This window comes from Oncorhynchus masou, chromosome 6 (assembly GCF_036934945.1).
Source record: "Oncorhynchus masou masou isolate Uvic2021 chromosome 6, UVic_Omas_1.1, whole genome shotgun sequence".
Lineage (NCBI taxonomy): Eukaryota > Metazoa > Chordata > Actinopteri > Salmoniformes > Salmonidae > Oncorhynchus > Oncorhynchus masou.
In genome coordinates, this window is record NC_088217.1 from 44743478 (window position 1) to 44812053 (window position 68576).

Consider the following 68576-nt stretch of genomic DNA (forward strand, 5'->3'; position numbering starts at 1 on the left):
GAGGAACTCGCTCACTGTAAAAGCACACAAGCCAAAAGCAGGGCTCAGAGGAGAGTAAAATGGGGAACGTTCTTCACACAGAGTGTCTGGTAGGAGAATGCAGTACGGTCGGAGTGAAAGAAGGTAAAGACAAGATGGTACAGTCACAGCACACAACACTTCTCAGCTGAGTTTCAATACACCAGCGGCTTCCTTTCCTTGCCTCTTAACGGGTTACCACCATGTTGTGTTCACCCGTGTCCTTTCAGGTGGGTGGCCATGAGAGAAGACGTGGGAATGAAGCAATGGAAGACAGCCATCAACTCAAACACAGCAAAGGGGAAGCGTGCAGGAGTGACAAGACATACTCACAACATCCAAGTGCACCCTGCCTTACACGCTCACCCAGCCACACCCCCAAACCCTTCAGCCCCACACTGGAACTTTAAACAGCAACCAAAGTCACCACTGCAAACCATGCCATAATAGGGAATGGGCACTCTAATCAGCATAACCTTTTCATGTCATATCACACACAGGGAAAAATAAAGGCACTCCAAACCATCACAACACACTGCACTCAAGCCATCGTTGGCACCTTAGAGAGGGGCGGGAACAGTCACAACTGCCTGCTACCCTCCTCCTGGGAGCCTCCAAACAAGGCCGAACGAAGCCTGTACCTCGGGTATCTTCACTCCCCTTCCGGCACTGTTCAGCTGGGAGTACAGAGCAACCATGAGGGGGTTGGGGGAGGATAGTGGAGGTTAACAACATGTATTCATTATCTGGATCCTCATTGATACTATTGGGATTGTTCCATCCTTCAGGGCGATGAGTGAAGCTAACAGCTAAGCTGTTTTGCAACGTCTGAAGACATTATGCTGATATGATACAGAAGTCGAGACCAGTGTTGCCTGGGTTCACACACATAGCAAGTCTTTCTCTGTAGGTAGGCATTTAATAGTCAGGACAAGAGGTCTGCTGAGTGGTATAAACCAACAATAATCCACACAAAAATAAAAACATGAACACTATAGACAGAGATAATATGAACCACCCAGGAGCCCATGGCAGAGGGAACAGAGCATGCTGATACACTGTTCTCCCCTCTAACGGTACGGAACGGTCAGCTACTCACAAAGAACCATTCAGACACCCACACAGACAGGCACAGACAGTTGACTATACATGAAGCCTGTCGGGCATACGCACATTCACACACAGATGAGCCTCTCCTTTCTGTGGCCACAGACCGAGCTAGATCAAGATGACCTTTCTGATGTACATTAGTAGGAAGTACAACAAAATGGTCAATGCTTCAATCATTTTGATAGAAAAGTTAATAGAAATTACTATACTGAGAGGATGAGACGTGAATGCAGAGAAACAGAGTGAGAGAAGAGGCAGAAAAGGAGAAAATGAAACAGGGAAGCAGAGCTCCCTGGGCCATCTGACATCACAAGGCCTGTGGGGGTCTTGGGATGAAGGGATCGGGGGCTGGCAGGGTGAAGGGACTGCCGCACCAAGCAGATGGACTTCCTGACCGAGCCCTCGTGTTGTTTTCGTCGCGGTGAACAAATCGAAGGGCTTCATCAATTCAAGCTAAATGTTGCTAGCTAGGATAAATCTGTTACATTTTGGCTTTCATGGCAAATAAATCCACTGCCAATACATAGTTCTGACCTACATGCTAGGCTGACCCCATTTAGTCGACTGGTCGATTGTTTGGTCAATAGCTTTTCAGTCGATATCAAAACAAAGTTTTGCCCTCGTCTCTGCAACTCCCCAACGGGCTCGGAAGATGCGAAGGTAGAGCCATGCATTCGCCGAAACACCTGCTCACTTAATCCAGAATCACCAATGTGTCGGACAAAACGCAGCGCAACTGACGTCCGAAATCAGCCTGCAGGCACTCGGCCCGCCACAGGGAGTTGCTAGAGCACAATGAGCCAAGTAAAGCCCCCCCGGCCAAACCCTCCACTAACCTGGATGACGCTGGGCCAACAGGACTCCCGGCTACAGCCGGTAATGATCAAACCCCAGGCTGTGGTGATGCTGCAACACTGATGCAGTGCCTTAGACCACTGCGCCACTCGGGAGGCCCCTTTATAGCCCATCTTGATTGACGCCAGTCTCAGTGGACTAATCAATTGAAGACGGCACACCAGTAGCAAACTTATCATTAATTCTAATAATTTCTCATCTACAATGTTTGTGTGGTTACAGTAATTTCTGTTAATGGATTCAATATACACTGAACAAAAATATAAATGCAAAATGTTGGTCCCATGTTTCTTAAGCTGAAATAAGACATTTCCATATGCATAAAAAGCTTATTATTTCGCTCAAATGCGTTTACAGTCATGTTAGTGAGCATTTCTCCAAGATAATCTATCCACCCGACAGGTGTGGCATATCAAGAAGCTATTTAAAACATCATGATCATTACACAGGTGCACCTTGTGCTGGGGGAAATAAATGCTACTTCAAAATGTGCACAACTTGACAACACTTGTGAGAAAAAGAGTTTGTTTATTTCATTCCATTCATGATTTGTCAATTTACTCATTATGTTGTGTTTGGAGCGCTCCTGTCAATGTTGAGTAAGGACGCGCACCTGATTACGCATAGAAGGCATAAACTACCTGGCCTGCGCGCAAATGTAGGCTTATAAAATGTGCCCATTTGGGGATCTGATAGTATTTCTGATCACTCACCACCACTAATGAGCTGTGGAGCTTCTTAAAGTAATTCTCTTCACAAAAAACAACAAGTCTGTTTTTACATCCATTGAGAATGACAATAGTTCCTCAATGTAGCCCATTTGAAAAACTTTCCAGCTCTCTCCCTTTCGATAACCACTCGGCGTGAAAGGGAAAACAATGTCATGCTCTGATCCACTGGAAACATAAAATAGGTCTACCCGATTACTTCTTATCCCTTGCGCAAATAGCCTATAGCGGTTTCTGTCCAGAGCTCACTTTCACAGGAAAATGAGGGTCCAGAATGTTTTATACAATGCTGCAAGTTTGTTAGATCAAGCTTTCTGCTGGACCAAGTTGATACAACATTTCAAGTTCCTAGCAGACAGTCTGTGGCCAATGTGATTATTTGTATCATGATATTTTCAACCTGCAGGCGGCAATGTTTTTATTTGTTGGCTTTACGTAAGCTATTGTTTTTTTTTTTACAGAGATTTGTATAATTTAGATGCATTTGAAAATCATAATTGGCACGCAGATCAGTAGAAATGTTAAGATAAATTGGCACTCCAAATGGAAAAAAAAGGATACCAACCCTTAGTGTAGCCTATTACCAGCAACTTCGGAAGTGCAATGGCAGAATCTGTTGATCGTTTAACTTTTTGGAGGACGGGGACAGCCCTACTGCATTCAAACTTAAGGCTACATGCAAAAAAAGGTCCTGGCATTGCAAATTCTGGCCTGGAAGTAAAACAAAATATACAGAAAAGCGATCATAAAAATGTAATGCAAAATAACATTGTGGGTAACACCTGTAGGAGGTGTGGCGCCAGGTGAAAGTACAGCATCATTAAGCACAATGCCTCTTCAGAGACAGAGCTGTCGCAACCCCCCAACTTAAACCCCTTACCTAATCTTCCCCCCTTATTCCCACCCCCAGTCTCACAGGGGTGTCAATTTTCAGCGTCTCAGTCTAACCATCCTCCCCGACACCCAGCAGAAAACAGTGTTAGGGCTTTGTCTTTCTTGTCTCGTTTCTTCTCCTTCTGGCAGGGGAGGACAAGATGGAAAAATACTATAGGGTAAAATGATGGGGGAGTGGAAGAGGAGCACTATGCTACGGTCCAGTCTGGTCCACACACATGCTCAATCCCTCCCAACCATACCACTTCATAACATGCCGTTTAAGGGTCTGGTGCAGGAGAAAGGCTGAAAGAACACTTAGAGCAGCCTGTATCTGTCACAAGCCCATAGAGATCTCTGAGCTCAACAGACAGGTGCCCTCTCTCCCTCTGGGGCTGCAGTCAGTCACGGGGGATTAGGTAGTGTAAAAAGCGCCAATAAGAGCCAACACCTGTCAGACACATGACCACAGAGCAAGTTTCAGACCCTGGGGGGCTCCGCACAGCCCGTTATGACATAGGGGGGATTCTAAGCACCCAAAGTCCATTGACATGATCTTATAACATGTAAGGGCTTAGACCTCTGGCTTCAAAGCTAGGACTTGAGGAGAGGGGGGGGGGGTGACACTGCAACAGCAGGGGGCGAGTGGTGTCAATCCCATGTCAGTGGCATGGCCATTAAATGCCCAGCAGAACACTTGTCCTGGACACCAGTCACAGACTGGCCTCCCTCCAGGCTGTTTCTACAACACAGACAAACACTCTGCCCCGGAGCCTTGCTCAGTGAGAGAGCCCACTCAACCAGATAGATACTGGAGGGTCTAAAAGAGGGGATGAGCGTCACATGTCCCCATGGAATGTACCATGCTACGACCATTTGAAAACAAAAGTTAATTGGCAAAAGTCTAAAGCGTACATACATATACACATATGGGTTTAATCTGTCCTAATGTGTCATTCAGAAAATACTGTGGTATACTGCCCACTCACTTACCCATACTGCCTCTGGATGAGCGCTGGGTGAATAGGTTGCACGCCGATGGATATGCCTGGAAGACAGGAAACTTCCCTTCAGATACATTTGCATTTACAGTAGAGGGCCAGAGAACAACACAGAGGAGAGGCAGAGCAAAATTCACTAAACTCTGGGGTAACTCAGGCAACCTACCAACAATAAACAAAACATGCAGAGATGGCAAATTACATTGCGTTTTTGTTATACATTAACCCAGTCCCCTATTACACATGCGTAAGAGTCAATCCAGATGCAATTAAAATGGTTTGTACATTTCTGTATGACGTGAGATTTCTGAATTACCATTTACCAACAGATTTGTCTAAACATTCCGATACGGTGTGTGTGTACGTGACAAGTGTAGTTGTGGTGTTGGTGTGTCCGGCGGTTGTTCTCACCCCTGGTCGGCTCACCTAGTTGCATATTGCGGGGCTTGGCGCCAATGTAAGCCAGGTTCACGTTGGACTTGCGCCCGTCGATGATGGGGTTGGGGTCTTTACAGGCCCTCTCTGCTGATCCCCGATCTGTCATCGTCACCTGACATGTAATCACACAGACGTTGACAATATTAGCAAAACTGAAAAGACACCAGTTCCCACCTTTAGCTGGTAATACAGTCAAAAGTATAAATCTATTCATCGCCAATTGTGGCAGCGAAGCTATGAAAAGGTCAGTCAAGGACAGGGCCACCCTGAGCCGCCAAGCAGAACTAAAAAGAAACAACCCCTGCTGGTCTGTCATCACAGAAATCCCCCTGTCCAGCTTCCACTGTAAAAATAACCCTTTCTGAACAGAAGAGGAAATTGCAAACAAAGCAGTGATTATCAGTTAAACACAACCCTGAAGACTTGCTCAGTCACCCACCCACTTGTCAGCAGCACAGTCAAAGAAGTCAGCTGAAATATGTCATCTCAGTAATGATGAATAACAAGGGCTTATTCAATTAGGCAATAGAGCATAAGGAGATTGTTAGAATCCACCCCTCACTCTCCTTCCAAGGCATTAGACAGCATCACCTTCTGCCAATTCAAGATGTCTCAGATGATTACATATCTAAGGTATAGATCTATTCTAGTCTGTAGATCTAGGTGTAGACCTATTCTAGAGCCATACCTCTAGACGAGAGGTTGAGCCCACTCCATGACGTGTTATGAACACACATGAGCAGCGAGGCTGTGTTGACACTGAAACTCTATTGGAGAGGGTCTACTAATCCACCATTGGAGTGTGTTTAAAAGTACTTCTTGCTCTGGAGACGTTTTTTCTCCTCCTGCTACTCAAGCAGTCAGCAACAGGATGATCAAGTTGGCCCTGTCGGTTACTGGGATAAAGCCGGAGGGTTTTTGCCCTCCGCTGCATGCAAGGTGGGGACACCTATTTCCCAACCTCGAACACCCTCATATGCCCGAGCCAGTCAGACCTGAAACACCAGACACATTTGGCAGCAGTAGCAGCCATTAATGACAGAGCTCCACTGTTTCTTGGTCACCGCTGATGTGTAAACAAAGTGCCATTTTCTTAACAGTTAAATGGCTGAGGCGTAAACGACACACCAGTTTTCCATTACATCTTCGGCCTCTGTTAATGCTGATGAGTCTCCAAGTTTCTGGTAAATATGAGCATTTCTGCCATTTATGTTCTGTGTAACCATGAGAAGGAAGATGGGCTTCTTTTTGCCTGCCTCATACAGATTCTCTTTGTTACGGTTTCTGCTCACACTGGCTGATTACCAGAGGGTCATTACGGAAGCTGGCAGACAATCTGAATTTGGGCTGAATAGTGTCAATCTTAGGAGCTGAATATTTGGTTTTATAAAAGGATTAATGGAACCATCTATGGCAATCAAAAACCCACCTGTGGTGATTGGTTAAGCTGACACAGGAAAGGGAAGCGCACAAAAAATCCATCTCCATCTTGGGAGAGAAAAGAACTCCCACTTTCTAACTCATAACCGCAGTTATGATTCTATAAACACCACATGTAAGGCCCTGAGTGCTTCAGTTGTTTACAAATGGGAGGGCCTATTCAACACCGCTCCAAAATCCCCATATAAAGCAAGCAAGGACAGCAGCTCCCACTTCGGAGTGTGTGCCCTTGCAGAGCTCATAAACGATAAGAGCTAAGTCCTTCACGGGACAGTGCTGGGAGGTTGGTGAAAAAAAGGAAAGGCATGTGGTGTGTTCGTTTTAAATGGATAAGCAGAGGGACATTAGATATATAATCTTTTTAACAATAAACTCGTGTGATCTCTCATCCTGATTACAGCTGTGATAACAGCAAGGCAAAAAACGATTCTCTCCATTTGCGCGTTTAAGCCGTACATTTGGGCAAGGATTTATTTTGACATGCGTTTGAATGACCGCAATATGCAAGAGATGCAACTTTGGCGACAGCATTGTATTCGGTTGGGGATATCCAATTGTACTTCAAGGTCCAGTGCAGTCAAAAACGTGATTTTTCTGAGTTGTGTAGATTTCCACACTGAGGTTGGAATAAGAATGTGAAAGGAAAATGATGCCATTTTAGTGTAATGGCGAGGTGTTTGATGCAATGAGTTATGTATTATATATATATTTTTTAAGTGACCTACGTCTAAATTGCGCCGCCATTTTCTGAAATTTTTAATTTCAGTTTATGTGACAAAACAAGTAAGTATAGTGCAGAGAATCATTGCCGCAATTAAATAACTTTAACATAAACAAAAATAGTGTATTTTCAGCAAATGTACAAAAACGAGAATGAAAGATCTGACACATTTCTATGCGAATTTGGTCAGGTCGCCCAAAAGTTACATTTATTGCAGCTTTAAAATGGGAAGTGCTCATACAGTAAATGTTCCAGAATATAAACATGTACTGAAAGCAGCCCTGGTCAAGATCGTTTTGCATGGCAGTGCCCCTGGTGGGCAGCGTTTGCCCACTATAGACCATTCAATTGGTCTTCAAGTGAACTCCACCAACAACTAGCAGTTCAGTTTCCCCTCCCCACTCAGACCACTCACAGGCAGTCCTAGCTAAATTCTTGCTTGCGAAAATGCATATGCCAAGAAAAAAAGAAGTATTTTTGACCATTTTAATTGAAAAACAATCACCGTAAGGTCCTTAATCATTACCAAGAAATGATTTGATATTGAGATAAAAATTTAAAAAAAGCTTTGGGCTTTTACACAGGTACTTGGCGCAGCCGCATGTATTACGGTTTTCCTCTAGGCAAGTAGCACAGACAGTTCCATGGAACAATAACTTGGTGGCGGAAGGAAACGTGGTGAGCATTTGCCCAATGACAAATACATAGAAAACAAATGGACCAACCATTAACATTTTATAGGCAACTCGATTTTACGGTGTTGCCGTAAAGACGCACGTGCTGCCACTGATCAAGCTGCAGGATAAACGCATAACCGACAAGTGTCAATGTTACTTACAAAGCCATATCCTCTGGATTTCCCCGTTTGTCTGTCCGTTATCACCACCGCCTCGTCGATGTCTCCGAAGGCCTCAAAATACTTTCTCAAGGAAGCATCGTTAGTGTGGTAGGGCAAACCGCCCACGAAAATTTTGGTAAAAGTAGTGTCTTTTTGAATTGCTGTAGAATGCATCACTTCCAGGCCTCCGTTGCCGAACTGATGCAAAAGCATTGACAAGCCGAGCCGATAAGAGAGCTAGGCTAAAGACTAGTGAACAGTTAACTAAAAGGTAGCCTAGTTGGTTAACCAACTATTGATATGTCCAGCATCAAAAGGCTATTAGCTGCTCGACTCGAGATGTTTTCAAATATGCAACAGGGGTCTGTTCTCGCTTGCTTCTCAATTTTACGTTTTTTCTTTCCTGATTCAGAACTTGAACTTCTTGTTGCCAAGTTCACTGCGTTTCCGAATAGGTAACTGCTTCAAATAGTTTTTTTGCGCTTTCGAAATAGTTCCTTGAGTTGCCTCTATATTGAAAGTGTTCCGGGAGAGTTTATATACTCGCCGAACCTGATCACGCCCATATTAGATGACTGGCCTATGGGCAGTGATTCTGGATGACCATTTTTTTCTAACGCAGTAAAGCCCGCCCCCACGCGTTCTTTTTGCACCTGCTTTTGTCCTTTACTACACAAAGACGAGTAATAACTAGGTCTACAGCCCACTTCACACACATGTTACATTGTATCACTCTCTTAGTAATAGAGAAACAACTCTCTACCTCGTCTGTTGTACCTTAATAAATATACATTTGTTGACTTCATTTTGATTTTGTTTTGCAATTTTCTATGACCATATGCTGCACATGTGATATGCCTTTTGATTGTAATGGCTCAACAATAGAGTACCACAGTATGCGTCACAATACTGGCACCTCCACTGTGACACTATTTTGACTATGCCTGCTAAAACGCATTATGCCTGCTAAAACGTGAGTGTCTTATAGTTCATCTTGTCATTCTTCTCATTGTCATAAATTCCAAATTGTCGTTTCAGTTTTTAGTCTTAGCCTACAAGGGGTTCTCAATATAAGTGGCACAAACACATGTGATTCCAATATACGAATTACATGGATTTCACCTTAGTGAAATCCATGTGGTTAGTATATACCACAATAATTATAGCCTATAAGCCAAATTGTACACCTCAGTAGCAATAGGTTACAGACGGCCGTGTTTTCCGGTCAACCCATTCATATAACGAGGATGATACATAGCATTATAATAGGCCCGCCAAAGACGAGCGCCCTTTAGGTTATTATCGACAAGGTATTTTTGCCAGCGCCCATTATAAAACAAATGCTTGGCTCACATTGATTACAAGAGTGATAACAGCGTGCAAATACCGCATTACTCTGTTTACTTAAACATTGCCGTTATATGATTCAGGGGGAGTTCACAGACTCGTAAATGGTGTGTGTCAGTCAGACAAGATTGTAGGCTATAATGCCACGTTCAAAATAACTGGGTTCTCAGAAATCTCCGACTTCCGAATTCAACGCCCAAAAGACAACTGGGAACTCGACAACCAAAAAGAGCTCCTCCTGGGGAAAACATCGTTTAACGGTTATCCAACTACGAATTCAAAGTCGGAAACTTGGGCATTTTTCTAGAGCTCTGACTTTCCGACCTGAAGATCACTGATATCATGATTTGACCTCATTTTTTTTGAGTTCCCCGTTGTCTTGAAAGCACCATATGCAAGTATATCATCCTGAGACTCAGCAATTCATTGTTGTCCTCTAGTGGACATCACTTCTTGGGCCATATCTCTGAGGCCATGCAAACTACTGTATTAAGTCCTGTTGTCCCTTTTCAGAGGACATTCTGCAGGCTTTTCATTGATATCACGTGTAGGGGTGTGACCTTGGCAACTTTATCTTCCTGGTGCATGCAAAAATGTCTGTCATCAAAATTAGCACATTTGATGGACATTTTAAAAGTAGTGTGTGTAATTATTAATCATCATTTTGTGAGTTTGATATTCAAATGGTTTCTAGTAAGTGAATATCTCAGGAATAGTTAAGGGAGTTGTCAGTACTGTGTTATAATTTTCACATTAAATAAGAGCTTATCAAGAAATGTCCTCTGTAGTGGACACCGGATGCTGCAACTATGTTTTTCACCTACTGTACCCATTAACTGTAATGTTCATTTTTCATAATTACTTCCAAATGACCACTACAGCAGACTATTATACACTTACAGTAAAAGATAAATAACAATGTTTTGTCTATTTTTTTTCTTGGTAACCTTTCCCAACTCCCTACATTTTTAAAATAATAATAAACCCCCCCAAACAATTATCGGGAGGATAGGGAGGGGAGTAGAGCTATCCCGTAAAAGAAAGGTTCTTGTGGTTAAGTTATTGCTCAAAAACAGTCAAGCCTTTCTTTTTGGAATAACCTACCCTCTGAATTTATCACTAACGGTTTAAGCCACGGCTTAATGTTACACTGGTTGCCATGTTCACAGTGACCTCCAGTAGTATATAAATGATCGGTTAATTGTTCCGAAGAACATCAGTTAGGGCTGACTAGGGTCTGGAGAACATGCCAGGGCAAGTACCAGAATTGTGGGGCACCACCATTACTCCTGAATAAGACATTCATAGGACTCTACTTACTACAGGAGCATGGTACAGCATGGTACAGTGTTAGCTGGACTACTATTAAACAACTTGACACACTGACAACCACATAATTTATGAAAATATGGCATGGAGCGGGTAGAGGTAATAAAACATTGGATTTTAAATGAAGGATGGTGACCTGAGTGGCTGGAAACATTGGTTTGTTTAAATTGACAAGGCCATTTTGATGAAAGCACAGAACAGTTTGTGAGGAGCCAGTGAACAGTAACACTAACTTCCAATCCTTGGTGCTTTGGAGCACATCTGCTAAGTACCCAGGCCCTGGCTGGCAGTGAGACACTAATGACCACAATATAAGGCCTTTTCAGTCACACCTCCATGACCAGCATCTATTCACACATGGCTTTTGTAGCTCCCCACCACCCCTTATTCATATCCTACTGACAAATCCCCAATATCAGACTCCTTTCCCACTCCAATTCAAGACTCACCTGATGAATCAAACTGCACTGCGTTGATCCTCAACTGACCTCCCAACCTTTCTCTCTGTCTGTCTGGATCACCGCAGGCGCAGGGGCCAACTAAAAGACAAAACATACCACCTAGTGGCCAATTAAAGAGCATCATGGTCATGTTAGCTCCAGTTTGAAGTTTATACAGTTGAAGTCGGAAGTTCACATACACCTTAGCCAAATACATTTAAAATCAGTTTTTCACAATTCCTGACATTTAATCCCAGTAAAATGTCTCTGTTTTAGGTCAGTTAGGATCACCACTTTATTTTAAGAATGTGAAATGTCAGAATAATAGCAGAGAGAATGATTTATTTCAGCTTTAATTTCTTTCATCACATTCCCAGTGGGTCAGAAGTTTACATACACTCAATTAGTATTTGGTAGCATTGCCTTTAAATTGTTTAACTTGGGTCAAACGTTTTGGGTAGCTTTCCACAAGCTTCCCATAATAAGTTGGGTGAATTTTGGCCCATTCCTCCTTACAGAGCTGGTGTAACTGAGTCAGGTTTGTAGGCCTCCTTGTTCGCACACGCTTTTTCAGTTCTGCCCACACATTTTCTATAGGGTTGAGGTCAGGGTTTTGTGATGGCCACTCCAATACCTTGACTTTGTTGTCCTTAAGCTATTTTGCCACAACTTTGGGAAATATGTTTGGGGCCATTGTCTATTTGGAAGACCCATTTGCGACCAAGCTTTTACTTATTGACTGATGTCTTGAGATGTTGCTTCAATATATCCATATCCTCCCCCTTCTTCCTCCAAACATGACGATGGTCATTATGGCCAAACAGTTCTATTTTTGTTTCATCAAACAAGAGTATATTTCTCCAGAAAGTATGACCTTTATCCCCATGTGCAGTTGCAAACCGTAGTCTGGCTTTTTTATGGCGGTTTTGGAGCAGTGGCTTCTTCCGTGCTGAGCTGCCTTTCAGGTTATGTCGATATAGGACTCATTTTACTGTGGATATAGATACTTTTGTGCCTGTTTCCTCCAGCATCTTCACAAGGTACTTTGCTGTTGTTCTGGGATTGATTTGCAAATTTCTCACCAAAGTACGTTCATCTCTTGGAGACAGAACACCTCTCCTTCCTGAGCGGTATGACGGCTGTGTGGTCCCATGGTGTTTATACTTGCGTACTATTGTTTGTACAGATGAACGTGGCACCTTCAGGCATTTGGAAATTACTCCCAAGGATGAACCTGACTTGTGGAGGTCTACAATTTATTTTCTGAGGTCTTGGCTGATTTCTTTTGATTTTCCCATGATGTCAAGCAAAGAGGCACTGAGTTTGAAGGTAGGCCTTGAAATACATCCACAGGTACACCTCCAATTGATTCAAATTATGTCAATTAGCCTTTCAGAAGCTGCTAAAGCCATGACATAATTTTCTGGAATTTTCCAAGCTGTTTAAAGGCACAGTCAACTTAGTGTATGTAAACTTCTGACCCACTGGAATTGTGATACAGTGAATTATAAGTGAAATAATCTGTCTATAATAATCTGTAAACAATTGTTGGAAAAATGACTTGTGTCATACACAAAGTAGATGTCCCAACCAACTTGCCAAAACTATAGTGTGTTGACAAGAAATTTGTGGAGTGGTTGAAAAAGGAGTTTTATTGTATGTAAACTTCCGACTTCAACTGTATATTCATTCTGTAATCGTAGCTATACATATTTATTTGCAAAGCACTGATAAAAGTTAACAGTTCAACATTAAGAAACATGGTCGTACGGGAACTTGGTTAATGCCATAGTAATGCATGCTGCACATACTGTGGATGTGAAAATCCAAATTCAGTCAACCAAAGCACCAAACAGAAGAAACTTTATTTTATGCAGTAGGTGTTTCTCAAAATGGAACAGAAATGTGGGGGGGGGAATTTGGGGAGTATCCAGTGTAAATCTATTTATTTCACATTTGATATGTGGTACACCATGGAGTGACAGCAAATCAAATGAGAATGTAATGTCTTTGGAAGGCAGTGTAAAAATAAAGAGCTGCACATATGAATGACATAAAACAACAACATGGTCGCGTTCCCCTGCTCAGACGTTGCTGCCGCATGCCATATCTTACAACGCTGTGATAGGTATCAGCTCACCACATCATACGTTTTTGCAATTTGGTGCCCGACGGCACTGTCGATGACGTGGCACACAACCATTGGTTGATGCATACAATGTCTAAGCAGGGCAACACGACCATGACCGACAATAACCCATCCCCTATTATGACCTCATAAGACCAATAGTCAAGCAGCTGTTATCAATACTGGGCAGGTCGTCTCCTCTGATTAGTCCATGCACAGTTTGCAACACCACGCCATAGGTCCAGGTGTTTGCCAAGAGGAAGGTGTCTCTCTGCACACTAAAGCAGCAGGTCCACAACAGATGGGACTCAATGGATCTAAAGACAGGAGAGAGCAGTCAGTCATCATCAGTCATGTGTTTGTGTCCCTTTTTGCCACAGAACATTAAAGTTTCTAAACCAGCCACGCAAAAAAAATCTGTAAAATAATATTGCATAATTAATTTCAAATGAATGTTTTCTCTTAATTACACTCAGAAGAAACACTGAAAAATAGTTATCTACTCTGATTCAATACCTCAAAAAGTTCTTAATTTCTGAATGTGAAAAGAAATACAATATAAATCCTTATCTAATTAAAATCTTCTCAAAGCAAGCCTTGAGGAAATCACTCACCTTTCAAGGGATAAGGAAGCCTATATGCACAGCATAGTTTAAACCAAAACTGACAGCCTGACTTCAAGTCAGTACAACTGCCACCTCAAACTTAGCACTACACAGCAGCACTGAAAACTTCTATCACACTACTCTCAAAACAGCCAAACTCCTGACAGCCCACATCCCTGCATTCAAAGAATCATGGGATGCTGATAAAGGCAACAGGAAGTGATGAGCTTGGGACTATAAGGTTCAATCTGCATCTTTTTCAAAATTGAGTTATTGACATAGCTTTGTTCTGTTCAATGTTTTCTACCAACACTGAGTACACCTTACTAATATTGACTTGCACAAGGTGTCGAAAGCATTCCACAGGAATGCTGGTCCATGTTGACTTCAATGCTTCCCACGGTCATGTCAAGTTGGCTGGATGTCCTGTGGGTAGTGGACCATTCTTGATACACATGGGAAATCCATCAGTGTTGCAGTTCTTGACACAAACCGGTGCTCTTGGCACCTACTAGCACACCCCATTCCACCTTCTCCACTGCTGTCCCTTTTGATGTGGATAGGGAGGTGCTCCCTCTGCTGTTTCCTGAAGTCCACGATCATCTCCTTTGTTTTGTTGACGTTGAGTGAGAGGTTGTTTTCATGGCACGACACTCCGAGGGCCCTCAACTTCTCCCTGTAGGCTGTCTCGTCGTTGTTGGTAATCAAGCCCACTACTGTTGTCTTGTCTGCAAACTTGATGATTAAGTTGGAGGCGTGCATGGCCACGCATTCGTGGGTGAACAGGGAGTACAGGAGGGGACTGAACACTCACCCTTGTGGGGCCCCAGTGTTGAGGGTCAGCAAAGTGGAGATGTTGTTTCCTAACTTCACCACCTGGGGGCGGCCCGTCAGAAAGTCAAGGACCCAATTGCACAGGACGGGGTTGAAACCCAGGGCCTCCAGCTTGATGATGAGCTTGGAGAGAACAGTGCCTTGCAAAAGTATTCACCCCCTTGGTATTTTTCCTATCTTGTTGCATTACAACCTGCAATTTTACATTTATTTTTATTTGGATTTCATGTAATGGACATACACAAAATAGTCCAAATTGGTGAAGTAAAACAAAAAAAAAAGACTTGTTTAAAAAAAAAAAAAAATTACAAACGGAAAAGTGGTGCGTGCATATGTATTCACCCCCTTTGCTATGAAGCCCCTAAATAAGATCTGGTGCAAACAATGACCTTCAGAAGTCACATAATTAGTTAAATAAAGTCCACCTTTTGTGCAATCTAAGTTTCACATGATCTGTCACATGATCTCAGTATATTTACACCTGTTCTGAAAGGCCCCAGAGTCTGCAACACCACCAAGCAAGCGGCACTATGAAGACCAAGGAGCTCTCCAAACAGCTCAGGGACAAAGTTGTGGAGAAATACAGATCAGGGTTGGGTTATAAAAAATATCCAAAACTTTGAACATCATACGGAGCACCATTAAATCCATTATTAAAAATGTTTAAGAATATGGAACCACAACAAACCTGCCAAGAGAAGGCCGCCCACCAAAACTTAAGGACCAGGCAAGAAGGGCATTAATCAAAGAGGGAACAAAGAGACCAAAGATCACTCTGAAGGAGCTGCTAAGCTCCACAGATGAGATTGGAGTATCTGTCCAAAGGACCACTTTAAGCCGAGCTGGGCTTTACGGAAGAGTGGCCAGTAAAAAAGACATTGCTTAAAGAAAAAAATAAGCAAACGGAGGTAGCTGTTTGGTGTTCGCCAAAAGGCACGTGGGAGACTCCCCAAACATATGTAAGACGGTACTCTGGTCAGATGAGACTTAAACATAGCTTTTTGGTCTTCAAGGAAAATGCTATATCTATCGCAAACCCAACACCTCCCATCACCATGAGAACACCATCTCCACAGGGAAGCATGGTGGTGGCAGCATCATGCTGTGGGGATGTTTTTCCATTGGCAGTGACTGGGAAACTGGTCAAAAGGGAAATTCTTGAGGGAAACCTGTTTCAGTCTTCCAGAGATTTGAGATTGGGACCAAGGTTCACCTTCCAGCAGGACAATAACCCTAAGCATACTGCTAAAGCAACATTTGAGTGGTTTAAGGGGAAATATTTAAATGTCTTGGAATGGCCTAGTCAAAGACCAGATCTCAATCCAATTGAGAATCTGTGGTATGACTTAAAGATTGCTGTACACCAGCGGAACCCATCCAACTTGGGTCTAGGGTGGCAGGTAAGGTGGAGGTGAAATGATCCTTGACTAGTCTCTCAAGCACTTCATGATGACAGAAGTGAGTGCTACGGGGCGGTAGTCATTTAGTTCCGTTATCTTTGCCTTCTTGGGTACAGTAACAATGGTGGACATTTTGAAGCATGTGGGGACAGCAGACTAGGATAGGGAGCAATTGAATATGTCCGTAAACACACCAGCTAGCTGGTCTGCACATGCTCTGAGGACGCGGCTAGGGATACCGTCTGGGCCAGCAGCCTTGGGAGGGTTAACACGTTTAAATGTTTTACTCACGTCGGCCACAGAGAAGGAGAGTGGGCGCAGTCCTTGTTAGCGGGTCGTGATGGTGGCACTTTATAATCCTCAAAGCGGGCAAAGATGGTGTTTAGTTTGTCTGGAAGCGTGACGTCGGTGTCCGTGATGTGGCTGGTTTTCTTTTTGTAGTCAAAGCCTATTACTGTGACCCTCATATTGGCTATTCAGTAGCTACCTCCCAAGTCGTTGCGGGACAGTAGTGCTTGGCAAGCGGGAGAGAAGGACAGTGTCCTCGTGTTGTTGCCATTCATGTCCTCCCCATTGAGTAGACTGTATGTATGCATCAAGTTGACATCTAGATGGTTATCAATAATAGTTATTTCTTGTGTAGGCTGCTATCCTCCACAAGAAATATGATAGAGCTGCCGCTCTTTTGTTATGTCTTTGTTTTCTGTTTTCTGTTTTCTGTTGTGTGTCTGCACCAGCCAGAACTGTTTTCGGTCGTTTCTCTTTGTTATTTTGTTATTTCCGTGTTCATTTAATAAATATGGACACACACCACACTGCACCTTGGTCCTCACCTTCTTCGTCCGACGACGACCGTTACAGAATCACCCACCACCAAAGGATCAAGCAGCGTGGTAACAGGCAGCAGCAGCAGCGATCTCAGGACTCCTGGACATGGGAGGAGATCCTGGATGGCAAACGCTGGACGCAGCGAAAGCTGAGAGGCGGCGGTATGAGGAGGCTGCAAGGCAGCACGGCTGGAAGCCCGAGAGGCAGCCCCACGGGGAGTGTGGCGAAGTCAGGTTGGAGACCTGTGCCAACTCCTCGTGCTTACCGTGGAGAGAGAGGGACCAGGCAGGCACCGTGTTATGCCGTGAGTCGCACGGTGTCCCCGGTGCGCAGTCATAGCCCGGTGCGATACATAGCAGTGCCTCGTATCAGCCGGGCTAGAGTTGGCATCAAGCCAGGTGCCATGAAGCCGGCTCAGCGCATCTGGTCTCCAGTGCGTCTCCTCGGGCCGGGGTACATGGCACCAGCCTTACGCATGGTGTCCCCGGTTTGCCAGCACAGACCAGTGCGGGCTATTCCACTTCGGCCGCACTGACCTGGCTACGGGGAGCATTCAACCAGGCAGGCTCGGTGCTCGAGAGCTCCAGTGCGCCTTCATGGTCCGGTCTATCCGGTGCCACCTCCACGCACCAGCCCTCCGGTGGCAACCCCCCGCACCAGACTGTCTCTCCGTCTCCTCCCTACATGTTCTCCCACCTGTACAGCGCTACCAGAGCCTTCCTCCTGCCCAGCGCTGCCAGAGTCTCCCATCTGTCCTGAGCTGCCAGAGTCGCCCATCTGTCCTGAGCTGCCAGAGTCTCCAGTCTGTCCTGAACTGCCAGAGTCTCCCGTCTGTCCTGAGCTGCCAGAGTCTCCCATCTGTCCTGAGCTGCCAGAGTCTCCCGTCTGTCCTGAGCTGCCGGAGACGCCAGTCAGCCAGGAGCTGCCAGAGCCGCCAGTCAGTCAGGAGCTGCCAGAGCCGTCAGTCAGCCAGGAGCTGCCAGAGCCGTCCGTCAGCCAGGAGCTGCCAGAATCGCCTTTCACTCCGGAGCTGCCGGAGTCTCCCGTCTGTCCGGTGCTGCCGGAGTCTCCCGTCAGTCCGGTGCTGCCTGAATCTCGCATCCATTCGGGACCTGTGGCTTGGGCCCCCAGTCTGAGGTCGGCGGAGAGTGTCGCCGCGTTAAAGAGGACACGGAGGCGGGTAAAGAGGTGGAGAAAGACTATGGTGAAGTGGGGTCCACGTCCCGCGCCAGAGCCTCCACCGGGGACAGACGCCCACCCAGACCCTCCCCTATAGGTTTAGGTTTTGCGTCCGTAGTCCGCACCTTTGAGGGGCGGGGGGTACTGTCACGTTCTGACCTTAGTTCTTTTGCTATGTCTTTGTTTCCTGTTTTCTGTTGTGTGTCTGCACCAGCCAGATCTACTTTCGGTCAAAAACTCTTTGTTATTTTGTTATTTCCGTGTTCAAGTAATAAATAGGGACACATACCACGCTGCACCTTGGTCCTCACCTTCTTCCACCGACGACCGTTACACTTCCCTATAACTGCCACTCCATTTGGTTCTTTCCATTGGTGTTATTGACTCTGTTTGTGTTCCATGTCGCTGCACTACTCTTGTTTTGGTCCATGTTTATTTCTTAAATTATTCACTCCCTGTACTTGCTTCCTGTCTCGACAGAGTACACGTTACAAAGATGTTTGGTGCAGTATTTCTCAAGTGAACAATGCGCATGATAACTAGTTGTCTCTCGTTGAATGACAAACACTTCATGTTCCCACTCCTAATAGGAGTAGTACTGTTATCCAATCACCGGCAAAGGGGCGTAGACTTCAGTTGTCTAACTTCGACGTCAATAAAAAAAATGTTGCACAAACAGACAAAAAAAACCTGTCGAAGACAAAAACAAACAAGTGTCACAAAATGTAGTCATAATATATGCACAAATTGTTTCAAATGGGAAGCATATGATAAGCTTTATCGACCCGTCATGCAGCCCAATCAGCCACACAAAATGGTATTGAGTGGCAACAAATCTGCCCAATTAGCTGATTCGCTTTCCACACACCCATTCCTTTTCGACACACCCACTCACCCATACTCAAGTCAACATATTGAGCTACAGCTACCCATACCTGCAATTAGAGCCTTTGAAGCCACCGGCCGACATATTGGCACTCCTCAGAAGGAGCAGTCATCCATAGGAACGAGTGCAATTCTACAGTATTTCAATAAATGTAAAGGACAATTATATACTGAACAAAAATATTAACGCAAATGCAACAATTTCAAAGATTTTATTGAGTTATAGTTAATATAAGGAAATCAGTCAATTGAAATAATTTATTTAGGTCCTAATCTATGAATTTCACACAACTGGGAATACAGATATGCATCTGTAGTCACAGATACCTGTGACTACAGAAGAAAAAAAAGGGGCGTAGATCACCAGTCAGCATCTAGTGTGACCACCTCATGCCGTGCGACACTTCTCCTTCGCATAGAGTTGATCTGGCTGTTGATTGTGGCCTGTGGAATGTTGTCCCACTCCTCTTCAATGGTTGTGCGAAGTTACTAGGTATTGGCGGGAACTGGAACATGCTGTCATACACGTCGATCCAGAGCATCCCAAACATGCTAAATGGGTGACATGTCTGGTGAGTGTGCAGGCCATTTCAGCTTCCAGGAATTATTTACAGATCCTTGTGACATGGGGCTGTGCATTATCATGCTGAAACATGAGGGGATGGAGATGGATGAATGGAACGACAATGGGCCTCAGTACCTCTGTGCATTCAAATTTCCATTGATAAAATGCAATTGTGTTCGTTGTCCGTACCTTATGCCTATCCATACCATAACGCCACTGCCTCCATGGTTCACTCTGTTCACAATGTTGACATCAACAAACCATTCGCCCACATGATGCCATACACATTTTCTGCCATTTGCACAAAAAGCTTATTTAACTCAAATTTGTACCTACTGCCAAATTCTCTAAAATGACGTTGGAAGCAGCTTATGGTAGAGAAATTAACATTCAATGCTCTGGAAACAGCTCTGGTGGACATTCCTGCAGTCAGCATGCCAATTACACGTTCCATCAAAACATGAGACCTCTGTGGCATTATGTTGTGTGACAAAACTGCACATTTTAAACTGGCCTTTTGTCGCCCCCAGCACAAGGTGCATCTGTGTAATGACCATGCTGTTTAATCATCTTTTTGATATGCCACACCTGTCAGGCAGATGGATTATCTTGGCAAAGGATAAATACTTACTAACAGGGATATAAACAAATTTGTGCACAAAATATGAGAGAAATTAGCTTTTTGTGCTTATGGAAAATTTCTGGTATCTTTTATTTTAGCTCATCAAACATGGGACCAACACTTTGCTTTCATATTTTTGTTCAGTTACAGTGCCTTGCGAAAGTATACGGCCCCCTTGAACTTTGCGACCTTTTGCCACATTTCAGGCTTCAAACATAAAGATATATATATATATATATATCCCATTTAGCAGACGCTTTTGTCCAAAGCGACTTACAAGTCGGCTGGGGCCACTACTTTTACATATGGGTGGCCCCAGCGGGAATCGAACCCACGGCGCTTGGCGTTGCAAGCGCCATGCTCTACCGACTGAGCCACACAGGACCCGAGATATAAAACTGTATTTTTTTGTGAAGAATCAACAACAAGTGGGACACAATCATGAAGTGGAACAACATTTATTGGATATTTCAAACTTTTTTAACAAATCAAAAACTGAAAAATTGGGCGTGCAAAATTATTCAGCCCCCTTAAGTTATTACTTTGTAGCGCCACCTTTTGCTGCGCTTACAGCTGTAAGTCGCTTGGGGTATGTCTCTATCAGTTTTGCACATCGAGAGACTGAATTTTTTTTCCCATTCCTCCTTGCAAAACAGCTCGAGCTCAGTGAGGTTGGATGGAGAGCATTTGTGAACAGCAGTTTTCAGTTCTTTCCACAGATTCTGGATTGGATTCAGGTCTGGACTTTGACTTGGCCATTCTAACACCTGGATATGTTAATTTTTGAACCATTCCATTATAGATTTTGCTTTATGTTTTGGATCATTGTCTTGTTGGAAGACAAATCTCCGTCCCAGTCTCAGGTCTTTTGCAGACTCCATCAGGTTTTCTTCCAGAATGGTCCTGTATTTGGCTCCATCCATCTTCCCATCAATTTTAACCATCTTCCCTGTCCCTGCTGAAGAAAAGCAGGCCCAAACCATGATGCCGCCACCACCATGTTTGACAGTGGGGATGGTGTGGTCAGGGTGATGAGCTGTGTTGCTTTTACGCCAAACATAACGTTTTGCATTGTTGCCAAAAAGTTCCATTTTGGTTTCATCTGACCAGAGCACCTTCTTCCACATGTTTGGCGTGTCTCCCAGGTGGCTTGTGGCAAACTTTAAACAACACTTTTTATGGATATCTTTAAGAAATGGATTTCTTCTTGCCACTCTTCCATAAAGGCCAGATTTGTGCAATATACGACTGATTGTTGTCCTATGGGCAGAGTCTCCCACCTCAGCTGTAGATCTCTGCAGTTCATCCAGAGTGATCATGGGCCTCTTGGCTGCATCTTTGATCAGTCTTCTCCTTGTATGAGCTGAAAGTTTAGAGGGACGGCCAGGTCTTGGTAGATTTGCAGTGGTCTGATACTCCTTCCATTTCAATATTATCGCTTGCACAGTGCTCCTCGGGATGTTTAAAGCTTGGGAAATCTTTTTGTATCCAAATCTGGCTTTAAACTTCTTCACAACAGTATCTCGGACCTGCCTGGTGTGTTCCTTGTTTTTCATGATGCTCTCTGCGCTTTTAACGGACCTCTGAGACTATCACAGTGCAGGTGCATTTATACGGAGACTTGATTACACACAGGTGGATTGTATTTATCATCATTAGTAATTTAGGTCAACATTGGATCATTCAGAGATCCTCACTGAACTTCTGGAGAGAGTTTGCTGCACTGAAAGTAAAGGGGCTGAATAATTTTGCACGCCCAATTTTTCAGTTTTTGATTTGTTAAAAAAGTTTGAAATATCCAATAAATGTCGTTCCACTTCATGATTGTGTCCCACTTGTTGTTGATTCTTCACAAAAAAATACAGTTTTATATCTTTATGTTTGAAGCCTGAAATGTGGCAAAAGGTTGCAAAGTTCAAGGGGGCCGAATACTTTCGCAAAGCACTGTATAGTTATGTTTTCATGTTGTATTGTAGTAACACTCAAGCATGTTTTCACCATTAGGACTATTTCATCACTCAGATTGTTTAGACTAAAAAAAATGTGACTTTGTGCAGTATCTACAATCTAAATGTGTTTATCCAACTTTCTTGTTGTTTTTCTGTTTGACTTAATATGGTAATTTATTTGAGGTCAAATCATGGTTGATATGCATAAAACATGACTTAATAATAAGACAATAATACATCAGCGCATTATCACTTATCTACCTACAACATATTTGGCTGGACAGCAAATAAATCTTAAAGCCATTTTCTTCAGTTTCACTGTTTGCTAGTTACTGCTCTTTGCCTTTCTATGGCAGAGCGGGTAACTGCATTCAAAACCTGGTGAAACAAAGCCAAAATGTTTGTTTACATTGGTTTTTACTTGGATTTTATAGTTACTGCAAATTTTACAATCAATGTTCTCTGAAACAGAACATAATTGAACCTGGACACTATGTCACAAGATAAAACAGATACCACAAAGCCCAATTTCAGTCTCAATTCAATTTTGACCAAAAGCATAGTTAATGCGTTTTGCCTTTCTAGGACAGAATGCATAGCGTTAGCAATCCAGGGTTTCTATATACATGATTGGTAGTTACACTAGGAAGATTTTACTTGACACCCAATTATTTACCCAAACAAAATGTATATATATATATATACAGTACCAGTCAAAAGTTTGGACACACATACTCATTCAAGGGTTTTTCTATATTTTGTTTGACTATTTTCTACATTGTAGAATAATAGTGAAGACATCAAAATTATGAAATAACACATATGGAATCATATTGTAACCGAAAAAGTGTTACACAAATATAAATATATGTTTGATTCTTCAAAGTAGTCACCCTTTGCCTTGATGACAGCTTTGCACTGACCTTCATGTCTTACTCCAATTAGGGGAGTGGTGGTAGGGTTAGCAGAGATAATAAAATATATTTTTAAAAGATCTATATGTACAGTACAGTACCAGTCAAAAGCTTGGACACACCTACTCATTCAAGCGTTTTCCTTTATTTTTTCTATTTTCTACACTGTAGAATAATTGTGAAGCTCATCCAGTTTGATTTCTATTTTGCCATACGTTTTTAACTGTGCTGTTTCACAAAAGTTCTGAACCTATATACATTTTACAGACAGAGTATTTTACATTTGTTATCTTGTTGTTATTAGTCCCACCCTTCTGCTCCGTTCAACTCCTCCCATCTATCTCTATTTGCCATATATATATTTAACTGTGCTGTGGTGCTTCAAAAATATTCTGAACCTTTCTATTCTCATAGTTTCATAGTTACAAATTGTAAAATAAAAATGAACATTTTTGCTTAAATTATTATTATATTATTGATCGACTATGACAATGACTTTTCAAATCACCCAGTATCGCTCTCTGCAGCGTTTAGCTCCAGGTAAATGTTGCAATTTTTCAGCCATTCCTGGACCTGAGACCAAAAAAGCTACATACAGTATGGACAGTACCAAAACAAATGATCTAATTATTCTGTGTCTTTACAGCACAATATGCAAAGCTGGGAAGGTTGTATCCCCCATATATATAACATTCTGTTGGTTGCAATAATTTTTTGTATAATAATTTAAATTGAAACCGTCATCGTTTTTTGCATCAGTTCGTAAACCATGTGCCATGGAATCGGTACATCGAAAATCTTACAGCTATCAATTTTTTGGTCCTTAAATTAAACTGGTATATTTTTTTATTTATCACAAATTTCTTTAATCAATTTTGGTCTTTAATGCAGGGACGACAGACAAGTTCCTTACTTTTCCCCCCTTCCACTTCACACTTTTCCTGTGGTAATGCTGCAATTAGTGTCACGTTCTGACCATCGTCCTTGTGTGTTTTCCTTGTTTTAGTGTTGGTCAGGACGTGAGCTGGGTGGGCATTCTATGTTGTGTGTCTGGTTTGTCTATTTCTATGTTTGGCCTGATATGGTTCTCAATCAGAGGCAGGTGTTAGTCATTGTCTCTGATTGGGAACCATATTTAGGTAGCCTGTTTTGTGTTGGGTTTGGTGGGTGATTGTTCCTGTCTCTGTGTTTGTTGCACCAGATAGGGCTGTTTCGTTTTTTTCACGTTTTGTAGATTGTTGTACTTTCATCTTTATTAAAGATGTACAAAACTAACCACGCTGCATTTTGGTCCACCTCTCTTTCACCAGAAGAAAACCGTTACAATTAGTTGGCTGTAATTTTGGATAGAGCAGACATTTCCATATATTTTCATAAGATGCATGTGTGACATAAACCCAGAAGTCCTGTTTATGTCCTCTGTATGCTATCATATACAAATATTATATCTATTTTTAATTTGTTCTGTCTTTTCTGGTGGATTAAACTGAAATTGCAACCAACTTTCTATGGCTTGTTTTTAAAATAGCGATATTTTGGAGATGATTTCATTTTCAAATAACCGAAAGTGAGAGGTTGTAATCTGAATAAAGAGGAAAAGGCCATTCTTGAACATGTGGTGAGACATTCTTACTGTTAGAGAACCAGTTTGGATTTCAATATAACTTTTGTATGACTGACGCCTTTAGTGAGTGGTCTAATGCTTTAATATTTAATAATTTCATCCCTCCAAATTCATATTCATTATATAAATAGACCCCATTAATTTTGTCTGGCTTGCCATTCCAATTTTTGTTTTAATATGTTTTGCTCATATAATTTTAAAAAACAGGTCGCTAGGTGTAGGCAAGGCCATAAGCAATTAGGTAAGCTGGGATATGATTAGAGTCCATCAGGGTGATTTTTCCACAAATAGACAGATTTGTTCCTGTCCGTGGTAGCTAATTATATCTATTTTTGCTAATTTTCTATTAAAATGTATTATAGTAACATAATTATTTTCTTTCATGATATGTACACCGGTTATGTCCACATCACCATCAGAACATTTTATTGGTAAACTGCACAGTAATGTAACATTTAAATTGATTTGTGTTCCAATACCTAATATAGTAAACTAATCATAATTTGGTTGTAATCCAGAGAGGTTAGAGAAGATATCTAGATCCTCTACAAGGCTGTGGAGGGATCCAAATTGTTGATTTAAAAGAAAGCATCATCAGTGTACAATGACACCTTTGTTTTTAAGCCCTTGATTTCTAACCCATTGATATTATTGTTGGATCTAATTTTAATAGCTAACATTTTGATGGCGATAATAAATAGATATGCCGAGGTTGTCCACCACTTGTCTTACTCCTCTTGACAGTTTAATACTTTGAGAAATAGTCATTATTTCCAATTTCACAACTAGGGTACCTATACATAACTTCAACCCATTTTATAAGAGATTCTCCAAAATTGAAATATTCCAGGCATTTATATATAAATTCCAGTCGCACTTTATCAATGGCCTTTTCAAAGTCAACTATGAATACCAGGCCTGGTTTCCCAGGTTTTTCATAGTGTTCTACTGTTTCCAGTACTTGACTTTGTCACGTTCGTCGTAGAATCCCACATGTTTAATAAACTCACCAAACAAAACTGAAGAAAAACTAAACGTGACATTCAGGGCTGCTCACATGCAGCTACACAAAAACAAGATCCCACAAAACACAAAGGGTAAAGGGCTGCCTAAATATGATCCCCAATCAGAGACAACGATAAACAGCTGTCTCTGATTGGGAACCATACCAGGCCAACATAGAAATAGAAATCACCTAGATGACCCACCTTGGTCACACCCCGACCTAACCAACATAGAGAATGAAAAGCTTTCTATGGTCAGGGCGTGACACTTATATTATCTGCAATGTATCATCCATGTAAACAATCTCTCTGATTAGGATGAATTATGTCTGACAATGCCTTTTTGGGCTATGCATTTTACTAGAATTTTTGCATCACAACAGTGAAGTGTAAGGGGCCTCAAATTTTTCAAATTTAATGATTAACTTTTTTTAAACATTTATTTAACTAGCCAAGTCAAATTCTTATGTACAATGAATGCCTACACCGGACAAACCCGGGCGACGCTGGGCCAATTGTGCCCTGCCCTATGGGACTCCCAATCATAGCCTGGAATCGAACCGGGTGTCTCCAGTGCGCACTCATAGCTCGGTGCGCTATATTCCAGCTCCCCGCATCGGCCGGGCTAGAATGGGCATCCAGCCAGGACGAATGGAGCCGGCTCAGCGCATCTGACCTCCAGTGCTTCTCCTCGGCCAAGTATATCATGTGCCGGCTCTACGCACAGTGTCTCCAGGGCGCACTCACAGCCCAGTGCGTCCTGTGCCAACGCCCCGCAGTTGCCGGGCTAAGGTGAGCATCCAGCCAGGACGGGTTGTGCCAGCTCTGCTCTCCAGACCTGCAGTGTGTCTCCACGGCCCAGTGATGATCCATGGCACGAAGCCTCCAGTGATGATCCATGGCACGAAGCCTCCAGTGACGATCCATGGCACGAAGCCTCCAGTGACAATCCATGGCACGAAGCCTCCAGCGACGATCCATGGCACGAAGCCTCCAGCGACGGTCCCCGGTCCGGAGCCTCCAGTGACGGTCCCCGGTCTGGAGCCTCCAGCGGCGGTCCCCGGTCCGGAGCCTCCAGTGACGGTCCCCTGTCCGGAGCCTCCAGTGACGGTCCCCTGTCCGGAGCCTCCAGCGACGGTCCCCGGTCCGGAGCCTCCAGCGACGGTCCGGAGCCTCCAGCGACTGTAGGCAGTTCATGTGAAGAATTGTTACTTATAACCGGTATTGCCATTACAAAGATTACATTTTTTGCAAGCAACTATTATTTTAGCAAAACAGTTATTGTCATTCATCCTCTATTGTCCCTAACATCATGACCCCATAACAACAGATGTGGTATACATACACACATATACTCATACACACTCAACCTATTTCCCCCACAAACAACCACAAGCTCAGATGTTCAACAGTTGTTCCATACCCGAGCCCAAATCAAGAAAGGACTTGATGTGTGAATGCATAGACAGTTGCAGATGTTTGAGAAGGCATGCAAAATGTTGCAAAGAAAATGAATTGGGATATTTGATTAACTAATGATAAGTCCTAGCTGTTGGAAACACACACACCCTGGTCCCCCGTTGTGACCATTTTGTCAAGCATCTCTATGCAGTCAGACCTTTGATTATTCCGTGCCACTAGGGCCACAGTCATTTGCCTCGTCTCTGAATGTCTGAGTGTGACCCCTCCCTCTGCAATGGGTTACTGCAACTAGTGTTGCCAGCACCGCCACTAACTGGATGGGGGCACCCCACCGGAATCCCCACCGGCAAGGTATAAGTTCATCAAGGTTCACATAAACAGCTTTAAGAAATTCCTTGCATATTATGCTCACCTAATCAGGGTGCTTTGGCTTTGTAGGACCAACCCCGCCAGGCAGGCTCAGAATCTTGAGTGGGACATGCTGCTTTAGTGGGTTTCTGACCTCATTTATATTTATGTTTTGGCTACGTATAGGCTACTTACAGTAGTCCATAAAACAGATAAGGACTTCTCCTTAGTGTGTGGGTCGCTCAGGTGGGTTTCTAGGGTATAGGGTTGGGGACCGTTCCATCATGATAGGACAATAAATAAATAAACTATATTTATTTATTTTAAAATGTATATCCCATATCTGGACACAATTCAAAGCTCTCTCTGACAACCCCTGCTCGCAGACATACATTGGCTCTTGTATTCGCAACCATTTTCCTTTTTCATTGACTTAACTCAGTTTTGTCACCAAAGCCCCATATATTAACCACCACTGCGACCTGTATGCTCTTGTTGGCTGGCCCTCGCTTCTTATTTGTTGCCAAACCCATTGGCTCCAGGTCATCTATAAGTCTTTGCTAGGTAACGCTCCGTCTTATCTCAGCTCACTGGTCCCCATCGCAGCACCCACCCTTAGCACTCGCTCCAGCAGGTATATTTCACTGGTCACCCCCAAAGCCAATTCCTCCCTCCTCCTTTCCTTCCAGTTTTCTGCTGCTAATGACTAGAACAAATTGCAATAATCACTGAAGCTGGAGACCCATATCTCCCTCACTAACTTTAAGCACCAGCTGTCAGAGCAGCTCACACATCACTGCACCTGTACATAGCCCATCTATAAATAGCCCATCCAACTACCTCATCCCCATACTGTTATTGTTTTTTTTCTCCTTTGTACCCCAGTATCTCTACTTGCACATTCATCTTCTGCACATGTATCACTCCAGTGTTTAATTGCTAAATTGTAATTATTTCGCAACTATGGCCTATTTTTTGCCTTACCTCCATTATCTTACCTAATTTGCACACACTGTATATAGACTTTTTTCTCGATTGTGTTATTGACTGTATGTTTATTCCATGTGTAACTCTGTGTTGTTGTTTATGTCACACTGCTTTGCTTAATCTTGGCCAGGGCACAGTTGTAAATGAGAACTTGTTCTCAACTGGCCTACCTGGTTAAATAAAGGCAAATATATATATATATATATATATATATATATAAAATTAACTCCACACTTTTCCAAACGCAAAAACACACACCACACCTTCCATCACAATACACCCGTACATACTCACATAATGTGCTTTCTATGTCTTCTGTTTGCTGTGTTTTTATCTCTACCATGTTGATTGAGAACTTCTGTGTTCCAATTCGTTATTTTTGAAGATGTATTATTTTGCTAATTATCCTTCCTTCTAATGCTGACTTATCTATTTATAAACTACTATGTATAGAAAGTCGAATACAAATTATTTTACAACATTCCCTATCTTGATTGGTATTTATCGAGCATAATACAACTTTTCTATTAGGTCATAATTGAGGAGGAAAGGTGCCCTACTACTGTATGCTGATGTCTCTGTTCATGTGGTCCATTACCACATTGATGCACAAGAGGGCAGCATGTGGCTGTGTACGCAACAGTAGAATGCTGCAGATGTAAGGGTTTAGGGGATTTAGTTGTTTTTCCATGGTTGTTCTCAACAGCAATAAAATGTTTAACTTCCACAGCATCTTCTTCCCCAACAAAAAGTGGTGGAATTAGGCCCCCTGTTAAAATGACTAAGCTGAAGAAAATGATGTTGTACTCATTATAATGTTGTCATTTTTAGTTAAATCTTTTATGTGCAGTTAATATTAAAGTTAATTTTGGTTTGTTATAGGGTAAGATGTGAGGTTGCCCACATGTGAAAACCATGTCCTTTGATAATTTCCTTTAGATGAATCCAGGGATTATTTCCACCCCAAACCCACCGAGACACAATTTCTGAGTGGGACATGGTTTTGACTGAGGCAGTTTGATGTGGGTTAAACAACTGGCTTTGTTCTTGGCATGAGGTCCCCCCCCCCACCCACCCACACACACACACACTGCACACATACCTTTGAGTGGATTGACAAAAAAATGAAGGGCTATGAAAGTGTGTATGCATGTTACTTAAATAGATCTTCATTATAATAACACCACATTTATAGCCAGGATAATATTTCGTTTTGGTGGCTCAAGGACAGCAAATGTAGGTACCCAGTGAGTAAAATTAAGTTGAAAAGACATCTAAAAGACATATTTTCTGAATGTTTAAAAGTAGTATTTTAAACATGTTGTGAAAAAAGTATTTTATGGATGTTGAAATCAGGTTAATTTTCAATTCTGAATGAGTGTTGAAAATACATATTTTTTTGGTAATTTACTCAATGGCCAATTTTCAACTGCACATACAATGTTAACTTCATTGAGAATGTATCACAATATTAACTTTTAAATGAACATTTCCATTTAATTTAAAAAAGTGGAGCCAACATAGAATATGTTTTATTGCTCCCATCTGTCACATGCACTTATGTTAGCTTTTCAAAATACACAAAAATTACACACACAAAAAAATATATATATATATGAATATTATAAACAAAAGAAAACAGCAGCAATTATGTTCATAGTAGGCCAACCTACACAAGAAATCAATAGAACCCTTCAACTACCATAACATTCTCACTACAGAATTACTACAGGATTATTGTTCTTACCATGACTGTGATATGTTGTTGTTTATCTACCGTAGTTGAATGCAATGACCGAAAGTCGCTCTCGATAAGAGCGTCTGCTAAATGACCAAATTCTAAATATAAAACAAACACTTGCAAAGCATACTAATGAGCTCAACCCCCAAACAAGTACAAAATGTGGTCATTCCAGACCAGACCGAATCTGAATGAATCATTGACCTCTAGGCTATTTTTCACAAGTTTGAAAATCCCAGTAAAGTATGGCACCGGACTGTAAATTTTAATTTAGCAGAGTGCAGTAGAGTTTAATACTCTGTACTGTACTGTACTGAACTATACTGCACTGTACTATACACAATTTTTCTTTACTGTGCTGCCCAAACTGAACCGTAGTCAAGGCCGGTCTATACACAAAAAAAAGACGTCCAAAAGATATCGTCGTCATTCGGTGCTTAGTGGGTATTTTCCCTTCCAGGTGAGGATTTTCAGAAGTTATTTATAGGCCCACTACATTCTTAGTGCTCTGTAGTGTGGAACAATAGAAAACATCCACAGTAGTAGGCTGTGTGTCGTGTGTGGGTGATGCCAAAGATTCTGGGCCCCTCCCCTCCCTCCTCTCACACAAAAAGAAGAACCCTGGCCGTGGGGAACTTCGCACCTTGTCCTCTAATTCAGTGGCTACATTGGCACCTCCCTTGTCATGTGTCTCCACAGGGCTGCTGTTGATCATTCACACACAACAAGGGTGGACCCTGACTCATTGTTTAGGTTCAAAGGTGTCTGCTGGTGTGAAAGAGGGATTAGAGGATTATCCCTCATTACCCATTACCCTTTGATTGACCACAGGGGAGTAGTGGGAACACTCATGCAACAATCGGTAATGTAGAACAGGGTTGCTTGTGCCCTAACAAAACACAATTGGAATTTGTGATTTATTGACATCATAGGCTGAAAAGCATGCTCTAAACTTTCCAGAGGGGTATTGAAACGAGATGTTGGTCAGATACCAATTTAACCTTTCAGCTGAGGAGCTGTGTTGGGATGTATTTGACCTTTGAGCTCAGGAGCAGAAGAGTGAGGAATCCTGGGACGGCCACACAGCGGGGGGAGCGCCAGGCCTGAAGACTCTGTAGTTACAGTAATGGGAAAGGGAGGCACTGACACAGCAGGAGTCAATGCTGTGCCAAGAAGTAATCAACTGTCCCTAACTGTCACATGCTTCACTTGCAGTTCAAAATTAGGCTGGAGTGGAACCTTTGAGTCTGGATAGACCTATTGGAAACAGGTGCTTTCAGCTCTTGTAATTTATATTGGTATTCTCTGTGTGTGTGTGTGTGTGTGTGTGTGTGTGTGTGTGTGTGTGTGTGTGTGTGTGTGTGTGTGTGTGTGTGTGTGTGTGTGTGTGTGTGTGTGTGTGTGTGTGTGTGTGTGTGTGTGTGTGTGTGTGTGTGTGTGTGTGTGTGTGTGTGTGTGTGTGTGTGTGTGTGTGTGTGTGTGTGTGTGCATGCCAGCATGCAAGCTAGTAAAAACTGTATGCGTAAATGTTGTCCCTATAGGAAAAGCTCAAATGAGATAAACTGTGATAATGATAAACTTGTGGTGGTTATAATATTTACACACCTGCAAGTTTATCAGGTGCACAATTTAACAGAATCTACTGAATTCTTGTCTAAGTTACTTAGTAGCTATATGGCACCAGTTTATCAACTGATACACTAGTTGCAATCATGTCCAAACAAAGGATTGATAGGACAGGACAATTAGGTTTTAAACGTTTACCCAGATAGAGGTGCATACGCAACCAGCAACGACATTAACCCCCCTGTTCCCCCATGGGGAAATCCCATCCCAGAGCCCACTGACCCCTCCCCTCAGATACTGCAACTCAATAAAGTCCGATGGCAGGGGAGCTGCTTGACATCGCAGCAGCAGCGCGAGCACACTCCAACAACAATCGCGAGTGGTGTGCACCAATGCAGATGATGTGTGGCTGATGTTTGATTTAGTTTCTAAAGTAAAATCAGGGTCTAAATTCGTACTCCAATGCATGCGGATTTGAGGCACTAATTTTAGATAGCCTATCTCTACCCTTATATGAATTAATTACACGGATGAATTTGATAATGGTGGTTTTATTGCATCTACGTGCGTCGGCGATGGTTCTTGCTTGGGGTTATTGTATTTTGGCCGAGACAACTTTTTCTAACTTCACTCTGGATAACGAAGTTCAATCCAGCTTCATCCAGCGCCGTCTGCGGAACCAGGAGCGCCGGGAGATGCAGCGAGAAATCCTCTCCATCCTGGGGCTGCCCCACCGGCCCCGGCCGCACATCTACACCAAACATAACGCAGCCCCGATGTTTATGCTGAATTTGTACAACGCTATTTCCACTTATGGACAACAGCCCGCCGGCTTCTCATATTATAAACCCGTCTTCACGACCCAGGGACCCCCGATGGTGACCCCCCAAGACAGCAGTTTTCTCAATGACGCGGATATGGTGATGAGCTTTGTCAATATTGGTATGTCCTTATCATCACCCTATCCAGAGACGTATCAATTCATTTCGATGGATATGAATTGAGAAGTTATTGTTTAGTCTACATTATCTCATTAATGCTGTAGCATAAAACAGCTTTCCCCATATATCTTACTTTATTTTTTTAAAGCAAAAAATAATTTTTGTTCACCTTTGCGCAAGAGACGACGCAGTCTTGACACAGTCTCTTAATCTCTTTAAGCTGTTTTTTTACTCAACACATCTCACATGAACATTACCTAGTCGTTACCTAAACAGCTGTTTATGTTTACTTTGTGATATCTGATACTGGCACTGTCATGCTGATAGTTTACAAAACACTCTTAATGCTTGCTTTGACTCATTCAGTGACTCAATGTCTCATCGCTAGGGTGGCCTACATTTCATTGGAAAATAGTTTTGAAAAACACTTCTCACAGGGGTTCTCTGTGGACCTGTCTGGTCTGTAGGTCTGCTGACTAGGAGAGCAAAGGTCAGACAAGGTGAAGTGTGGGTGTGTTTTAATGCTCAGACAGAGCACTGCTGAGGATCCAGTGGTGCTCCCAGACAAGAGTCTCTCTGGGCTTAACCTAGCCTTATAGCACAGGAGTTGACTGAAAAAAACAGGCTTACTTCCAGTTTACCTGTTGGCATAAGGATTAAAGAGTGAAAGCTTTCTTCATTGCCTTTTTGTTGTCTGAAGGCACTTTGCAGAAAGGACAGTACTGTTGAACCCGAGTGCATTAGCTAAGTGTTTGTCTGTGTGTATGACGTTCGATTTGTGTACAGCTCCTAAATGTGGAGGCTTTAAGGTAACTTTCCCTGTGCTTCCGATAAGACTGCTCTAAGACCGGTCTGCATTCCGCGTTGTAAATGTTATGACAACATGGCTGTATCCGATTTCCCCTGAATCCTGTTAAAGCTCTGGGAGACCGGCTTCAGCAAGGCTTTGTTTCGCATGACTAGGATTTGAACAGGCATTTCAGTACACTGGGGAGGGCAGGACAAGTTGACAGGGAGATAAAGACTCAGGTACTGCATCTAAATACTCTTTACAGGAGACAGCTGGCAGTGTGTGTGTAAATCAGGGGAGGTGGGGTGGGGGGGGGTGCTTCCTTGGACATTATTGCGTTTCTAAAACCCAAATCCTGCTTTTGTTTCCTTTGGAGATCTCACTACGGGTCTGATATCACTAAAGTGAAACAGTAGACGCAATGGTGCCTGTGACTCCCACCCAGATGTGGCTTTTCTTCCAAAGACAACCATTTCCCCTTCATTGTCCTGTGTCAGGGCTTACAGGTTGGGCTTCATGGCCTGCTTTACATTTACATTTCAGTCATTTCGCTTATCCAGAGCAACTCACAGTAGTGAGAGCATATAGTTTCATATTGGTTCCCCATGGGAAACGAACCTACAACACTGGTGTTGCAAACACCATGCTCTACCAACTGAGCCACACAGGACCACTGTATGTGGTAGGATGTCAGTTTATCATCAGGAATAGATTTGGCACTTTTACACTTTTATTCCAAATCACGTGAGAATGTACGGAGTGACCTTGTTAGAGAGAAGGGGAAGAAGTAAGTGCATAAACTCAGCAAAAAAAGAAACTGCCCTTTTTCAGGACCCTGTCTTTCAAAGATAATTCGTAAATATCCAAATAACTTCACAGATCTTTATTGTAAAGAGTTTAAACACTGTTTCCAATGCTTGTTCAATGAACCATAAACAATTAATGAGCATGCACCTGTGGAACAGTCGTTAAGACACTAACAGCTTACAGATGGTTAGGCAATTAAGGTCACAGTTATGAAAACTTAGGACACTAAAGAGGCCCTTCTACTGACTCTGAAAAACACCAAAAGGAAGATGCCCAAGGTCCCTGCTCATCTGCGTGAACGTGCCTTAGGCATGCTGCAAGAAGGCATGAGGACTGCAGATATGGCCAGGGCAATAAATTGCAATATTGTGGACAGGTCCAGGATGACAACAACAACTGCCCGAGTTACACCAGGAACGCACAATCCCTCCATCAGTGCTCAGACTGTCCACAATAGGCTGAGAGAGGCTGGACTGAGGGTTTGTTGGCCTGTTGTAAGGCAGGTCCTCACCAGACATCACCTGCAACAACGATGCCTATGGGCACAAACCCACGGTCGCTTGACCAGACAGGACTGGCAAAAAGTGCTCTTCACTGACGAGTCGCGGTTGTGTCTTACCAGGGATGATGGTTAGATTTGCGTTTATCATCTAAGGAATGAGCGTCACACCGAGGCCTGTACTCTGGAGCGGTATTGATTTGGAGGTGGAGGGTCCGTCATGGGCTGGGGCGGTGTGTCACAGCATCATCGGACTGAGCTTGTGTCATTGCAGGCAATCTCAACACTGTGCATTACAGAGAAGACATCCTCCTCCATCATGTGGTACCCTTCCTGCAGGCTCATCCTGACATGACCCTTCAGCATGACAATGCCAGCAGCCATACTGCTCGTTCTGTACGTGATTTCCTGCAAGACAGGAATGTCAGTGTTCTGCCATGGCCAGCGAAGAGCCCAGATCTCAATCCTATCGAACACGTCTAGGACCTGTTGGATCTGAGGGTGAGGGCTTGGGCCATTCCCCCCAGAAATGTCTGGGAACTTGCAGGTGCCTTGGTGGAAGAGTGGTGCTCACAGCAAGAACATTCAAATCTGGTGCAGTTCATGAGGAGGAGATGCACTGCAGTACTTAATGCAGCTGGTGGCCACATCAGAAACTGACTGTTATTTTTTGATTTTGACCCCCCCCCCCCACTTTGTTCAGGGACACATTATTCAATTTTTGTTAGTCACACGTCTGTGGAACTTTTTCAGTTCATGTCTCAGTTGTTGAATCTTGTTATGTTCATACAAATATTTACACATGTTAAGTTTGCTGAAAAAGTTTACATATGAAGGGCAGAGAAAAGAGAAAGAAAGATAAGGAAACACAGTGCCACAATCCTCTAATGAACCAATGGCCACTCTCCTGTTGATTGGTAGTATGTTTTCCCACCATTTTGTAAAGAGCCAGTCATGGTGGTCTCTGGAGGGATCTCTTAAAGCCAAACTGGATTAAGGCATTTCCCCTCGACAAACCACAGCTTCCAGTGAGGGAAAGAGAGCTACTCTTCCCCCCTCTCTCTACTGTATGTGCAGGTATATAGGTAGCCAACGTTGACGCTTCTTGGGAATAATGGAATCTGTTCAGTTTTATTTGTTTTGTGCCTTTCACTTTCTAAACAAATTAACGGTGGAAAAGCTTTGTCTTCCAATGCCCATTATTTTGGAATTAGATGCTCGACTACCAGGTGTCCACATACTTTTGGCCATGGAGTGTATGCACATGCCCACAGACTCAGTGGTGTTAGAATCTCCAACCACCATCCAGTCTTCCCACTACCAATATGTATTCATCTCATGTCCATGCAACACATCTGACCATACAGATGCAGTTTGACTGCACGCATTTGTAGCTTGCCTGCCCATCTGTGTGATTATAATAGAGCTATAGCGATACTGAATACAGAGCTCAGGCCTGCTTTAGCAGTCTGACTATATTCTGACTGCATGGTTCCTGGTTGGACTGAGTTGACCTGCATTCCTGCACTGCTAGTGCTTCTTGCTGGGAGTCTGCCATAGGCTGATACAGATGTCTCTGGGATGTTCTTGTTCCCATGAGAACACACCTGCAGCATATGGGAATAGGAGATAGGCCTATCCGTCATCTTTCACAGCTCTCCATGTGAAATGAAATAAAGAAGATTATGCTGTATAGTTAAAGTTTGACTTATAACAGTTTTGGGATTTAAAAAAAGGGTTTTATAGTATAGACATAATGTAACTGTAAAAATGTATTACCTTTAAATGTGGCATGAATACAACCATTCATGGTGTTTTCATCTGATTGTCAAACAAATCACTTCAAAAAGTAGGTGACCTTCACACATTCATCCAAAATAATTCCAGCATCTAAACAGTGCGTTGTGCACCCGCCAACTTTCCTTCAATTCGCAGGAGGTTGAAACTATCTCACTGGAGAAAGGATCCGAGCAAGCAAAACAGTGCCCCTCTGTCTTACTATATGTATCAGATGCTGTCTGGCCAAAAAATGCCATACTGTTTTTGGCCAGACAGCATCAGATACATGGGCTACACATGCATGTCCTCTGCCTCAATGATAATAGCAGTATTATCTGCAGCACCTGTCTTTTTACTAAAGAAATGCGTTTTGTATCAAATCAAATTGTATTTCTCACATGCGCCGAATACAACAGGTGTTGAACAGGGAGTACAGGAGGTGACTAAGCACACCTTACCGCAAAATGCTCACTTACAAGCCCAACAATGCAGTTTTAAGAAAATAGAGTTAAGAAAACATTTAGTAAATAAACTTAAGTAAAAAATAAAAAGTAACAATAAAATAACAATAATGAGGGGAACCGGTACTGAGTCAATGTGCGGGGGTACAGGTTAGTCAAGGTCATTTGTACATGTGGGTAGGGGTAAAGTGACTATGCATAAATAATACACAGCGAGTAGCAGCAGTGTAAAAACAAAGGGGTGGGGGTCAATACAAATAGTCCGGGTGGCCATTAGATTAATTGTTGTTAAGGAGCCTTTTGGACCTAGGCTTGGTGCTCCGGTACCGCTTGCCATGCGGTAGCAGAGAGAACAGTCTATGACGGTGACTGGAGTCTTTGACAATATTTGTGATCTTTCTCTGACACCACCTAGTATATAGGTCCTGGATGACAGAAAGCTTGGCCCCAGTGATGTACTGGGCTGTACGCACTACCCTGTGTAGTGCCTTACGGTCAGATGCAGAGCAGTTGCCATGCCTGGTAGTGATGCAACCGGTCAGGATGCTCTCGGTGGTGCAGCTGTAGAACTTTTTGAGGATCTGCGGACCCATGCCAAATCTTTTCACTCTCCTGAGGGAGAAAATGCATTGTCGTGCCCTCTTCACAACTTTCTTGGTGTGTTTGGACCATGATAGTTTGTTGGTGATGTGGACAACAAGGAACTTGAATCTCTTAACCCGCTCCACTACAGCCCTGTCGATGTGAATATGGGTGTGTTCGGCCATCCTTTTCCTGTTGTCCATGATCATCTCCTTTGTCTTGCTCACGTTGAGGGAGATGTTGTTGTCCAGGCACAACACTGCCAGGTCTCTGGCCTCCTCCCTACTGGCTGTCTTATCGTTGTTGGTGATCAGGCCTGCCCCCGTTTTGTTGTCAGCGAACTTAGTGGTGGTGTTGGAGTCGGGCTTGGCCATGCAGTCGTGGGTGAACAGGGAGTACAGGAGGTGGCTAAGCACACACTCTTGAGGAGCCCCCATGTTGAGGATCAGCGTGGCAGATGTGTTGTTGCCTACCCTTACCACCTGGGGGCAGCCCGTCAGGAAGTCCAGGATACAGTTGCAGAGGGAGGTGTTTCGTCCCAGTGTCCTTAGCTTAGTGATGAGCTTTTTGCACTATTGTGTTGAATGCTAAACTGTAGTCAATGAACAGCATTCTCACATACAGTGGCTTGCGAAAGTATTCGGCCCCCTTAAACTTTGCGACCTTTTGCCACATTTCAGGCTTCAAACATAAAGATATAAAACTGTATTTTTTTGTGAAGAATCAACAACAAGTGGGACACAATCATGAAGTGGAACGACATTTATTGGACATTTCAAACTTTTTTAACAAATCAAAAACTGAAAAATTGGGCGTGCAAAATTATTCAGCCCCTTTAATTTCAGTGCAGCAAAGTCTCTCCAGAAGTTCAGTGAGGATCTCTGAATGATCCAATGTTGACCAAAATGACTAATGATGATAAATACAATCCACCTGTGTGTAATCAAGTCTCCGTATAAATGCACCTGCACTGTGATAGTCTCAGAGGTCCGTTAAAAGCGCAGAGAGCATCATGAAGAACAAGGAACACACCAGGCAGTTCCAAGATACTGTTGTGAAGAAGTTTAAAGCCGGATTTGGATACAAAAAGATTTCCCAAGCTTCAAACATCCCAAGGAGCACTGTGCAAGCGATAATATTGAAATGGAAGGAGTATCAGACCACTGCAAATCTACCAAGACCTGGCCGTCCCTCTAAACTTTCAGCTCATACAAGGAGAAGACTGATCAGAGATGCAGCCAAGAGGCCCATGATCACTCTGGATGAACTGCAGAGATCTACAGCTGAGGTGGGAGACTCTGTCCATAGGACAACAATCAGTTGTATATTGCACAAATCTGGCCTTTATGGAAGATAATTTTGCACGCCCAATTTTTCAGTTTATGATTTGTTAAAAAAGTTTGAAATATCCAATAAATGTCGTTCCACTTCATGATTGTGTTCCACTTGTTGTTGATTCTTCACAAAAAAATACAGTTTTATATCTTTATGTTTTGAAGCCTGAAATGTGGCAAAAGGTCGCAAAGTTCAAGGGGGCCGAATACTTTCGCAAGGCACTGTAGTTGTTCCTTTTGTCCAGGTGGTAAAGGGCAGTGTGGAGTGCGATTTAGATTGCATCATCGTTGGATCTGTTGGCGGTATGCGAATTGGAGTGGGTCTAGGGTTCCTGGGATGACGGTGTCGATGTGAGCCATGACCAGCCTTTCAAAGCACTTCATTGACACTGACGTGAGTGCTACAGGGTGGTAGTCATTTACACAGGTTAACTTTGCTTTCTAGGGCACAGTGCTTGAAACATGTAGGTACTACAGACCTGGTCAGGGAGAGGTTGAAAATGTCAGTGAAGACACTTGCCAGTTGGTACACGTCCTGGTAATCTTTCTGGCCCCGTGGCCTTATGAATGGTGACCTATTTAAAGGTCTTGCTCACATCGGCTATGGAGAACGTGATAACACTGTCGTCCGGAACAGCTGGTGTTCTCATGCATGCTTCAGTGTTGCTTGCCTCGAAGCGAGCATAAAAGGCATTTAGCCCATCTGGTAGACTCGCGTCACTGGGCAGCTTGCGGCTGGATTTCCCTTTGTAGTCCATAATAGTTGGCAAGCCCTGCCAAATCCGACAAGCGTAGGATTCAATCTTAGTCCTGTATTGACACGTTGCCTGTTAGATGGTTTTTCTAAGGGCATAGCAGGATTTCTTACAAGCATCCGGATTAGTTTCCCGCTCCTTGAAAGCGGCAGCTCAAGCCTTTAGCATGATGCGGATGTTGCCTGTAAACCATGGCTTCTGGTTGGGATGTGTACATACGGTCATTTTGGGGACATCGTCGTTGTGAATGCACTTGTTGATGAAGCCGGTGACTGAGATGGTATACTCCTCAATGCCATTAGATGAATCCCAGAACATATTTCAGTCTTTGCTAGCAAAACAGTTCTGTAGCGTAGCATCCGCATCACCTGACCACTTCCGTATTGAGCGAGTCACTGGCACTTCCTGCTTTAGTCTTTGCTTGTAAGTAGGAATCAGGAAGATCGAATTATGGTCAGATTTGCCAAATGGGGGGGGGGGAGTAAGAGATTTGTACACATCTCTGTGAGTGGAGTAAAGGTGGTCTAGAGTTTTTTTTCCTCTGGTTGCACATGTGACATGCTGGTAGAAATGAGGTAAAACATATTTAAGTTTGCCTGCATTAAAGTCCCTCGCCACTAAGAGAGCTGCTTCTGGATTAGCATTTCTTTGTTTGCTTATGGCCTTATACATCTCGTTGAGTGCGGTCTTAGTTCCAGCGTCGGTTTGTGGTGGTAAAAAGGCGGCTATGAAAAATATAGATGAAAACTCTCTTGGTCGATAGTGTAGTCTACAGGTTATCATGATGTACTCTACCTTATGCAAGCAATATCTCATGACTACCTTAATATTAGACATCGCACACACCCCCATCCCATGGAAAACCCAGCCAACTATATATTATCTGTGTCGTCGTTCAGCCACAACTCGGTTAAACATGAGATATTACAGTTTTTAATGTCCCGGTGGTAGGATAGTCTCGTTTATTCTCCAGCGATTGCACATTGGCCAATAGAATGGATGGTAGAGGTGGGTTACTCACTCGCCGAGTAATTCTCACAAGGCACACTGATCTGCGACCCCTGTATTTTCTTCATCGGAATGACAGGGATTTTGGCCTTTTGGGCAACATTATATCTTTCGCGTCAGACTCATTTAAGAAAAAATCTTCTTCCAGCTCAAGGTGCGTAATCGGTGTTTTGATGTCCAGAAGATCTTTTGGGTCATAAGAGATGGTAGCATCAACATTATGTACAAAATCAGTTTCAAACAATGCAAAAAAAAACCCCACACAAAATAGCACAATTGGTTGGGAGCCTGTAAACCGGCAGCCATCCCCTCCGGCGTCATTCTTCACCCTAGAGTCTAAGGTCCGGGGCTGGGTTTCTACTACCTTGTCGAGAACAGGTTTCCCTAATCAATTCAAATCAAATGTTATTTGTCACATACACGTGTTAAGCAGATGTTATTGCGGGTGGCGTAAATTGCTTGTGTTTCTTGCTCCAACGGCACAGTAATATCTAACAAGTAATATCTAACAATTTCACAACAATACACACAATACACACAAATCTAAAGGAAAGGAATGGAATTAAGAATATATAAATATTTGGACGAGCGATGTCAGAGAGGCATAGAGTAAGATAGGATAGTATACAGAATATACACTACCGTTCAAAAGTTTGGGGTCTCATAGAATTGTCCTTGTTTTTGAAAGAAGGGCACATTTTTTGTCCATTAAAATAACTTAACATTTATCAGAAATACAGTGTAGACATTCTTAATGTTGTAAACGACTATTGTAGCTGGAAACGTCTGATTTTATTTTTATTTTTTATTTATTTCACATTTATTTTAATGGAATATCTACATAGGCGTACAGAGGCCCATTATCAGCAGCCATCACTCCTGTGTTCCAATGGCACGTTGTGTTAGCTAATCCAAGTTTATCATTTTAAAAGGCTAATTGATCATTAGAAAACCCTTTTCCAATTATGTTAGGACAGCAGAAAGCTGTTGTCCTGATTAAAGAAGCAATAAAACTGGCCTTCTTTAGACTAGTTGTATCAGAGATCAAGGTAAGACCCGGATGCAGACACGTTGAATAAATAATGGTTTATTAGACCATGGGACAGGCAAGAGACAGGTCAATGCAGGCAAGGGTCAATAATCCAGAGAAGGGGCAAGGGTATAGGTCAGCAGGCAGGGTCAGGGGCAGGCAGAGTGGTCCGACAGGTGGGTACAGAGACGGGAAGAGGCGAGGGTCAAAACCAGGAGGGCAAGAAAAAGAGAGGCTGGGAAAAAACAGGAGCTGACAGGACAAACGCTGGTAAGCTTGACAAATAAGATGAGCTGGCAACAGACAAACAGAGAAGTGGGGCAAAAAAGTATTTAGTCAGCCACCAATTGTGCAAGTTCTCCCACTTAAAAAGATGAGAGAGGCCTGTAATTTTCATCATAGGTACACTTCAACTACAACAGACAAAATGAGAAAAAAAATCCAGAAAATCACATTGTAGGATTTTTTATGAATTTATTTGCAAATTATGGTGGAAAATAAGTATTTGCTCACCTACAAACAAGCAAGATTTCTGGCTCTCACAGACCTGTAACTTCTTCTTTAAGAGGCTCCTCTGTCCTCCACTAGTTACCTATATTAATGGCACCTGTTTGAACTTGTTATCAGTATAAAAGACACCTGTCCACAACCTCAAACAGTCACACTCCAAACTCCACTATGGCCAAGACCAAAGAGCTGTCAAAGGTCACCAGAAACAAAATTGTAGACCTGCACCAGGCTGGGAAGACTGAATTTGCAATAGGTAAGCAGCTTGGTTTGATGAAATCAACTGTGGGAGAAATTATTAGGAAATGGAAGACATACAAGACCACTGATAATCTCCCTCGATCTGGGGCTCCACGCAAGATCTCACCCCGTGGGGTCAAAATGATCACAAGAACGGTGAGCAAAAATCCCAGAATCACAAGGGGGACAAGTGAATGACCTGCAGAGAGCTGGGACCAAAGTAACAAAGCCTACCATCAGTAACACACTACGCCGCCAGGGACTCAAATCCTGCAGTGCCAGACGTGTCCCCCTGCTTAAGCCAGTACATGTCCAGGCCCGTCTGAAGTTTGCTAGAGAGCATTTGGATGATCCAGAAGAAGATTGGGAGAATTTCATGTGGTCAGATGAAACCAAAATAGAAGATTGAAGATTGATCCAGATCTGTTTAACTTGTTTTTGTGATTGTCTCCACCCCCCTGCCTGGCATTGAAGATGAAACGTAGCTGGGTCTTTCAGCATGACAATGATTCCAAACACACCGCCCAGGCAGGGGGGTGGAGACAATCACAAAAACAAGTGAAACAGATCTGGCGTCCTACCTGGGCGCATACTAGATTGGAAGTCGGCGATGAGGGCTGGGTCCAGGATGTCTCTAGCGGGGACCCAGCACCTCTCCTCCGGGCCATAACCCTCCCAGTCAACCAGGTACTGGAAACCCTTATCCTGTGGTCAAACCCTCAGAAGGCGTCTCACCGTGTACGCCGGATGGCCATCAACGACATGGGGAGGAGGGGTGGGTCTGGAAAAGGAAGACAAAGGACTGTGAGACACAGGCTTAATATGGGACACATGAAAGGTGGGGTATTGGGTACAAAGGGTACGGGGCAACAAAAGACGAACAGCAGAGGGTCTAAAGACCTTGGAGATGGGGAAAGGGCCGATGAACCGGGCGGACAATTTGCGAGACTTCACTCCCAGAGGGGCAGATCCCGGATGGACAGCCATACCTTCTGCTCGAGACGATACCAGGGAGCCGTGGTCTGATGGCGATCCGCTTGTCGTCGATACCTGGAGGTGGTCTAGAGGAGGGCCGACCGGGCTGTCCTCCAGGTACGATGACAGCAGCAAACAAACATCTGGGCAGAAGGTATGTCGACCTCCTCTTTCTGCTCAGGGAAGAGCGGGGGCTGATACCCCAGGGAACACTCGAAGGGAGATAGGCCCAAGGCAGAGCAGGAAAGGGTGTTGCGGGCATACTCGACCCACACAAGCTGCTGGCTCCAGGTGGTGGGGTTGACGGAGACCAGGCAGCGCAGGGTCTTCTCGAGGTCCTGGATGGCTCACTCTGACTGGCCATTGGGGCGGCAGGATAGCCTAGTGGTTAGAGCGTTGGACTAGTAACCGGAAGGTTGCAAGTTCAAACCCCCGAGCTGACAAGGTACAAATCTGTCGTTCTGCCCCTGAACAGGCAGTTAACCCACTGTTCCTAGGCCGTCATTGAAAATAAGAATTTGTTCTTAACTGACTTGCCTGGTTAAATAAAATAAAATTGGACTGGGGTGGAACCCAGAGGACAGGCTGGCCGATGACCCAATGAGGGTGCAGAACGCCTTCCAGAACTGGGACGAGAACTGAAGACCCCGGACGGAGACCATGTCAATGGGCAGGCCATGGATCCGGAAGACGTGCTGCACCATGAGCTGGCCATCTCCTTGGCAGAGGGTAGTTTGAGAAATGGAGAGAAATGACGTGGGTGGCTTTGGAGAACCGATCCACCACGGTCAGGATGGCAGTGTTGCCATCAGACTTGGGAAGTCCCATGACAAAGTCCATGGAGATGTGGAACCAGGGATGGGGGGACAGGCAGAGGTTTGAGGAGACCAGCTGGAGCTTGCCGAGGAGTCTTGTTCTGTGCTCAAACTGAGCAAGCGGTGACGAATGCGGACATGTCCGGGACCATAGTAGGTCACCAAATGTGCTGTCGCACAAAGGCCAGGGTCCGAAGGGTGCCAGTGTGGCAGACCAGCCTGGAAGAGTGGGCCCACTCCAGGACTGCGGAGTGGCCAGTGTCAGGAACGAACATCCGGTTATCAGGGCCCCCTGGGGTTTGGCTGGAAACACTGCCTCACGGACCAGGTTCTATCCCCCAGCTGAGATCCATCGCCAGGCATGAGGTAGGAAGGATGGTTCCGGGGTAGTAGTCATGGGGCTGTAGCGGAAGGACAATGCATTCGGCTTGACATTCTTGGATCCCAGCCAGTATGAAAGGGAGAAGTTGAACCGTGAACAGCAGGGCCCATCTAGCTAGCCTGGAGTTGAGGTGCTTGGTGGAGCGGAGATACTCCAGGTTCTTGTGGTCAGTTCACATGATGAACAGATGTTCCGCCCTCTTCAGTGCCTCCATTCCTCCAACGCCATCTTCACCGTGAGAAGTTCCCGATTCCCCACATCGCAGTGACGTCGAAGGCGATGGGAAAAGAAGGCGCAAGGATGTAGCTTGAGGTCAAGGGCAGAATGCTGGGACAGGACGGCCCCCACTCCGACGTCCAAAGCATCGGCTTCCACCTCGAACTGACGAGATGGGTCCGGATGAACCAGGATGGGAGCTGTGGTGAAGCGATGTTTGAGATCCCGGAATGCCCGGTCAGCAGCTGGGGACCACTTGAAGGGAACCTTGGGTGAGGTGAGTGCTGACGGGGGAAGCCAGGGTGCTGTAACCTCAGATTATGTGGCGATAGAAATTGGAGAACCCCAGGAAACATTGGAGCTGCACCCTGGACGTAGGCTGAGGCCAATCCATCACAGCTATAACCTTCCTGGGATCCATCTGGACACTCCCAGCAGAGATTATGTAAACCAGAAAGGGGATGGTGGAGCGATGGAACTCGCACTTCTCCGCCTTCACAAACAGCTGATTCTCCAGAAGACTTTGAAGGACCCGCCGGACGTGGAGCACATGTGTTTGAGGGGAGCGGAAGAAGATGAGGATGTCATCAATGTAGACGAAGATGAACCAGTTCAACATATTGCGGAGAGCATCATTCACCAGAGCCTGGAACACAGCAGGAGCGTTGGTGAGGCCAAAGGGCATGACTAGATACTCGTAGTGGCCACTGGCCATGTCGAAGGCAGTCTTCCACTCGTCCCCCTCTCGTATGTGCACCAGGTGGTAGACATTCCGTTGATCCAGCTTGGAAAACACAGTGGCCTCATGGAGTGGCTCGAAGGCTGAGGAGATGAGTGGTAGTGGGTAACGGCTCTTAATATTGTTGAGTCCCCGGTAGTCAATGCACGGGCACAGGGTCTTGTTCTTTTTCTCCATGAAGAAGAAGCCTGTGCCGGCGGGGGAGGAAGACGGACGGATAAATCCAGTAGCTAGGGAGTGGCGTGGTGCAAGGGAGAAGGTCAATCCTGCAGTCATAGGGTGGGTACGGCGGAAGCAACGTGGCCTGAGCCTTGCTGAACACCTCCCAGAGGTCCTGGTACTCAGTGGAAATGGCGGAGTGGGCTGGTGTTACCTTCCGAGCCCCCAGGAAGATGTCCCGGGTCAGGTTGTGCTGACTTCAGGCAATGGGCGTGGCACAACAGGTTCCAGCCATGATGGCACCAGTAGACCAGTTAATGAGGAGATTGTGTTATTAAAGCCAGGAGAATCCCAATGCCACGGGAATCAAAGGGGACTTGATGAGCAGGAACTGGATAGCCTCGATGTGGTTCTCTGACACCCGTAGGTGGAGGGGAGTGGTGTTGTGGGTGACTCTACCTAAAGAGTGCCCGTCCAGCGCTCTAACGTCCATGGGAATGGAGAGGGGCTGAGTGTGGAGGTTCAACTCGGATGCCAGGGTAGTGTCCAAAAAACACTTGTCGGCCCCAGAGTCAATGAGAACCGGAGAGATTTGCACTGGTCTCCCCACAGTAGAATGTCATGAAAAGGGGTGCGAGCAAGGGAAGCAGGAACGTTCTCCATATGGCCCACCAGAGTCCTTTCTCCTACCGGTGAGTCTGGCTTCTTTAAAGGACAAGAGGACACAAAATGACCAAGAATCCCGCAATACAGACAAGTCTTTGTGTCGATCCTGTATTGCCATTCCAGCTCTGCCTAGTGGCATAGGCTCAGGAAGTGATGACTCAGCCGTCTTTAGCAGCCCTCGGGGCAGGTCTTGAAGCCTCCGGTCCTCTTTGCAATGAGACCGTCGGGAGCTTCCGGGTTGACTCAGAGGCAATGTGATATCCCTGGGCGTGTGAGCGAAATCCATTTTCTTCTCCCTCCGTAATTCCCGTAATCGCCCATCGATACGGATGGTCAAAGCAATGACGAAATCGAGCTCCGTAGGTAACTCCCGGGCTCCAAACTCATCCTTGACCTCCTCCGAGGTGCCGTGCAAGAACATATCAAACAGTACCTCTTGATTCCAAGAACTCTTTGCTGCCAACGTGCGGAAATCCACTGCATAATCAGCTACACTGCAGGAGTCCTGCCGAAGCTGGATTAGCTTCCGGGTGGCCTCTCGCCCGGGGAATGGGGCATCAAAGACCTTCCTCACTTCTTCCACAAACCCCTCCAGACTAGCGCATATGGCCGGCTGTTGTTCCCACACGGCGGTAGCCCAGGTAAGAGCCCTCCCGGAAATCAGTGTGATGAGGTAGGCTATCTTGGAGCGATCCGAGGGGAAGGAGGAGGGCTGAAGCTTGAAGATGAGGGTACACTGAGCTAGGAACGCCCGACAGGTGTTCGGCTCTCCATTGAAGCATTCCGGTGGAGGTATGCGGGGCTCCCGAGAAGGTGGAGTGACCGATGAGCCGGCAATGCAAGTAGCTGTGGAGCTGTGGGGTTACCACCGTGCTAGGCAACCTCCCTGACAATACGTGGAAATACGTCCAGCAAACTGGCCAACGCCCGGTCATGGTGATCAGCCAACGTTTGGACCCCCTCTCCAAGGCCATGATGCAATTTCTCGTGCCTACCGAGGGTTGCTCCCTGGGAGGAGATGGCGTTGCGCAGCTGGGCCGTGTCTGCTGGGTCAGTCATGGCCAGTTCATACTATCAAAAATCAAGGTAAGACCCAGATGCAGACACGTTGAATAAACAATGGTTTAACTTCTTGCGTCACGCAATCCCGGATTCTATTTATAGCCTCAAGCTCATTAGCATAACGCAACGTTAACTATTCATGAAAATCGCAAATGAAATGAAATAAATATATTTGCTCTCAAGCTTAGACTTTTGTTAACATTTACATTTACATTTAAGTCATTTAGCAGACGCTCTTATCCAGAGCGACTTACAAATTGGTGAATTCACCTTCTGACATCAGTGGAACAGCCACTTTACAATAGTGCATCTAAATCATTTAAGGGGGGTGAGAAGGATTGCTTTATCCTATCCTAGGTATTCCTTGAAGAGGTGGGGTTTCAGGTGTCTCCGGAAGGTGGTGATTGACTCCGCTGTCCTGGCGTCATGAGGGAGTTTGTTCCACCATTGGGGGCCAGAGCAGCGAACAGTTTTGACTGGGCTGAGCGGGAACTGTACTTCCTCAGTGGTAGGGAGGCGAGCAGGCCAGAGGTGGATGAACGCAGTGCCCTTGTTTGGGTGTAGGGCCTGATCAGAGCCTGGAGGTACTGCGGTGCCGTTCCCCTCACAGCTCCGTAGGCAAGCACCATGGTCTTGTAGCGGATGCGAGCTTCAACTGGAAGCCAGTGGAGAGAGCGGAGGAGCGGGGTGATGTGAGAGAACTTGGGAAGGTTGAACACTAGACGGGCTGCGGCGTTCTGGATGAGTTGTAGGGGTTTAATGGCACAGGCAGGGAGCCCAGCCAACAGCGAGTTGCAGTAATCCAGACGGGAGATGACAAGTGCCTGGATTAGGACCTGCGCCGCTTCCTGTGTGAGGCAGGGGCGTACTCTGCGGATGTTGTAGAGCATGAACCTACAGGAACGGGCCACCGCCTTGATGTTAGTTGAGAACGACAGGGTGTTGTCCAGGATCACGCCAAGGTTCTTAGTGCTCTGGGAGGAGGAAACAATGGAGTTGTCAACCGTGATGGCGAGATCATGGAACGGGCAGTCCTTCCCCGGGAGGAAGAGCAGCTCCGTCTTGCCGAGGTTCAGCTTGAGGTGGTGATCCGTCATCCACACTGATATGTCTGCCAGACATGCAGAGATGCGATTCGCCACCTGGTCATCAGAAGGGGGAAAGGAGAAGATTAATTGTGTGTCGTCTGCATAGCAATGATAGGAGAGACCATGTGAGGTTATGACAGAGCCAAGTGACTTGGTGTATAGCGAGAATAGGAGAGGGCCTAGAACAGAGCCCTGGGGGACACCAGTGGTGAGAGCGCGTGGCGAGGAGACAGATTCTCGCCACGCCACCTGGTAGGAGCGACCTGTCAGGTAGGACGCAATCCAAGCGTGGGCCGCACCGGAGATGCCCAACTCGGAGAGGGTGGAGAGGAGGATCTGATGTTTCACAGTGTCGAAGGCAGCCGATAGGTCTAGAAGGATGAGAGCAGAGGAGAGAGAGTTAGCTTTAGCAGTGCGGAGCACCTCCGTGATACAGAGAAGAGCAGTCTCAGTTGAATGACTAGTCTTGAAACCTGACTGATTTGGATCAAGAAGGTCATTCTGAGAGAGATAGCGGGAGAGCTGGCCAAGGACGGCACGTTCAAGAGTTTTGGAGAGAAAAGAAAGAAGGGATACTGGTCTGTAGTTGTTGACATCGGAGGGATCGAGTGTAGGTTTTTTCAGAAGGGGTGCAACTCTCGCTCTCTTGAAGACGGAAGGGACGTAGCCAGCGGTCAGGGATGAGTTGATGAGCGAGGTGAGGTAAGGGAGAAGGTCTACGGAAATGGTCTGGAGAAGAGAGGAGGGGATAGGGTCAAGCGGGCAGGTTGTTGGGCGGCCGGCCGTCACAAGAAGCGAGATTTCATCTGGAGAGAGAGGGGAGAAAGAGGTCAGAGCACAGGGTAGGGCAGTGTGAGCAGAACCAGCGGTGTCGTTTGACTTAGCAAACGAGGATCGGATGTTGTCGACCTTCTTTTCAAAATGGTTGACGAAGTCATCTGCAGAGAGGGAGGAGGGGGGAGGGGGAGGAGGATTCAGGAGGGAGGAGAAGGTGGCAAAGAGCTTCCTAGGGTTAGAGGCAGATGCTTGGAATTTAGAGTGGAAGAAAGTGGCTTTAGCAGCAGAGACAGAGGAGGAAAATGTAGAGAGGAGGGAGTGAAAGGATGCCAGGTCCGCAGGGAGGCGAGTTTTCCTCCATTTCCGCTCGGCTGCCCGGAGCACTGTTCTGTGAGCTCGCAATGAGTCGTCGAGCCACGGAGCGGGAGGGGAGGACCGAGCGGGCCTGGAGGATAGGGGACATAGAGAGTCAAAGGATGCAGAAAGGGAAGAGAGGAGGGTTGAGGAGGCAGAATCAGGAGATAGGTTGGAGAAGGTATGAGCAGAGGGAAGAGATGATAGGATGGAAGAGGAGAGAGTAGCGGGGGAGAGAGAGCGAAGGTTGGGACGGCGCGATACCATCCGAGTAGGGGCAGTGTGGGAAGTGTTGGATGAGAGCGAGAGGGAAAAGGATACAAGGTAGTGGTTGGAGACTTGGAGGGGAGTTGCAATGAGGTTAGTGGAAGAACAGCATCTAGTAAAGATGAGGTCGAGCGTATTGCCTGCCTTGTGAGTAGGGGGGGAAGGTGAGAGGGTGAGGTCAAAAGAGGAGAGGAGTGGAAAGAAGGAGGCAAAGAGGAATAAGTCAAAGGTAGACGTGGGGAGGTTAAAGTCGCCCAGGACTGTGAGAGGTGAGCCGTCCTCAGGAAAGGAGCTTATCAAGGCATCAAGCTCATTGATGAACTCTCCGAGGGAACCTGGAGGGCGATAAATGATAAGGATGTTAAGCTTGAAAGGGCTGGTAACTGTGACAGCATGGAATTCAAAGGAGGCGATAGACAGATGGGTAAGGGGAGAAAGAGAGAATGACCACTTGGGAGAGATGAGGATCCCGGTGCCACCACCCCGCTGACCAGAAGCTCTCGGGGTGTGCGAGAACACGTGGGCGGACGAAGAGAGAGCAGTAGGAGTAGCAGTGTTGTCTGTGGTGATCCATGTTTCCGTCAGTGCCAAGAAGTCGAGGGACTGGAGGGAGGCATAGGCTGAGATGAACTCTGCCTTGTTGGCCGCAGATCGGCAGTTCCAGAGGCTACCGGAGACCTGGAACTCCACGTGGGTCGTGCGCGCTGAGACCACCAGATTAGGGTGGCCGCGGCCACGCGGTGTGGAGCGTTTGTATGGTCTGTGCAGAGAGGAGAGAACAGGGATAGATAGACACATAGTTGACAGGCTACAGAAGAGGCTACGCTCATGCAAAGGAGATTGGAATGACAAGTGGACTACACTTATCGAATGTTCAGAACGTTAAGCTTACGTAGCAAGAATCTTATTGACTAAAATGATTGAAATGATACAGTACTGCTGGAGTAGGCTAGCTGGCAGTGGCTACGTTGTTGACACTACACTAATCAAGTTGTTCCGTCGAGTGTAATAGTTTCTAACAACACTGTCATCTCAGATTTTCAAAATATGCTTTTCAACCATAGCTAAACAAGCATTTGTGTAAGAGTATTGATTGCTAACATGGCTATAAGCCTAGAATTCAGCCAGCAACATTTTCACAAAAACAAGAAAATAATTCAAATAAAATAATTTACCTTTGAAGAACTTCAGATGTTTTCAATGAGGAGACTCTCAGTTAGATAGCAAATGTTCAGTTTTTCAAAAAAAATATTATTTGTGTAGGACAAATCGCTCCGTTTTGTTCACGTTTGGCTATGAAAAAAACCTGTATACAGTTATAGCCTCAAGCTCATTAGCATAATGTAACGTTAACGATTTCTGAAAATCGCAAATGAAATTAAATGAATGTGCTAGCTCTCAAGCTTAGCCTTTTCTTAACAACACTGTCATCTCAGATTTTCAAAATATGCTTTTGAACCATAGCAAATCAAGCATTTGTGTAAGAGTATTGCAAGCTAGCTTAGCATTTTGCGTAGCATTTAGCACGCAACATTTTCACAAAAACCAGATAACCAAATAAATAAAATCATTTACCTTTGAAGAGCTTCGGATGTTTTCAATGAGGAGACTCTCAGTTACATAGCAAATGTTCAGTTTTTCCTGAAAGAATCTTTGTGTAGGAGAAATCGCTCCGTTTTGTACATCACATTTGGCTACCGAAACGAACCGAAAATTCAGTCACCAAAACGTCAAACGTTTTCCGAATTAACTCCATAATATCGACCGAAACATGGCAAACGTTGTTTAGAATCAATCCTCAAGGTTTTTTTTCTCACATATCTCTTCATTGATATGCAGTTCGTGGAAGCCTGCTTTCCCCTCAGAATCGCATGGAAAAATACCTGCAGCTGAAAATGACGCACCAATTTCGACGGAGGACACCGGGCGGACACCTGGAAAATGTAGTCTCTTATGGTCAATCTTCCAATGATATGCCTACAAATACGTCACAATGCTGCAGACACCTTGGGGAAACGATAGATAGGGCAGGCTTATTCCTCTCGCATTCACAGCCATATAAGGAGACAATGGAAAACAGAGCCTCAAAAATCCTGCTGATTTCCTGGTTGCCGTTTCATCTTGGTTTTGCCTGTAGCTCCCGTTCTAGGGCACCCACAGACAATATCTTTGCAGTTCTGGAAAATTCAGAGTGTTTTCTTTCCAAAGCTATCAATTATATGCATAGTCGAGCATCTTTTTGTGAAATATGAAAATGAAATAGCGCCCCCAGAGTTTCAAGAGGTTAATAGTCCAAGGGGCAGGCAAGAGACAGGACATGGCAGGCAAGGGTCAATATTCCAGAGAAGGAGCAAGGCTACAGGTCGGCAGGCAGGGTCACGGGCGGGCAGAGTGGTCCGGCAGGAGGGTACAGAGATGGGACAGGCGAGGGTCAAAACCAGGAAAGATTTTGAAAGCATGCTTTCTTTTTCCGTTGGACACGGTTTTAGCTGAAATGCCAAGCAAGGTGTAAGGTTGTTTTGGTGGATAAAGTAATCTGATCCAAGAAATAGGGTTTTCGAACATAAACCACTGAATTTTGTCAAACTTCTACCAGTGGCGTTCGGTGCTGTTTACGGATAAGGGAGGGCAATATATATATATTTTTAGCATGGCCTTATTTCTATTACAGCATATTGGATGACTGTCATTCATATTCCATTCACCCAGCTCAGTGTAGCATTGTACGTAATACTCCAATTCTCCCGATACCCATGAGGTTGCTACATATTCTATGAATTAAAGTTTATAATGTATGTAGGTGCACATGTCAAGAAACAAATTTGAGTAATCAAGATGACAGACAGTGGCACATTCAGTGACACAGTCTTGGCACACTCTTGCTTTCATCTATCTGATCTAAGGTGGAATCATTAGTTCAAACAGTTGCAATCAAAAGTTTCTATTGGACAAATTCATGTAGGTTTACCCCTGTTTCAGGTGCCATATGGAATTGTTTCAAAGTCATACCAAGGATCATTTAGCAATTTGATTTAGGTATCCAATTTCTTTGTATTTTTTATTATTTGATAAAATATAGAATTTGGCCTTTACTTCTATATATAAATGCATTGAATAACACATTCATAAATGGCAAATAAGACAGTCCAAAAAATGTATCATAAGGAATAAGGTTTTGTCTGTCCTTTATCTAGGAGATATAAGAAAGCTCAGGAGATATATATATATATTTTTTTTTTCACACACAAAACCCCTTGTAGTTTTGTGGCAATGTTTTATTTATTTATTCCATTCATCTGAATGGGTTACTTTTAGACAAGGCCTGTAACTCTGCCACTTTCCGCTGTAACTCTGCCACTTTCCACCGCAGAAGGGCGACAGGTGAATGCGGCGGATTGAGATTCAGACATTGTAAAAAAAATATCTCCAGCTTGAACTGAGGGATTTTGATGGAGATTTTTTATTGTTACTTCGATTGACACAATTTTCTTGTTTTTGTATTTATTTACGGATAGCCAAGGGCACTCTCCAACACTCAGACATCATTTACAAACTAAGCATGTGTGTTTCGTGAGTTCGCCAGATCAGAGGCAGTAGGGATGACCAGGGATGTTCTCTTGGTAAGTGTTGAATTTGACAATTTTCCTGTCTTGTTAAGCATTAAAAATGTAACGATAATTTTGGGTGTCAGGGAAAATGTATTGAGTAAAAAGTACATTATTTTCTTTACGAATGTTGTCAAGTAAAAGTGAAAGTTGTCAAAAATATAAATAGTAAAGTACAGATGCCTCCAAAAACTCTTGAAATAGTACTTTCAAGTATTTTTACTTAAGTACATTACACATCTGGCTGTCTGCCAGTCAGTCTGTGTTTCAGCTTACTTTATTTTATACCAAGTAGATTTTCTAGGGTTTAGTTGTGCCTCTGATGTAGGATATTCATAAACTTCACCCATATCTTTTGATTGGCAGCTGAAAATTATTAACGCCAGCACGGCAAGTTGAACCCTTCGTCATGAGCAAAGAAAAGTGTTGAAATGCCTCACAAAGAGAAGTTTGCATATCTGAGGGCTGATCTCTGGAGCTAATGGTCCCTAACGTAAACACACCAAGTCCTTACAAGCAATTATTGCCTTCATAAAAACGCCCCTGGTTTCTTTCCAGCGTTTAATTGCGGTCAAACAAATGACTAGCAGGGTTCAGAATGCTCTTCTTTATGGCGTATGTGTGTGTTGTGCATGTGTGTGCGGTTAGAAGTCGTTTTAAAGGGTTTAAAGCATTTTGGTGCATGTGTGCTGCATTAAGTTGTGTGTCTGCTGTAAGAGGGTTTATGCTATTGTGTGTGTGTGTGTGTGTGTGTGTGTGTGTGTGTGTGTGTGTGTGTGTGTGTGTGTGTGTGTGTGTGTGTGTGTGTGTGTGTGTGTGTGTGTGTGTGTGTGTTACCCGGCACTGAAACAATACCAAGGCATGAGTGAGACAGACGTATGATGTCATGGCGGCTGCCAGTAGGCAGGATGTGTTTAAGGTGGGTAATCATCACTCCACTCTGCACACCTCCAGTGTGGGAAGTCCCCCATTGCTCCGGAGACCTCCACCAAACTTTCCAAGGACAAACACATTGGGTAACACTGTAAAAACATGGCGTTAGAAACCTCCAGGAAGTCTTTGGCTCTGCCCCACCACCATTATTCTGGAAACTCTGAGAGTAGCTCAGCTGTTTCAGGGCAGGGTGGGATATCGTGGATCTCAGTGGTGGCCCTTCAAAAGGTTCATTTCAACTGTTGGGATTTATCAAGCATACTCTCAGAAAGCCCATTCATATAAATGCTATTTTATAGCTTTATCATTACCTCCGGAGTATACTACTTTACGTATAGTGGTTAAATGCATTCTCTTATAGTAGGGTGGATTTTGGAAAACATACTGTACACTGAGTGTACAACACATTAGCAACACTTTCCTAATATTGAGTTGCGCCCCCTTTTGCCCTCAGAACAGCCTCAATTTGTCGGAGCATGGACTCTACAAGGTGTCGAAAGCGTTCTACCGGGATGCTGGCCCATGTTGACTCCAATGCTTCCCACAGTTGTGTCAAGTTGGCTGGATGTCCTTTGGGTGGTGGACCATTCTTGATACACACAGGAAACTGTTGAGCGTGAAATACCCAGCAGCGCTGCAGTTCTTGACACACAAATCGGTGCGCCTCGCACCTTCTACCATACCCTGTTCAAAGGCACTCAATTATTTGTCTTTCCCATTCACCCTCTGAATTGCACACGTACACAATCCATGTCTCAATTGTCTCAAGGCTTAAAAGTCCTTCTTTAATCCTTCATCTACACTAATTGAAGTGTATTGACATCAAGGTGACATCAATAAGGGATCATAGCTTTCAACTGAATTCAACTGGTCAGTCTATGGCATGGAAAGAGCATGTCTTGTATTGTCGGTGTATTGAAGATGATGACATTATGACCATAGTGTTTTGTGCATGTGCATTGGATTGGCTACTGTGGTTTTCCAGTCAGTGCTTTTCTTGTGGTCAGCACATGTGTGCAATTTAAACATAGAGCCAAATTGAGCCTTGAGTGTGGTTTTCCTCCCACATTGGCACATTATGCAGACTGATGTTTAGATCAATCAGCTCTCTCATGGAAGCAGGAGTTTCCTATTTTTGACACAGTGCTTCCTATATGTGGGCTGAGCAATGTGGATCAGAAGACTTTGATTCAGCGACAGTTTTGACAGAATTGAACCATGGACTGGATTCCGGTCTGATTGTATTCACAGCAGTGGGTGTGTTGGGACACATGCACCCCCACTGTTTCAAAAGACCAGGGGATGTGGCGAGAAAAGGGAGGTGCCTTTAACCATCCAGCGTCTGTGTTAGTTGTACAGCTCATAATGGGTGAGGTTAGCCATTGGAAAAAGCTGATCCGGGGTGAGTTGGTATCAGTAGTGAGTAACCTCTTCTCTTCCACATCTCCTTTCATCAGCTAAGCTGGATCAGGATGTCCTGTCTTCTCAGCACAACAGGGAATTCCGCTTTGACTTGTCCCGGATCCCAGAGGGAGAAGCTGTCTCCGCTGCAGAGTTCCGAATCTATAAGGACTACATCGGAGAACGCTCTGAGAATGAGACCTTGCACGTGAGCGTGTACCAGGTGCTACAGGAGCCCTCTGACAGGTGACGCCTCTTCCATTAATCTTTGTGTGTGTGTGGCCTTATAAAACAATATACCACTCCCTGAAACAGCAGAGACGCCACCTTGAACAAATAGAGCACCCCCACAAACACCACCCTCAATGCCCACACCTCCACCATTCACTTAATCCCCCTTCTCCATTACCTGACACCCCTCCCTTAACCCAACCCCTCTCTTCCTGGAGAACAGACCACACTAGGCGTTTTGATTGTAGTGAACAATAGTTGGATTTCTCCAACGAGTAAAAACACCCCCTTCTCTCCAACACACACAAACACACAGCTTGTCATGCTCGGTGACATCAGAGCTCAGTCGAGTGTAGGCATGGCCTGTCCCACAGCGGTGACGGTGAGGCTATGAAGGTTCTGAGAACAAAAGCATTGTTATTCAGAGACACGTTTGACTTTCATACAGACAAGGCAGCAAGACAAAGAGACAGCCTGAGGAGTAAGCCTGGGGGCCTGAAACTCAGTCTGTAAACAAAGCCATTGTCTGTGAGATATGCCCCAATCAGTCTGGGAATTTTCATCTGTGATAAAGAGAGAGCCATTATTAAAAGAGCTATCGGCAGGGTTAGATCGACACTGCGTGTTGTCTCTTGTTTTGGATTTCATGTATCCTGTGTTCTCTCTGGGTGGCTAATCTTTACTGTTATTAGAATATGAATCTACCATCTAGATCAACTTTTATATAACTGCTTTACTTTTACATACTGCACTAGATAGCATCATACCTGCTACTGAGGAGAAGGGTTTGAATTGCAATGTGAAGTGGCAAGGCTATACAGTTATGCAGATTTTAGTCAACCAATGTTAGAATTTAGAGCACACTTCCTAGGTCGGAAACTCTTTGTTGTATCTAACTGTTAGACTGCATGTGCTGTGTATCTAATGTTAGTAGTCTGCGTGCCCCGTAGTAGTGACGACTACCTGTTCCTTCTGGACACGCGGGTGGTGTGGGCTGCAGAGGAGGGCTGGCTTGTGTTTGACATCACGGCCACCAGTAACCAGTGGGTGGTGAACCCGGACCAGAACCTGGGCCTGCAGCTGGCTCTGGAGAGTATGGACGGTGAGTCACTGTCAGAGTTAAAAGGGTGCTGTATGACCACTTGTCCAACAGAGATAGAGCTCTATGGCTGTGCCAGCCACCACATAAGATTGAACTGAAGCATACCAATATCAAAGACGATTTATTATTTTGACAAGATATTCAAGTGACCGCTCGAACAATAGAAATATATGTCCTCAACAATGGAAGGCAGGCGAGAACAGATGGAACCGTTCTATCCAATGAGAGGGCAGATATGCGTGTGAACAACAGGTGCAACTAAGTTGCTTCTCTCAAAGTTGCCGGAATGCCACGTGCATCCACTTGTATCATTACATTTGTAACAGCCTGAAACTGCTATTCGATCAAATAAGCCTCAGGTAATTCGACACTCTCACATAGACCTCCATTAAAAAAAAGGGCTTATCTCACACGGGCAGATTTTGGCCGGAGTAAATCCTCTGGCTTCACCTCTCCCTCTCTGCCCAATGTGTACCCTGGACTGAAGTGTGCACGTCTTTCTGTCTCCCCCTACAGGTCAGAGTGTGAACCCCAGACTAGTGGGGCTGCTGGAGGGCAGTGGGCCCCAGGACAAGCAGCCCTTCATGGTGGCCTTCTTCAAGGCAACCGAGGTTCGCCTCCGCAGCGTCCGTTCTGCCCACGGCCACAAGGGGCGCAACCCCAACCGCTCCAAAAAACCCAAGACTCCCCAGGATGCACTGAAGGTTGCTGAGGCTGCAGCAGGTGCACAAAAGGAGCACCCACTTGGAGCACAAGGAATCAGTCATCTAGCCACTAGATCTATACACAGACATTATCTGATAAACTTGTAACATAATGATAGAAAAATGGCTGCTCCTTTGACATGTTAGAGTACTTTGTGTTGATTAAAGCATTCAGGCTATGGATAATAGATAGCATATACCAAGATACAGTGCTCACAGTTGATTGTGTTGATTAATCTCTAATGTTGTTCATATGACCCATTGTCTTTCAGAGACCCTCAGCACAGACCCGAAACAGGGCTGTAAGAAGCATGAGCTGTATGTCAGCTTCAGAGATCTGGGATGGCAGGTACAGTACTACGACTCCTTCTATCACACCAGTCCTGTTCTGATCTGAGCACGTCCTCATCTTTCTCTGTTCAACCACTTAGATAGGTGTTTGACTTCACTCGATTCAATGACATCTGCATCTCCGTTGGTTGGATGTGCTATTGTTATGAGTCCTATCACTTGTCCTCTCAGGACTGGATCATTGCACCAGAGGGCTACGCAGCGTACTACTGCCAGGGCGAATGTGCCTTTCCTCTGAATTCCTACATGAATGCCACCAATCATGCCATTGTGCAGACTCTGGTAAGAATTTTCAATGGTTTTCATGAATCATATCGTCATGTACATTTCTGAGGGGTTTGAATATGGCATTCACTCAGGGTTTCACTGTAGGTTCTCTAGCTTCGTTGTAAATATAACCATTCAGCAGCTGATTGAAATTCTTATATTCATTTTGTGAAATCAAAGCGCTCTTTGATGTCTCACATCCTGTGAGAAAAACTGCTTGAAGTATCAACACACATTTTCCCACACACTTGAATCTTTCTAATTGTGCATGATTTCCCTGATACTGGTATTATATTCTATCCCCCCAGGTCCACTTCATAAACCCAGAGACAGTGCCCAAACCCTGTTGTGCCCCCACCCAGCTCCATGGCATCTCAGTCCTCTACTTTGACGACAGCTCCAACGTCATCCTGAAGAAGTACCGCAACATGGTGGTCAGAACCTGCGGCTGCCACTGACCACCAACAGACCTCCCCTTCCCAGGATACACGGGGGCTAGTAGAGGAAGATAAGGAAGAGGGGATGGTGCAGGGAAATTAATTTACTGCCTGATCTATAAGGACCTGTTGCTTCAGGACTTGCAGGAAGACCAACTTCCTTTATTATTGGCTGCAAACTGACAAGTACATAAAGTACTGGCAAAGATGTTCTACTTTATTGCCTTGGTGCATTGAAACAAGTAGAGCTATATTGCCTTAGTGCAACTGCAAAGAGGATCTTTGGCATCTGGACTGTATACACTACATGGTGCATGACACACAGGATCAAGAATGCTCATCGAGAGACCATCATAGAATTCCCAGTCAATACCATGGAGGAATGAAACATCAGACATTGAACTGTCGTCAATTTATTTATAAGCTCATTTGACTTCAGTGATCAAAGTAAGGAAAGCGTTGATGAATACAAAAAGTCAGCCCCGAGGACAGAGGCATGAGACTCAAATGAAATGTTAGAGATGCTCAATAACTGATACAAATTTAGAATTGAGCAATTGTTTGTTTGTCCACAAGCAGACATTTTACAGTGTCTTTTAAAAAGATAAGCTCTGCTGTGTGCACTCTGCGTCTCTGTGTAAAAACATTGCATTAAACGGTCGACAAAAATGTGTTTACTTTGACACAATTATTTATTTTACAGCATACATTCTTTTTCACAAGCAGCTGGGTTTACTTAGATTTCAATGAGAACAAAATGGCGGTCCATTTTTCCTTTGAACAACAGGTAGGTGATGGTGTAGTTTGCAGAGTGGAGGTCAGGTGTAAGACATATGGCTGTCTGTATGCAGATTGAGAGGCTGCTGCTGTGAGGGATGATGGGGCTGACGTTAAATACGGGACTGCGCGGGATTAATAGAGCAAGCCCTGTTGGGTTCAGTTTCCTGAAGGAGGGGGCACAGACCTACTGCACTAAGCTCTGCACAACACAACAGAGGCATGTGGTCTCAGAGATGCCAAGGTTTTTGCCCACAAGAGACAGATCGAGAGAACTCTGAGCTATCATTCAGTTTCAGCTGCCTTTTGATGTCCTTCCAGATCTGCAGGTGGGCGAATCGAGGCTATATTTTCTGTCAAAACTAAATGTCAGACTACAGCAACAAAATATACCAAAACTGTCAGACATAGCAGGTGCAATACATTTATATCATTTGGCCAGAAAAGCATTTTCTCACACAGTGACAGCCAAAGCATGGGAACGGGAAACGCGGATGGATTTATACATATTGTAAACATCATCTGGTGAGGTAAAGCATAGAAAATATACTTTAAACATTTACTATTCTTAATCAACACAAACAGTTCCTAAATCAGTCACAGTTATTTACCTTACAATGCTTCTGCATCTGCATTGCTTGCTGTTTGGGGTTTTAGGCTGGGTTTCTGTATAGCACTTTGTGATATTGGCTCACGTAAAAAGGGCTTCATAAATACGTTTGATTGATTGAGTTATCATTTCAGAACAAAAATATTGTCACACCGAAGTAAGAACAGACAAACACCAAAGAAAAGACACCGTCGGTGTATAAGATAATGCCAACAACTGTCAGCTATACAGCACACAGAGAGCCATTCACACTCACTGAGACATACTACAACATTCACTGTTCTACATACAAAAAACAGTTGTCAATTAAAATGGTATATATAGGAGGTAGCGAATAATAAAATATATCCTCCCTGAATGATCTAATTGATAAAATTCTAAAGTTGGCTAAAGGTAATATGTTGACATATTCTGTCTCTCACATCTCTGATAATCCACAGCTTTTACACAGTACCTGCAATTGTCCTTTGCTTACTATCCATACAGAATCCTGAGTCAAATTTACATTTCTTCCCTACTTTATCATAATTATTCTTTATACAAAACAGAGACAGACAGTCACGAAGAAAGGGATGGAAAGAATGCGAGGTTGAGATAAAGATAATAAAACAAAAGTTAGGCTTGGCTTGGCTTTGTTGGCTCCCTCTCCATAATGGCAACGGTGTTTATCACTGTCAGTAAGGGCAGTTGGTGCCTGGGCCACGCAGCTCAGGGGCTGACCAATGCCTCTTCCGTGCTGGGCCCAGCCCCCCTCCCTGCCCTTTTATTGGCCTGTCTGGAGCAGCGGGAAGGGGGGAATGGGGAAAGGACGTTTGTAGAGTCTTAGGCCCTCCATGTCTCCCTCGGGCTGGGGTGCCAGGCTCCTGGGGCTGGGTGGCAGAGGGTGATGTAGGTATAAGAGCCAGGCAGACATCACCAACACTGAGCTGATGGCAGCGGAGTCCACACAGACGGGCTGTTCTCGGGGGGCAGCAAGAGGACCAGCCACGTCCGCACACAAAGAACGGGTACTCCACATACACATCCAGAAACTCCTGTGATGAGAGATACTGTTCGTCATGACAATGCAGTACCTCTCTTTGTCCTCTAAGTGGTGGTAGGGTTCTGCAATTGGGGATTGGCATCAATACTTGCATCGTGTCATGATGAGGGATACTTTAGGAATGTAAATCATTAGCATTTTATTTACCTTACTTTATGATGTAGACGGATCAAAAAGTGTGCTATTTGCAAATATGTATGATATCTTGTATATTGAATTCCATGTTATAAATTATGGAAATGTAAGAAGCCAAAAACACACAGACCAAAAACACACTGACCCTGTTATGATCTTGTGTGATGTAATGATGTAGCAGACTCAGCAGGATCAGGACCAGCTCACCTGAGAATGTTCTTCATGTAGGAGGATGAGGAGGCGGGAGAGGGAGGGGTCTGTGGAGGGGGAGATGTGCTGCGAGTGCGAGTGGTTCCGGGATCTTTGAACTATTGGTTTGGGAGACCGTGGAGGTACGTGTTTGGTTTGCATATTGTGTTTGAGTTTGATAGGCCCAGTATTGGTTGCTTTTGTTGCTTGGTTTGTGTGCTGCGTTGGAGAGAGATAATGGTTATTTTCCAGGCCCTGCCTAGCCTGAACTCTTGTTCTGCTTTCTGTTGGGAAGTCAGTCTGATGAGGTGAGTAAATCGGCTGTGTACCTCGGTAGGAGATTTGTGTAGGGTAGTGGAACTTGCTACCTGGAGCTATAGCCTTTTACCCCTGATAGGCTTAGCGATGTGTTTCATTTTTGGACATGTTTGGCATGGTTAAATGTTTGTTATTTTTGTGTGGTGTCTGTGGACTGAGCAGTTGTCTCGGGGGCACATCCGTGGCTTGGTGGAATTTGCCAGCATGCTGGGGAGTTCTATTTCCTTGCCAGCGGGCTACAGTGCGTAAATACCCACCGCAAATCTGCACGAAGACTAGGGTTGAGTTATTGTAGGTTTGGGGAAGCTCCATATCTCATCTCTCTTCTGTGGTGCTCAGGGTGATTGTCATTTCTCTGGTTGTGGTCTGATGTGCTCAGCAGAGGGGTTGAGCAAAATGATTTACTTTACTTATGACTATGGTGTCTCATGTACACAAGTTCATTCGCTTTCCATCAGAGGACCTGTTAGAATTATGTACTAAAGAACAGCTGTTGAAGATGGCTGTACACTACAAGGTTAAATGATTGAAATTAGTGAAATTATGAATCGTTGGAAGTGACTATGAATCGTTGGAAGTGACTATGAATCGTTGGAAGTGACTATGAATCGTTGGAAGTGACTATGAAGCGTAGGGAGTTGTAAAAATTAAGGACCCTGATGTTCTTTTCGTTGGAGTTTGTAGCTGTTGTGGTCTTTTGTGCCATGTTACTGAATGGTTACGTGACTGGCCATTGGTTGGGGTTGTGGTCTATCTTTCCTGTCTGTTCCCTCCTGGTCTTGTTTTCTTTCCTCTTAAATATTGCTTCCTATGCGCAAAGGTTGCTGAGGTCTGGGGAGGAGGTTGGTTGGTTGGTGCAGGTGGAGGTGTGAATACATAACTCCTCGTCAATTTGGGACGCAGAGGCTGTGTCAATTTGGGACGCAGGGCTGTGTCAATTTGGGACGCAGAGGCTGGTATGTTCCGGGGTCCTTGTTGGTCCCCGGTTTTATGGGGGGGAATGTGACGACCCTCCCACTCTGTCTGCCGTATTCTGTCTTTGTTCTTGTTTCTTTATTAGGATGCCGGTGGGCGGAGTTGGGGAGGGTCGTCAGCTACATGGGAAACACCTGGGCCAGGTGTGTCCCAGGATAAATAGACCTCTTCCACATTCATGGAAGAGACTCTCTCCATGCAGACACCTTTGTAGATTGTGTTGTGGTTCTTGGTGGCCTATTGTTTGTTTGCATTGGCACCTTTCAACACCTTGCATTATCACATTCATGCATGCAAAACACTCACTTACACTACTGATTACTGATTACACACACCACTGTATATTTTCCTTAGTTGCTTTGGTTAATAAATATATATTTTGTTACTCCTTATCTCCACGTTGTCTCCCTTTGTTACGGGCTTTGAGCCGGTTCGTGACACACAGTACAGCAGCTCAGATGTAGCGCTGGACAGGCCTCTGTGTTGATCAGGAAGTCTTCTGTCTGCAAATCCTCCACCCTCCTCAGTCGTCCGTCTCTGAGCTCGATTAGAGAGCCTGCCGCAAAGTGAGGGAGCAACCAGGGCAGCTGGTCAGAAGAGGTGGAGGGGTAAGAAGAGTGATGGGTGGAGAGAGGGGTAGACACGTCTACTTTTTCTGTTACTCCCACAGTCCAGTTTTTCTCTGTTGACTGAACAGTAAGTGACGGTCTTATGGGAGATACTTCTGCAAACGCCGAAGGACTTTGCCCCGACTCAGGATACTTGGGGACTGTGGAGTGGAGTGGAGTGTGTAGACCAGTTCAGGTTGGTGGTGTAGGTCCTTGGAGGCAGTAGGAGAAAGAGCAGTGTTCAGGGGGGCAGAACCTGCCTCTGAGCTGTGGTTCTGTGGCTGGCTTACTCCCTGTTTCTCTCTTCTCATATACAGGCCCCTCTGTCTGTTTTGCTGTTCGGTGTGTAGACTTAACTTCTCCCTCATCTTTTTATTAAAGTGCCAACTGTACCCTCCATCCTCCCCACCGGGCTCCTCTGTAGGCTGGGCCATATTTCTGCAGATAGAGTGGCGGCGTGGGTGTTCTGAGGGATATGTGGAGCGGTGATTGAAAATGTAGGGAATATGCCAGCCTGGCGGGACTGCAGCCCAACCTCTGTAATAGTGCTCCCTCCACTCAGCCCAGCCATGGCTATCCCTGATAGGAGAGGAGAGATGGTTGGCTCTGGTGGTGGAGGCTGTGGTGGGGGACTGGGTCCAGGGCTGGTATAGCGGGGGAACAGATGCATGTGTAGGTGGGAGCAGGTTTGAGTGGGATGCATTGTAGGGCTTGACTACATTATGGCTCTTGTAGGGGAAGGGGACCTTGAATGTGACAGCAGCAAGCTGCTCTGAGAGGCCTGGTCTGGGGTCCCTCTTTTCAGGCGGGAGGCTCTCTCTGTCTGGGTCTGGGGTTGGTGTGGTGCTCATTGGTTCACCCAGTCGTCACATATACTGTCACTTCTCTTCTCCGGCCTACAGGTTGTTGTGGAAAGGTTAAGTCAAATAAGCCTCCTGTGAAAGAGGCCGGCTGAGGGATCCTGTCACTCCCTGGTGAAGCATCACTGACAGAGAGGTCACAAGGGGTCTCAGTCTCAATGCTCCAGTCTGAAAAAAGACAGGAAGGTATTTGTTTGACATATATTATAATTGAACAAATTCTTAAATTTCCATATAATTTATGTCAAAAGCACTAAGATAATTGTATACATTTTATAGCCTCATATAACAGGATTCTCAGCTTCTAGTCACATGGCTTTTGATGATTTCATAAACCATACTTCACTATGTACTCATAACACCTCTCTCTCTCTTATCCCTCTAACTTCTTAACAGATGGTAACTATGAACCTTAAAGTCTCATCACTAATTTCTCCATTGCCTCGAAATTGGAGCCTTTCAAACCATAGACTGCTGCATTGTGAGTGTGATTGACAGCTGAAGTCTGGATCAGTAGAACACTTACATTTTTACCAGATCTCCCTCAGAAGACGTTACTATGGTTAATCAGTGTATTACTGTATATGTGCATACTGTGAGAAAAGGGTAGATAAGGGTGCTGTGCTTTCCAACACTGCCCTGCCGGGACATTTGGTTCTGGGCATGAAGCCATACATTTCCTGATAAGTAAAATTGAACATGAAAAATGGGGCTATTCTGGAAACGTACATTTTTAGGTTGTAGGGAGGTTGATTATCCTCAGATCCCCAAAAGGTTCTACAGCTGCACCATCAAGAGCATCCTGACTGGTTGCACCACTTCCTGGTATGGCAACTGCTCTGCCTCCGACCGCAAGGCACGACAGAGGGTAGCGCGAACAGCCCAATACATCACTAGAGACAAGCTTCATGCCATCCAGGACCTCTATAAAAGGCGGTGTCAGAGGAAGGCCCTACAAATTGCCAAAGACTCCAGCCACCCTAGTCATAGACTGTTCTCTCTGTTACCACACGGCAAGCGGTACCGGAGCGCCAAGTTAAGGTCCACGAGGCTTCTAAACAGCTTCTACCCCCAAGCCATAGGATTCCTGAACATCTAGTTAAATGGCTACCCAGACTATTTGCATTGCACTCCCTCCCCTCCCCTCTCCACATCACTGCCACTCTCTGTTGTCATCTATGCATAGTCACTTTAATTCACTCTACCTACATGTACATACTACCTCACCTAACCAGTGCCCTCGCACAATGACTCTGCACCGGCACCCACCTGTATATATCGTTATTTTTTATTGCTGTTCTTAATTACTTGTTACTTTTATTTCTTATTCTTATCCTTATTTTTTTAAACCGCACAGTTGTTTAGGGGCTCGTAAGTAAGCACTTCTCTGTGGTATTCGGCGCATGTGACTACTAAAATTTGATTTGATTTGATTCTGAGAACGTTTTACTATGGTTTCATGAAAGTTTTAAAGTTCTGAGAACTGAAATTATAGGTTATGTGGAAGTTTTTGAATAACTTCTTTAAAACTTTCAATGAATGTTAAGACTGCTAGCTTAGTTTAACTGTTTGGACCTCCAAGCACAGATAAGACACATGGAAATGATTTTGCTTAGGCATTAATCACGCAAACACATTTCTAGTGTGACATGTTTTTTTTAAACTCATACAAAGCTGTTCATTTTAGTCTATTCAAACAGACCCCATTTCAAAGGAAACAAGCACTCATTAAGATCGGGTGTGGCCAATTAGTGGGCGTGGCCTGCACACCTGAACACACTTAACAAGATAGAGGATTGAGAGAGTTTTGTTGATGCTGAGAACAAAATGTTTACATTTTTCAATAACATTCTTAGAACATTCTTTGAACGTTACAGCTTTGTGGTTTTTATGTCAAACCAGTCGGAGAACGTTCCTAGAACACGTTCCTTAAATGTGCTGAAAATGTTCCAAAGCCAAGCAACTATCCCTCACCATTCCCAGAACATTTTGGGAAGGTTGTATGCAAAATAACCATAGGACAACCATGCTCTCACCAAGTACTAAGAAACATTCTCAGAATTTTATGTGCAAGCTGGGTGATAAATACAATTGTTATGAAAACCTCATGCATCAATTAGATAATCTGATAAAAATCGAGTAATATATTTCATTTCTACCTAATGATCCACATACATGGAATAGATTCCGAGGCATTATTTTTATATTATTTTACAGTATGAAGAATACAATTGAACATAGCTGAATAAAATAGAAACAATATTTTCTCCAAATGATTTGAGGGAGTGCTCACATGCGGCTATTCTGTGTTGAGCGGTTAACAAAAAAATAGGTACTCCTATATTCTTAATTTAGAGTTATTTATGTATCTTTAGTTGTTCTACAAACGTTGGGCTATATGTTTTGATTTTTAATACATTGTAAGGCTGCATGATGCGACTCTAATGATGATGTGAAAAAAGTTGCTTGAAAGGCATGAGATCTGCTTTGTTTTTTTGTTACAGGCTAAACACACTTCATCAGTCTCGCATTCACAATTAAAAAACTTTATTTTTTAAATATATTTTTTGAATTTTACCCCATTGGTATCCAATTGTTTTTAGTAGCTACTATCTTGTCTCATCGCTACAACTCCCGTACGGACTCGATACACAACCCAACCAAGCTGCACTGCTTCTTAACACAGCGCGCATCCAACCCGGAAGCACCAATGTGTCGGAGGAAACACCGTACATCTGGCAACCTTGATTAGTGCGCACGGCCCACCACAGGAGTCGCTGGTGCGCAATGAGACAAGGATATCCCTACCGGCCAACCCCTCCCTAAAACGGACAACGCTAGGCCAATTGTGCGTCGCCCCACGGACCTCCCGGTCGCGGCCGGTTACGACAGAGCCTGGGCATGACCCCAGAGTCTCTGGTGGCACAGCTGGTGCTGCAGTACAGCTCCCTTAACCACTGCGCCATCGCATTCACAATATGACAAGCACTTCACGGCAGCATCCCCTTTGTGTGGCCGTAATGCACCTAAAATAATCTATGCCTTTTACGGCCAGTGGCCGTTGTGTCCTTGGCCCGGGGTGCTGCGTTGTCCCCTTCTCCCTGAGTGCTGCGCGTTCCAAAGCATCTCTCACTCACATGGCTCTCCATCACGTGATTGGGTCTTTCTCACAGGCTACAAGTGAAGACCGACACATCGGGGACGCAACTGCCTGCGTCTTTATCCAATTCCAAGGTGCATATTGAAGCTATTATCCACATTTACTTTTCGTCAGCCAACAAGATTAGTAGGCCTAAAGAACATCAAAAGCACTAGCTTATGTCAATCTAATATCCCCCATAGTACAAAAGTTGACCTATTCTATTCTGTGTGAGAAATTAATATTCCAAACATAGTCTGGGACAGTTGGGGATACGATAGAACCCAAATTAATACAACCACTAGTTTCAAAAAACTTTTTTACGCAATGTGGTTGACTCAACAGATTAGAATGTTTATCTTAAAATGTTGCTAAACTTTTAGGCTATTTCTTCACATTATAAGGGAAGGAATGCACACATGGCAGTAGGCTATAAGTACAAATGTTCCATTAGCAGGACAACACCATTAACAAAGTGACCACAAATGGGATTATGCATATAATGCATTTATTATTAAGAGGAAAATTACCTTCCCCAAACTTGAAACTCACACGCTGCTTATGTAGGCTCTACACCCCTTGTAAAGCGGATTAATGTACTTAATTTTAAGATGTTTTTTGGCCACTTTAGTTGTGATGCAAACCTTATCAAAACATATGGGCTAGGCGACATGAGGTGTGCAAAAAAAGGGCATAGTTTCTTGCCTCATTCACAAGTGACAATATATAATTCACAAGTGATAGGCTAATATTATCAACCATCAGACTATCCTTGATTTAATCTTGTATACTAAATATACTAAATAATATACATGTGAAATTTGTTTTGATTTAGAATGGACCATTATCATGCATCTGTCTCGAAACAAGGACAGCAGAAAAAAATACATGTCATCTATGCACTTAAATAGTGAACGGAG

The 68576-nt window shown here is 44.4% G+C and overlaps 2 protein-coding genes across 3 annotated transcripts in view; one reads left to right on the plus strand and one right to left on the minus strand.

Moving 5' to 3' along the window:
• Positions 1-8531, minus strand: part of LOC135542112 (RNA-binding protein 38-like) — a 10903-nt gene extending 2372 nt beyond the window's left edge. The window contains exons 1-3 of one of the 2 annotated variants that reach the window (XM_064968772.1): positions 8023-8531; positions 5012-5135; positions 4578-4632 (exon numbers count right to left, since the gene is read on the minus strand). In XM_064968772.1, the coding sequence (XP_064824844.1) occupies positions 4578-4632; positions 5012-5135; positions 8023-8235 (392 nt within the window). In that variant the 5' untranslated portion in view covers positions 8236-8531. Of the gene's footprint in view, positions 1-4577; positions 4633-4996; positions 5136-8022 lie in introns of both variants that reach the window. The other variant, XM_064968771.1, reaches the window with a different exon arrangement.
• A 23569-nt stretch (positions 8532-32100) lies between these two features.
• On the plus strand, positions 32101-59659 carry LOC135542114 (bone morphogenetic protein 7-like). Its single transcript, XM_064968773.1, has 7 exons — positions 32101-32681; positions 55968-56157; positions 57093-57244; positions 57761-57967; positions 58221-58297; positions 58471-58581; positions 58875-59659. The coding sequence occupies exons 1-7, from the start codon at positions 32270-32272 to the stop codon at positions 59022-59024; spliced, it is 1299 nt and encodes a 432-aa protein (XP_064824845.1). The 5' UTR covers positions 32101-32269; the 3' UTR covers positions 59025-59659.
• Positions 59660-68576: the final 8917 nt, after the last annotated feature.

Excerpts from the sequence above, each read along its gene's own strand:
- LOC135542114 (XM_064968773.1), top strand. The coding sequence starts at position 32,270 with ATGAATTTGATAATGGTGGTTTTATTGCATCTACGTGCGTCGGCGATG. Across the intron at positions 57,968-58,220 it reads GGTTGCTGAGGCTGCAGCAG|AGACCCTCAGCACAGACCCG; the intron begins GTGCACAAAAGG and ends ATTGTCTTTCAG. Across the intron at positions 58,298-58,470 it reads TCAGAGATCTGGGATGGCAG|GACTGGATCATTGCACCAGA; the intron begins GTACAGTACTAC and ends TTGTCCTCTCAG.